The sequence below is a fragment of the Pollachius pollachius genome (assembly GCF_949987615.1).
Source record: "Pollachius pollachius genome assembly, chromosome: 11".
NCBI lineage: Eukaryota > Metazoa > Chordata > Actinopteri > Gadiformes > Gadidae > Pollachius > Pollachius pollachius.
In genome coordinates, this window is record NC_136944.1 from 11,864,089 (window position 1) to 11,936,177 (window position 72,089).

Here is a 72,089-nt window from a genome sequence, read left to right on the forward strand (position 1 = left end):
TGTGCCATGTATGCGTTGGTACGTAGGTGTGTTCATATGTGTGTGTGTTTGTGTGTTTAAAGCTGTTTGTGTAATTGAAAATGGTCTCTGTTCTTCCTACAGTGCCACTATTCTGGACTCTGTGGAAGCATGTGTTATACCCTGGATTGGTCTTGTTGACTGCTAATAAAGTATAGAAGTATTGTGTCATTCAGTACACGAGCACATACTATATTTTAAGCTTAGTTTATATGTCAACATGTACATATTCTGGTCCACTATATAAAACATGTAATTTTCCAGTTGAATCCTATGCATCAATCCTATGTATAAATCGGTTCATCTTCATAATTTCTTGCTGCCATGACAACCTCTCTGCTTTTTCAGATATTATTAACAGGATAATTTAGAGGCATGGCTAAGCTGGTTTTCTCCAAATGGCTTATTAATGTCAGATTTCCCAGTTTGCTTTTGAAATGGGCTGGCATCAGTAGTAGCAAGAATGGAAGTTACAATCAATCATGTTCTTCTGCACCTTAAACATCACCATCCTCATGATCATCATCATTGTCATCTTCCTCATCCTCGTCATGTTATTGTCATTTTTGCTATCTTCATCATCTTCTTCACCATTTTCCACATCATCATCTTCATCACATATCTGGTGTGATGAAACTGTTGGCCTTTGGCGTGTTTCTCACCAGACAAAACAGCAACTGCTGCTATAACAGTCCACCCCACATTCATTGAACTCCCTCATGCCAGCCCTTTCCAACTCCTGACCTCTGCCCATTGGCCCCCGCCCATCTCACGACCTCTGCTCGAGCTGAGTGACAGTCCTCTCAGCTACTGAGGACAGAGAGAGAAGAGGAGCATGAGTGAGTCCAGTCCAGTTTGTTGTTTAGCTGGCAGCCTGCGTTCAGCCCCAGGGAGCTCATTATGAGGCAGCCTGTCAGAAGTATTGAGTCATGAAACACACTGACACACACCGATACACACACAATACTAACCGTGATTTTTGAGCCCAAACAAAAATAAATCACGAGCAGGCTTGCATGAACACGAACAATAATTACATCCACACACACACACACACACACACAAACAGAGACACACACACAAACAGAGTCCCACTCACACAAACACATACACACACAGGCACACAAACACACAAAGTGAATAATCTACTGAAGAGCCTGTGGATTAAATGAAGGTTAAATCCACATCAAGTCATAGCCCTGCTGTGGAGCGCAAGCCAAACCTGAAGAATTAGCTCACTCCCTTAAAGTTATTTTGCATTACTGCTTTTCACCGGCCTGTCAAATGCAAATAGCGCACATGGATTTGCCCTATGACACATTCCCAATTCACCCCTTGGCCCTAGCCCTCGCTGTTGCACGTTCACGTGTAGGGGTAGGGCTGTCCCAGTAGTCGTTTTATTGAGGGGTAGGGCTAAGGGGAAGGGCTAACTAGCCCTTGAAAGTAAATTTTTTGTGAGGCACGCTCAAAAATTAGGGTAAGAGAAAACTTCCACAATACCTTGGGGGAAAATAGAAAATCAAAAAAATACTAGCCAAGATTTAAGTGTTTTATTTGTTAATAAACATAAAAAAAATGATGATGACAATCGCATTACCATTATGCCGTTTCAATGTAGTAAAAAATGTCAACATTTTATTTATAACAACCGTAACCACAAAATCACTAGTATGCAAGGCTCTAGCTAGGGAACTTGCTAGTTTGGTGGAAAATAATGTTGGCTTCTCAGCCAAATTGTAAGAATAGTGGTAAAGAGAAACCTAGTCAACAGGGGGGGGGGGGGGCGGGGGGCCTGTTCCGGGCCCTGTTCCTTTGTCACCTCAGAGGGCCCTGGGCTTAGCGGCCACCACTCAGACCGATATACATTATACCAGCTTTATGATATGACTGTGTATGCCACAGACAAATAAGGTGGTATTGATAACTATTACAATGCATGTTTCACTGTTTAAATTAATATTGTTTTTACAGGGCTCATCTCTTAAACACATATGGTAAGTCATGGTGGTTTAATATCAGGTTAATAAGCAAGGTGATGAAGGTATTTTAATCAAAGACCTCACTTCATATAACTAATGTGTAAGTCTGTAACTTCATGTAACTATAATGTTTAATATGTAACCCTTTTGTACGTAATCCTTGATCATTCAACCCTAGTCCTTCTCGACCTCTCGTATTTGTTAGAGTATTAGACTGTGGGTTTTATCCATGGCATAATTGGTGTCATGAATAGGATTGAAGAACACGGACCAAAGCCAGCTGCTGAGCCACGGATCAGTTCTGGTGACAACAGAGTGGTGAGCAACATTCTTACCCTTTAGGGTAACGCTTTACATTAAGGTCCTTGTAATAAGCCTTTGTTAATAGGTAATAAGACCTTATTATATGCTTATTAACATTAATGAGGGTTAATTTGGCCCGCCAATGAGACACGACCGTGCGAGCGCCACATGTGTGTGTGTGTGTGTGTGATTACCGTTCTGCTGTTGGTGTTATGGCGCATAACACATTGGACTCTCGTCTCTGGTATTTCCACAACGAGACTCGTAGTGGAAGTACATGAACCACGACATGGAGGAGAAAGGGATTGTTGGCTGCGAATGTCTCCCGCTTGAGCCCCGCTTCCCGCTGCCGAGGGACCACCGCCTCGGCGCTGCAGGAGGCGGTGGTGCCTAAGCGCTGACTGCTGCCGAGGCGGTGGTCCCTCGGCAGCGAGGCTCCGGCGGGAGACAACCGCAGTCAACAATCGCGGGCAACAATCCCTTTCTCCTCCATGTCGTGGTTCAGTCTACTTCAGATTGATGTGGACGTGGAAGAACCAGAGACGTTGGAGAACCCGACGCGGTCGTTTGAGATCCATAACATCGTCCGGAGGCTCACATAGCTTTTGGTCGTGATAATGTATATTATATGATATGGATATCTATGTATAATATGTTATTATTTAGATATAGAGCTCCAGGACCCCTGTGTTCTAGAATATTTACAGAACATGGCTAAAGGCTGTGTGCGCCTCGCCATTGCGATCCATCCACTGTAAACAGAGCGCATGGTAATGTGGCTGCAAGCTCCTCAGGGCCACACCCCCACCCTCCTCCTTGATCCCCCTCTCTTCTCCTCATTTGCATTAAAGCTACAGACACCGAAACAGCGCATTTGGGGAAAGCTTGATGTGCGACTGTCTTGTAGTGGCTGTAATTCTGCACCACGGCTGAATTTCGGGAACGTCTTCAAATGCGTTTGTTTGGGGCCTACTAATATCTACATTAAAGCATCCATAAAGTAGCATGCCATGGGACCTTTAATAAGTCCTTTAATATACACTTATAAACAGTAATGAGTACTATATGTTACTACAGGGCCTTTTCACCACATATATAAATGCTTACCTAACAAATAAAAATCCATTCAATTGTTCTCTAAATGTAAGATTTGAAGAATGTTTGTCTATGCTTTAGTTTATCTGAGACTGCCGTTTATTTTTGCACTTTTTTCCAAGCTTGGTTTGGCAATGTATTACTTCGTAAATTGACTGCTTTAACTCAGCTCAGCTAATTTGATGAGTGAATCGCTGATCTGCACCGACACGAGATGGCGTGTTAATACATGGCCGAACTACACTTGAAAAGAAGTGCAAAATAAAATGGCTGTCTGGTTCTAAACTAAAGCAGTGAAATTATAAATGTGTACATTTGAACAGATCATTTTTTGAAGGTAAGCATTTATATATGTGGTGAAAAGGCCCTTTCCTGCTGATTCCCTCTGCAGCATTGCAATGCTGACTTCTGATACAGCCACGTCTCCCCCAAACTCCTTAAAGTGACAGTGCTGATCTCAATCTACATAATGCAACAGATATGCAGAAGAACTTAAACCTTTAACTTCAGACTAATTTTCCATTCCAAAATTACCCTAAAAACTCCCCTTCCCCAAAGGCATCAGCTTCCCTGACCTCTTAAAAGGAAACGTCACCCATTTCCATTAAGCTTTGTATCGTTAGAAACCCACTCATATTTTTGAATGGTTGAGCATCATTCCTTTATTTTCCCCTGAGACCGGAAAGATCCGTATCGATCTCTAACACTTCCTGTTTTAAATGACGCAATATGACGATTTTTGCGTCATTTAAAACAGGAAGTGTAAGAGGGGAGGATTCTCATAAGACTACAAGCATTAGTCCCAACCCCTATAGGGGCTGGGACTTTAATATGTCCATCAGTGGGACCCACTGACACTACAGACCTATTAGATTTCGAAGATCTGATGCTCGAATTAGATGTTCGTGGCTACCTTTACGAGCTGCAATATAGCGACGAGCAGCTGAAGCTGTTAGAGGAACAGGAGGTGGCTGCTGTGGCTGCTACAGCCGAGGCAGAAGACCTGCCTGTCGCGGACAAGGAGCCCGGAATGGCTCGAGCTGGGGCGGATTGGTGGTGCCTGTGCTCTCTCACTGTGCGCCTATGGACACAGAGGTAGAGTCCGTCTGCTGCAAAGAATTTCAAAGAAGTTGATTTCTTCTGGACGAAATCTCTGAATCAGACGAGGACACGGACGTATGTGTTGTGGAGCATCCTAGTTTCGCACCGCATATGGACAGCGGCGTGCTGGAGACCTATTTCAGAATCCCAAAGGTGAACTGGAAGCGTCAGCCAAAGCCTGCAGGGACGAACGGACGTGTGAAGATTGTTTTCAATATCCATCGCTTGGACTTCTTGCAGTACACCTGTTTGAACCGTGGTTCTCCTGTAAATGACAAGGAATATGATTACACAGAAAATCTGAATGAAGATTTGTCTAGTAGACTTCTCTCCCCAGGAATAGATTAAACCTTTCAGCGACGTATGCCTATTGAGTTAGCTGTGAACTTTCTAATTTTGGTCATTATACTATTCAAAGAGCACATGGTAACACACCTGTCACTGTGGTGGCTTGTTTCCTTTACACAATGTTTTCATTGTGCTCTGGGATAGCGAGGTAGCACCTCTCCCTCATTCCATCATATGAGAAGGCCTGGCGTTTGGGGAGGTCTTTCAGGAGAGCACTATGAAAGATCTCCAGTGGCCCTTTGTGCAATTAAAAAGAGAGAATGAATAGGACTAATTAAAACATGTTCATTAGTGTCGTGGAAATATTAATCATAACTAAAATATACAAATTATATTAACCTTGTTTATATAATTACTTTTCACATTAAAAGGAATTGTATACATTCTCCCTTTATCTTAAGATACATTGCTTCCTCTCTCTAACTGAGAGAGGTTAAGTTAGTTCACATTTGCATTCCCACTGGAGCCATTAAGTCTGATACTGAGGCCAGGCCAATCAATTGACTTCTTTGTTGTGTAGATGCCTTGCAGCCTTGCAGACATGTCCACTTCCCCCATAGTGTATTGCTGTGTATGCGTTTAGCTCTGCTAGTTGCAGACATCCCAGGATGTTCGTCGTCATATGGAAAGGTAAATATCGTGTTCAAAATAGGACATTCTCTTCATTCCCAGGACATTGAATTCGAAGTCTTCCGGCTTGAAATAGAGACTGCAAACCTTCTTTTGTTTTACGGCTGTGTCTTTTCCAAACTTTGGATGATTGATAGCCCGTAGCCACTGTTTGCAACGCTCCAAATCTCTAGGTAGGAGATGAAAACGTACTGCTTGTCCTTTCCTTGTCCTGCTTGAACATCCCAGCACCATGCAAAAGTTCACCATTTTGAAAGAAATACAAACGAGGAGTAATTCACTTATGAGTTCGCCAACTAATACTCTTCACTAGAAATGTTGTGTGAATTGATTTTCAAGCAGTCTTCCGGTGTCAGCTTGGTAGAGGGAACCACGAGGTCTCTGATAGGCGGAGATGTAGATCAGCGTGAGTGGCCTGCAAAGCTGTGCATCGTGGTGCATGGTGGGAGTTGTTGTCTTCAATCCACAATCGCCAAAAAGGCACTTTCTGCCTTTGCTCGGTCAAGACGGCACCAAATTAGACATTTATTTGAACTACATATAGGACCCAATTTCAATACATATTCATGTTTCCACCAGTGAAATTCCCCTTTAACGTCGCCCAGCTGGTGGGGGGGGTGATGACGTCATCGTTTGCGTTTCAGGCGTCCACACGATTCCTAACAAGAAACCACATAGGTCCAGTTTTATTTGAAACCACCCTGGGACATGGTTTCAGAGAAGTGCGGTATCGGGCACCGGATCCGCCGGATCAGCCTGGACGGTCGGCCCAAACGCACAAGACTTATGCGGTTTCAACAAAAAATCGGCTCTGTGTGGACGGGGTCTCAGCAGAGAGTCCTGGTCAAGTCTCTCAGCAGGGACACACACACACACACACACACACACACACACACACACACACACACACACACACACACACACACACAACGAACATTAGGTCTCGTTTACTCTCAGAACCAGCAGCTCCCAGTAGGTGCGGTCTAGGACAAGTTGAGCAAGTTGTTCAATGTATTTTCATATGTTATTCTATGATATACTATACACATGTATAATTGTTCGTAACAATGAAACTGTTTCCAATGTTTCCTGATCAAATTCACCAGAGTCAGCTTATAGAGCAGGGGTCTTCAATGAGTTTAGCTAGGGGTCCTTTTAAAGATCAACAACATGCTGGGGGCCACAATAGTAATGATAATAAAGAATCTAAATTAATATAATTAGAAATGTTGTAATTATTAATGAGCAATGGCTCGTTTTATATTGATCTTATGTTGTGTTTAACTGCAAACTAGTCTAGGAAATGAGAGCTCCTAAAATGTAATAACTGTAGATATTACAAAAGCCTCTGTAGAACGTTTTGGACTTGAGTGTCGATGCACCACAAGAGTCCTGAAGAGCCACACTGCATCCAACGTCTGTGTGTCTGATTATCTCTCTGATCTTCTCTCTGTCTGCCTGTCTGTCCCTCTCTATCATAAGATATGTATTTTGTCCTTCTATTTTAATGTTGGTAGATAGCGACTAAAGAAAGTGGCAGAAAGAGAATATACACCTTATGCAAGAGTACTCACCAATTCATGCAGCAGTTGTCCAAGCAATCGAATGTCGCTCTGTAGATCAGGCTGGCCCCAAAGCTGTTCGGGCCGATTCAAGAATCCCAGATTAAAAGTAAATCTTAGTTTATGATACTGCGTAAAGTGCTCTCCGTAGCCACTCAGAACGATGGAGACCGCGGGGCTGTCATTGGTCAGCTATGGTCTCATTCCCGCAGCCCCTAGCGTTCCAGCGGTGAATTGCAATACCATACTGAAAACTGCAACGCAGAACTTCGAAAGGCTCAAGACTCTGTTGAAACGTCTGCGTAGTCACGGAGTTGGATACACAGAGTACTATAACGGAACCCTAAGAGTTACATATAAATACAAATTGACCAGATATTTAAGCATGTGTTGCAAGATGCAATATTAAGGCTAAGTGTGACAGTTTTTCGCCAGAAATTGAAAATAAAATGGGTGATACCTCAGTTATTACATTATTGGCTCAGTTATTACATTTTCAAAGGTTTTTTTTAATACAAGGCCAATAACGTAATAACCAGCCAATAACGTCATACGTTATAACATTATTGGGAAAAAGTTTTTACGTTATTGGCTCAACAACTTTATTACATTATTGGCAATTTATTATATTATTGGCTTTATTACATTTAATTATAACGTTATTGGCAGTTATTATACGTTATTGGTTGCTACACCCTTCCACTGTAAGACTGAAGTTACCCATGTCCATGCAACGGCCAGTGTTCTCTAGTCCCCTCTCCAGCCCCCCTAAAGCCCCCCCTCCCCCCAGGATCGTGGACGGAGGCGAGACGTTCACGGTCAGCTACTCAAGGTCCACGAGAGGAGCAGAGGGCTGCATTATCTGGTCAACTGGAAGGGTTACGGGCCGGAGGAGAGGAGTTGGGTGTGTAATGGGAAAACTATATTTTCACATTCTGTTTCTGTAATGCCATTTGTTGGTTATGCCTTTTCGCTGACACCCTTGGGGTGGTCAAGGTTCACAGTGTCCAACTGAGAAGTCACCACTATGAGACCCCACATTACAATTGTCGATGATCAATAGGATAATGTTTACCTAAGGACAGAGTTTCCTGTATTCTCGTCAAGGAAAATAATGCATAAGGGGATCTCTGCTTCATCGTGACCGGTATACCCCAGGCACAAAGGTTAACGTTGGATAATGTTAGGAACAGTTGGAGTGATTATGCAAGGAATTTGAGACAGAGCTAACATGATGAAGGGGAAACAACATGATCTATTTTTCCATCACACATCATGTGTGGAGCAGAGCTGACGTCAGCATTTCTGAGACCTGTGTCACGGTATAAGAAGACCTCGCATTAGACAATGTGTCAGACTTCAGCTTGCGCAGCTCTTGGAGCGGGGCAGGTTGATTTCCCATCCATTGGATCATTGTTTGTTATGTTTTATTGTTTGTTGTATGTTATTGTACCGTTATTACCCAAATATATGATCATAATTGTTATGAATTCGGATGACTCTTTATTCAACCCAGTTTGGTCAGTTTAGACAATTGTGATTGACGTGGTTCCGGAATTCCCACCACAGGTGCCATCCCGTTGCAATATGGACCCAACTCTGATCAGGAACTTCCAGCGACAGAATCTAGAGGTCATCGGAACACCTTGAGGTGTTCGTAGAGGGAGGGGTACTGTCACAGTCCGGGCCTGCTCTTATGGTCCTGAGCCGGATTTTCCCCCCTGCTACCTGCCTTCACTGTGCCCAAGCCACGCCCACTCCATGGCCTCACTCTGCCCATGGTTTATGGCATGCTGTGCCACAAGCGCACCTATGGCTGATTACCAATCCGTGGCTGATTACAATCTGCCACAGGACGGATTATTTAAGATGCAGGCGGCCACAGCGGGTTTATCCTTGTTCATGGATCCACGTCACGCCTGCTACAGCCACGCCAAGCTACAGCCACGCCAAGCTACAGCCACGCCAAGCTACAGCCACGCCAAGCTACAGCCACGCCAAGCTACAGCCACGCCAAGCTACAGCCACGCCAAGCTACAGCCACGCCAAGCTACAGCCGAGTCACGCTGCTCCACGCCAACCGTGCTCGGCCCAGGACCTCCCCTTGCTCTTGCCCTTGCCCCTGCCCCTTGCCCGAAAGTTGCTTTTTTCTCTCCCGTTTTTTTTTTACATCCATGTTGGGCATTTGCCCCGTCGTTGCGACTGCTAGTTTTCTGTTCCCCTTGGACTTTAGTGCACCTGTGCCAAGCCAAGCTCCTTAGTTTTCCCCCACTGTTGCTTTGCCCACGCTCATTGGAGCCTGGCGCCTACATCCCCTGATTAAAATAAGTATATCGTGTCAGCATTGCGGTCCATTTTCTGCACCTTGGCCAGCAGCCGTGACAATCTGTTGGGAGCGCCGTGAGTTTGTTGATTCTTTCTTTATATATTACCCAAGTATAGGCAACAATTAGCCTGGCTATTGCCAGACCAAACTCCATCGTAGATTTGGTCTGGGGAAGCTGCTGTCATTTTCTTCAGCGCAAGGCGTGATCAATGGGCCTAGTTCAAATGACTCTGTATGCAATTGGCTGCTTGCCGTCGCTTCCCTGTCATCATTGTGTTAAACCAGCCAATAGCACGCCAGGGGGAAAAGCCAGCTTGGTGATTGGCTCCCGCAAAAACGTGTTGAAACTAGAAAGAAATGTATTGCTCTTCTCAAGACCCTTCTGCAGGGCAAACTTAAATTGCCGGCAGAATGGGCGGGGCTACCCAGTCTAGGCAACAATAAAACGCTCGGTTACAACTGTTATCTAATAGATATATAGCCTATAACCAGATGCGAATGAGCCCAAGGGCCTCCACGAATAGTCAAATCTCCTAACCTATATGCCTCCTTTCCTTTACCTTTGTGGAAAACGTCATGAGTGATGAAAAGGTGCTTACTTTCGAACATAGGAAAAGACAGCACTGTTTAAAAAAAACGACGTCATTGTGCGACGCCGAGTATTGCTGACCTCTAGCGTGGAACTAGTTTTCCGAAGTTGGACTACACAACAAGCGCTCTTTCGATCCATGCGTTCTTGTCGTATTGATTTCAATCAGGTTGACGCCAACAGTGAGAATCACTTTGGTCGGACAGCGCCAACGGGAATATTTTGGATCACTTAAAAAAAAAAAGAGACTCAAATTATGTTGATTTTGAAATTAACTGCCCCCTTAAGGTACGGCCACACTGAACGCGCATTAGAGGCGTAGAAAATCTGTATTTTTGCATAGGGAACCATTGGTTTAGGCGCTTAGATGCATTACAAGCGCTAAAGCAGCGCGTTAGGCGCGTTAGACGCGTTTTACGCACCTAAATAAACGCCAAACGCACCTACGCGCCCAACGCACCAACACGCGGAGTTCAAAAAAATTAACTTTTTACGCTCCTACGCGTGACGCTTAGCCGCGATAGCCAATCAGCGTTGAGCTTGTCCCGATGTCGATGTCACTGGCAGAGAGACGGAGCCGAGGACGCACAGAAGCAGAAAGAACATGGAAAACCAAGTCACCGTTTCAGTGTGTGCTGAAACGATGAGGAGGTGGTGAAACTTACCCAGCTGTGAGCGCCTACGGAGGATGTCATGACATGCTCCCAAACACGGCGGCGTTTGGGTTTCCTACTCTCCTCGTACTCCCATAACAAATACAGCGCAGCGATGGTGGTGATCTCAGCCATGTTTGTGGAGCAAAAGAAAAGTAGCGGGGGAAAATAAGTTTTGGGTGGGTTCATCTAGCTGCGTAGGCGCGTTAAGCGCGTTGAACCATTTTTGTAACACATAATGATCAAGCGTCAGGTTAGGCGCGTTACGCGCTTAATCTTACGCTCGTAATCTTACGCGCGTAACGCGTTCAGTGTGGCCGTACCTTTAGTCTTTCTTAAATGTGCAGTCGGCATTACGGTGTATATTGTGTGCTTAACCAGCAATAAATTAATTCATTTCGATTCAAATAATGTTTCTGGAAATGGTAGCCCATTATTAATTTTATTTTCTTTTCTGCTTTAGTCTGTAAACTTCGTCGGTGGCATGTTGCTTTCAATATTGCCGCCGTAAAGGATTATGGGATACCAATATCTCCTTTCCTTTCGTAAAGGTTGCTCAGGAGTAACCTATACTAAAGTAGCGTTAAAGGATGCATCGAGGCTCCTTTCCTAAGCATTTTTTTTAATTCGAACCACCTTTCCTCCAAGTTCTTCCGGGTCATCTCGTTAGGAAAGGCAATTTCCTATGCAAAAAAATAGAATTCGTTGGACCCCAAAGTGAGGAAAATAAACAAATTGGCTACTTGTGTAATTATCTTTAGAAGAAGATGAGCCTGAGCAGTAATAGGACAATATGCAGACTAGACAATTCGAGCGCAGCTGAGGTGAGACTTAAACTGGTCACTGAGTCGGAAGAAAATTAAAGCTATCGTTCAATGCCTGCTTCCTTGTGGAAGGCATACACTATTACATTCAATATGCTTCTTTTTGCAATTTATTTTTCCAATAATCATTTTCCATTGACTATCAGACGATGGCTATTTAGTTCAATTTAGTCATTTTCCCCATAAAGAATTGTGTTTAAGCCCTCTAGACAAACAGCTATATGTAAACAAATATGTTCTTTATCCTTGGCTATAGTTTAGAGCATATCGTTTTCTTTTTTAAACCCTAAATAAACCCGTGAATCGTAGAGGCCTGATTGTCAACATAAACTTTATTTGTGAAAATAAAATAAAAAATAAAAAACATACAAAACGATGTCAAAAAGGTTGCTCTGGGTAAACTTCACGGGGACGACACAACCCCCAGTCTCCACAAGCTTCATTCAATGCAGAACACACCCAAGGTCGTGGCGTCACATCTCCGTTTTCTTCTGATTCACGTGTGGTTGTTCCTCAAACCACCAGCAGGGGACAGCCAGAGTGTAGGACGTGTCCCTTCTCCCTCCCCGCTGCTAATGTCACTACACCTCTCTCGCTCTCTTCTCCTTTTGGCCTGTAGTTGTCTTCTCTCCCTCCTCTACATTTCTTCTTAACCCCTCGTGGCCCTGAGCCCTCCTCTTCTCTGATTGGTTCCAGACATGCAACTGAGCTCTTCTTGCCGACTCAACATTCCACAGCTGGAGAGGGCGTGAGCGTGCGCACACACACACGCACGTACAAACACACACACACACACACACAAACACTCTCCCACACACACACACACACACACACACACAGATGTACTCCTACTCTCCCCCATCTTAGTCCAACTTACAAGATAAAAAAAGGTTCTGGTATTTCCACAGCAGTTTAGTGAGACCAAGACGAAGCTCAGACCCGAAGCATTCGGGTGTACAGTTGTACACAAAATTACACAAATGACACAGGCTGAAGACTGAAGCACAAAGGAATGTTTGGAGAGGGAGGGAAAATACATGAATTACCTTTTCATGATGACATCTGGTCCCTATATTGCTTAGAAGCAACAAAATATATTTTTTGTAAAAGGTAAACAGAATGCGAGTGGGAAAATTTCTAAATAAGACTAATTTACAATAGCAGATGCTTTTTTTGCAGGGTAATGCAAGGTTACGGCGCAGCCAGGCAAACAATATGACAAGGAAGGTTTATTGATCTATACAAGCCATTTTTTTTTTCATTATTGAATAAACGGATGTGTTGTTAAAGCAAGAAGAATAAATGGTTGGGACCACATATGACAAACCAAACCAAGAAAGTGGCAGCAAATTCCTTAATTCCAGTAATGTCGAGGTGAACTGCCAGAAAATGCCAAAAGATACAAACCAAGCCTTATGAGCAAAAGTCAGTCCTACAATTGGATGTTTGAAGGTCCATTTATGTACTACTATGCAAGAAGTCCACTTAAGAACAGCAACTGTAATCAAAGTCCTATTTATTTATGTGCATAAAATAATCCCAAAGACACACAAACACAGACACAGACACACACACACACACACCTTCGCTTGGCCACTGCATTCGGCCATCTTGGACGTCCCCAATGTAAACAGTCCGTTTTTTCCCTCTACACATTCACATTTGGACTGGTGTCTCTTCTGCTTCACACCAAGCTGTGGCTGACATGCAGACGTAAGAATCAGGATATGCGAGTGACATACTTTGGCAAAAGCAATGCATGCATCGTCATCATCGGTATATACAGTTGGTGCTGTAGATACTAAGAAATTCAACTTAAACTGAAAAAAAGAACAAAAAACGAAATCAGCATAAAAGCTCAAATAAAAATACTAGCACACCTGAACTTCAGGTAAATTCTGTCGTGGCAAAGATGGAAATGATTCGGCTGCAGGGGAGATTGTCTGGATAATGGCATAAGAGAATGTTTTTGTTTGAATCTTGGTCCCTTGTATCTTCTTTGGTCTTGTTCATAGATTACTTTACAAACGTTATTGCAGAAAATGTAAGAAATTACATGGTTTTCCTATTCGTACCTTACAGTACATCTGATTGTCAAACTTTGCCAAATGTTTGGCAGTAACCAGATTCACTTTTTTTTGTGTTTTTAAAACTGCTTTTGAAAAAAACAAACAGAAAAGCAAATATAACTCAATAATGACAGAAACCACGCTTCTACACGCAGGAAGAATAGCTTTCAGGGCTTATCTTTTTTAAATCATAATTGACATCTGCTGCGCTCTACGCAGCTTTCCAACATCGTAAAACCTCTCTCTCTCACTTTCTCTCTCCCCCTCGCCCTCTCCCTCTCTCTCTCTCACCCTCTCTCACCCTCTCTCCCCCCCCCTCTCTCTCTCTCCCCCCCCCCTCTCCCCCCCCCCCCTCTCTCTCTCTCTCTCTCTTATATATACTGTATAATAGAAAAAACAAGCAGCTTAATCCTAAGCAACAGAATCTCTATCGCGAATCAGTGTCACAGAGCAAGGGGTATTCTCCAAGCAGCACAGCAGAGCAGGGCGTTCCGGGTCCGGGATAGGGTTTTACTCTGGCTGCTCGTTCAGCTCCATGTCAGACACCAGAATGTTCTTCTCCGCCTGCTCGGCGGGGCTGGAGCTGGTGCGGCTGTACCGGGCACCGTCGTAGGAGCCCCCGGAGCCGATGCCGCGCCGCCGGTACAAGTAGATGATCCCCACGATCAACAGCACCAGGACCAGGCCCGCCACCATGATGACGATCAGGGTGGGCAAGTGGTCCACTTCCGCTGTCCGGGGTTGAGGAGGAAGGTAAGAGTGGTGAACTGGTAATGGATGGACTATTGCAGCATGTATGCTCACCTCAAATGAATGCTGTGACTCCTACTTTAATATAATAAGTTAAAGTTAAATATATATTTCTATATATGAGCGGTCTGCGCTAACCTAGCTGAGGACGGATATGCTGACCCGTGTCTGTTGTACTAGATGCTCAGTGACACTTTTCTTTTGTCTCCTGCAGATCTAAATAAATGTGAACAGCCAGCCTCCATTGTGGTCCAGCCCTTCTTCCGCACAGCGCAGACCAATTTATTTGTTACACTGTCATAATGGTGTCAGGACCACCAGTCTATCCTTCATGATATCTTAATGACAAATCAAAATGGAACCACTTTACTTGAGGTCAAAGAATGTATTTGTTACACTGTCATAACGGTGTCAGGACCAAAGTTTGGTGAAATATCCTGCCGCACATCTATCTGACCAAGTGCTAGAATTGGTCTGTAACCTTGCACATCTAATTATAATAATCATTATGTCAACATTTCATGAATACGAAAAGAGGTGCATGTTCTGTTTGTGTCAAGTTGTCATGACGGAGAATTCCTCTGCCAAGGCCATCGTGGTTAATGTCAAGTTGTCATTATAAACTCATCCCAAACAAATCTAATGTCAACTTGTCATGACCAAGACAATTTCTAGTAATGTCAATTTGATTAATGTCAACTTGTAATGATCAAGACAACCCAGACAATGTCAACTTGTCACAACAAAAAATGAATGACACTTAATGACAGAAGTCAGAAGCGTTTATGACATGTTTATACCATTAATGACAAGTTCTTGACAGTGTCATGTCATAGTTATGAAAATGACATGTATCTCTTATGTAGATACCTTCAAATAAAGTGTTACCGGTTACTTTAATAGATGAATGAATGCTATTGGTAACTTAACATTAGACTCAAGTCAACACATAGAGATTACGGAGCATAGTCATACTTACAAGTTGCCGCTGAAGGCTCAATACCTGAGGGGTGAACAAAAACACAGGATCCATCTTAAAAGAGTCCATGATATTATAACAACTGACCTAATTCAGTGATTGTGTGTGTGTGTGTGTGTGTGTGTGTGTGTGTGTGTGTGTGTGTGTGTGTGTGTGTGTGTGTGTGTGTGTGTGTGTGTGTTTGTGCTCACTGCGTGGCCGTTTGCAGATGACTCCATGTGTGCGGTTTCTGCAGGAGCCGGGCTTCCAAATGCCCGTGTTGCTCTCGATCCAGAAGCAGCTGTTTGCCGACAGCATGCTCAGCACGTCGTGGGCCTCCCAGTTGGTGTAGGACATGTCTGTGGTCTCATCCCACACCAGGGCACTGCCTGTAAAGGTGGGGACCCATGGAGAAACAACATTGAGAAACGTGTATCCAAAGACAACAAAATGTGCATTGAAAAAATCATACACAAACCACACACGAAACACATCAAGAATGTAACAAAAGCATGCAAGATCCGAGTCGGTAAAAGTGATGTGTTGTACCTTTTGTACATGTGAAAATGTACAATATGGAAATGTTTGAACATAAAGAACTCGCAAAAATGGAGCATTTTACTCATCACTCTCACTTCAGTAGTTTATCTTATCATTCTCTGTAGGGATTTAAGGATCCAAACATAGGCTTGGATGTGTTCCATAAAAACACCACCAGCGAAAGCACATTCTATGGAAATATCTCCTTCTTACAGATGAATAGCAGTTGGTATTGTCCATATGTATACATATGTACATGGCACTACCTTTGAGAGTGATGCCCAACCAAGCTCCATGAGCTTGGTCGGCATACTGCTGAATATGTTCCCACACGAACCCATTTTCCATCTCATCCAGCACTGAGAGCAAATCAGCTCCCACTGGAAGTTTGACAGAAAAAACAGAGGCAGAGATTTAATCAGACACATAACACACACATAGACGCATAGACGAATGCATGCAGAGAAACCTAGGGTGAAACAAATTGAAATAATTCAAACTTAAAACATTGATTGTTTTTTTTACATAGCAATCAGAGAGTGCAGTGCATTTCACAGCAAGCTCAATACATACAATCGATGCATGGTTCCACAACCAGGGTTTAGCAGGATCAAATGAGTCACACTGCGAGTCCAACAGTAATATTCATGCTTCCAATTGGCTGTAATGGTTCTTCTCACGCAGTCATTATAAACCCTAAACTCAACACAGGCAGCAGCGAGGAGATTACAAAGCAATGTAGCTGCTGGGTGGAAAATATCTGGTTGGAATAACTTGCCACAACCATGCATGCAGCTTTGCGTTTCCACCCAGCCCCGAAAGCTGCTGTTTCCTGCATGTTCTTAGACACAGTCATAGTTGTTCAGAAGCAAGAAGCTTGATAACCAGGTTTACCGAATATGTTAAATCTGAATCTTCAAATCTCATGTTGTGAATCTGGAGCAAACCTGGTGCATAGCACTTTAGATGCAAACCCTGGGCAAGACTGCAATTTCATCTTATCATTGATTAAGATAGAGGCAACAACCAACTTGAAATATATGTTGATATCCAGATCCAGATTGTACTCAAAGGCGTATGATCTTTCCTCCAAATGTAGTGGGCTTACCTTTCTTACAAGAGGACAGAGCGTCCTTCTGCAGCCGGAGCGTCTGCAGGTTGAAGGCGTAGCAGTGGTTCCTGAAGGGAACCCAAGCCCCATGAGACAGTGAGTTGGGGCACTGGCCCGGGTACGCCCACTGGTGCACCACCGGCTCCGCTGGTACGAGAAGGAACAAGCATAACAAGGTTTAGCATGTGATGTATTCACTCTGTCAGATTAGACTGCACTTTATTCTCATTGCATTGACAGTAAAATATCAATATCAACAGATATATATTCTGAAGACAGCAAAAAGGCACTGTGCATGTATGGAAATGGAAACTTTTATTTACAATGGAACAATGGACACACACACACACACACACACACACACACACACACACACACACACACACTATCCTTACCGCTAATCTCACAAATAGCTGCCTCGAGTTTATCATCACAAGGACCCATCACCCACTGGCCGGTGCTGGTCATGTGACCACATCCAGCCATCTGTTTGGGCTCCCCTACTTGCCAGTTGGAATACACCATGTCCTCCTCACCTAGCCAGGCGAAGACTCCCTGTCCCTGATTGAAAATAAACAAACCATTAAACATAAAACAAAAGCTTCTTCCAACTCTGAAAACAATAATGAGGGAACCAGCTAAAAGGTACTTTTTATATTTAAATATCTACCCCCTCCTCTTGTGGGTTTACGAAGTGTATTTTCTACAAAGGGATGATTTTAAACATTTATGACACTTTTTCCCAAAACTGTTGCTTCCGAACCGGATGTTTTAGCCTGTCTTCCCACCAAGAAAGTTTTGGCAGAGTTTGTGTTCACTGCCACCGGCAATAGGCAGCAATCTTGCCTCCCACAATACGAAATGAAAGAACCTAAAAAACACCCCATTCACCCAAATTTGAGCACGTCTGCAGTTGGACTTTAAATTATTAATCTTGAATCTGATTTGTATGTCAACTCAAAATGTTTTTTTGTTTTTTTTAAAGGTGTCACTCCCTGACAAACCGTTTAATCGTATTCCTTTTGAAATAGGATAGGTCACTCGGAGTTGCATATGCATGCTGAACGTGAAAATGTTCTTCTACCTCGATTAAACGAGGTATAAACGAGCGAATTAGAAAAGCCTCACCAACTTCAATACTAGCCGCAAAATCAATACTAATGTCTTCCCGTGGGCGACGGCCCACGGGAAGACATTAGTATTGATTTTGCGGCCAGGTGACACAGGGCCCATCTCGGCAGATAGGAGGTAACAGCAAGGTGCTTACATTGAGGACCAAGTTCGTGCCTGTGCTATTTGTGGCGACAACAAATCAACGTTGCATCTCTTGGCCAAGAAAGAAGAGTTGAGGAAGAAATGGTTGGACTGGACATTCATTCACTCATTCACGGGGCACGGCGGGAGTCGTGGCGGCCGGGAGTCACGGGAGTGCCCGACTATTTCTTCCTCAACTCTTCTTTCTTGGCCAAGAGATCTGTCTGTGTCTCTCTCCTTCTCCCTCTCTCTGTGTACCTCTCTCCTTCTCCATCTCTCCTTCTCTCTCTCTCTCTTAATTGGTTTCATTACTGTGACGGACAGTGCTGTTAGCCAATCAGAGGCGAGATATTTGCATGTCATGAATATTCATGCATAAGAGCCAAAATCCTGTCGTTCCTCCCTGCCCACCTCCTCCACCACACAAGAACAGCGTGAAACAGGAGCGGCAGAGCATTTTTTTTTACCAAAACAGGGCATCCATTGCTACTAGGGACCACCGCAAAATAACAAACCGGCCACTAGTCGCCCTGAGAGATGCCTCCCATACCCCGTTGTAGAGGGCGATCCAGGCGGACTGGCGCAGGCTGCTCATTAGCAGGGTGAGGTAGGCCTGCTGGTAGGGGTCCCGCACACTGGCTAGGGTCCCGTTCAGAGATTCGCACACGTGCAGAGCCCCCATCCAATCCAGGCGCTTCTGGACCACCCGGTAGGTAGACCGGCCCAGCTTCAAGGGCCCCGAGAAGGAGGGGGGGATGAGGGCGGGGGCTTGGGGGAGGTCGGGGTCTGAGGAAGACGGCGGCCATCCCAGTAGAGAGAGAGAGAGGAACAAAGATGTGTTTGTGTTGCATCGTCTAGCGTTTAGGGGATTTAGGGTGTGACTCCTAGGCAAAAGGTTATGGGCATTAAACCAGAAATGTCCACAGAGATGCATAGCCTTGATCGGCTCAGTAATAAGATGCATCTAAGAGTGAAGACTGAATGGTCAATCTATTATATACGGTATGGTTGTGGATGCGTTGAATGAGGCACCTTGTTTCCTCTGGCAGAGAAAGGCATGCTTCCTCAACTCACAGGGCCTGGAAGCCCACATGCCTGTGTTCTTGTCTGGGTTCCCGTGGATCATCACAACACAGTTCCCCTGCCAAACACACACATTTCACATGCATCATACATCCCGCATCATACATCCCACATCATACACATCCCAAATCACTCACCGTCACACATCACATTATATCACATCACTCTCCGTCACACATCACATTATATCACATCACTCTCCGTCCCACATCACATTACTCTCCGTCACACATCACATTATATCACATCACTCTCCGTCACACATCACATTATATCACATCACTCTCCATCACACATCACATTATATCACATCACTCTCCGTCACACATCACATTATATCACATCACTCTCCATCACACATCACATTATATCACATCACTCTCCGTCACGAATCACATTATATCACACCACTCTCCGTTACACATCACAATATATATCACATCACTCTCCGTCACACATCGCATTATATCACATCACTCTCCGTCACACATCACATTATATCACATCATTTTACATCACACTATACACTATATCCGGGCAAACATCACTCTACATTAAATTACATCAGACACACACATCTCACATCCCATATCACATTCTATCACACACCACAGCACATATCACATTACATACAAACACATCACATTACCTCACACACACACATCACATTAAAGTGTTGAGTTAGAGAGAGAGAGAGCGAGAGAAGACGAGAGAGTGACAGCGAGAGCGAGAGAAAGAGAGAGAGAAAGTGAGAGAGGCTTTAGCTTTAGTGTTACCCGTGTCTTGTTGTGGAGGGGCCCGCTGTTGTCCAGGGGTTCTCCGGGGGCCCAGTTGGTGTAGCTGAGCATGCCTGGCTGGTCCCACTTGAAGTGGCCTTTGGGACCCGATGTCAGTCCCACCCACAGATCCACGCTGATGTTGTACAGCAGAGTCGTGACAAACGCTGTGGAGGAAGACAGCCTTTAGAGCTCAGGTTCACACAAAAGATACGAGACCAGATGGGACGGTGCAAAACCAGATTTAGATGTTTTTCTTTTAAAGTATGATAACATTAAAACTTTGACGGTCGTATCATGACACATTCCTGTAGAAATATTTAGGGATTCTGTAGTGCAGGTTTTTACCAAGATGGACAGTCAATCAGCATTCTCGCCACTGGTTGGCACAAGTGAGAGAGATAGTCTAGTTTTATGTCCAGCGGAACTAAGGGAGACGTTCTAAAATTAGATCTTTCAAACGCAGGCAGAGAAGGTCCATTTCACTGAATCATAACAAAACAGTGTTTTTGTATAACATTTGTATATTCTGAGAAGAAATACCATAAGAAAACAAAACCATCAGAAAACTACTCGGACGGAGAAAGATATTGTTTTGCTCACAGCCATGAGTATCTAGTTACCTTGTTCCAAATGGTTTGGCAGTACAGCCAACATGGCAGAATTTGTGTCACAGATGATCTTTGCTGCAGACCAGGTAGCCTTGGTTGACTTCTCCTGGCCAAACACTTTGAAACACTGAGGAGACGACATAAGGTCATATATGAAAGACACTGTGAGTTATCGAAGGAGATATTCAACATGACTTTTGAGGAGGAGTGGTCACAGTTAGAAAATAAGACAGTGAAATGTTTTGAGAAAGACTGATATATTATGCTTATTTTGCGTTTGTTAAGGATGTATGAATACTTTTATCGGTAGATAATTATTCTGAATGACAAGTCAACTCTTTTGAAATCAGATTTTACTGTGATCTGCTACTAATGGATGCCTCAACTATAAGATGTACTATTAGTATAACTGCTTTAGATCCCACACAGGATTCAAAGCACTTGGAGTTTCCACCCAACATAACACTTTGCCGTCAGTATAAGAACTGAATCAGTATGACAGTATAACAGTATAAGAAATGAATCAGTAGAACAGTATATTAGTAAAATAACTGAATCACTATTACAGTATAAGAACTGAATCAGTATAACGGTATAAGAACTGTATTAGTATAACAGTTAAAGCCTGAGTCCAGCTTTCTAACATAGCTATTACCTCATTATGATCTTATTTGTACTGCATGTTCATCTCCGCTAAGCCAGGGGAAAACAATACCCCTGGGTAAACTTTGGAACAATTAATATATTGCTGTCTGTGTGATCTATAGTAAATAACAGTTGTATGGGATAAACCATTCCGATGTGTCCTGTTATTGGAAAATAATGTACGAAGGGGGTTTTGATTCAGCCGAGGCGTAGCCAAGGTTTCTTACAACTGAAATAAAATCGTATCTCTCTCTTGTGTTCTCTCATAAAGTGAACTTCTGTTGAGGCAGCGGTTGTGTTTGGGGCCCACCTTGTGTTGGTATGAGGACCACCCCTCTGGACATCCTGAAGGGGGGAGAGGTGACGCCGGGGTCGGCGGGATGGTTCCAGTAACGTTAACCCTCTTGCAGATGTAGGGCAGATCTGAGTGGCACTTCTGATCCAACCACCCGGCTGTAGGAAAAGATACAATCAATCAGTTATATAATAAGATGTCATGTCATTTGTGGTGTTGTTCATGACAGTTACAGTCTATTTATACAAATTATATAAAAGATCCAGCCTGACAGTTAAAATGGCCACCGAGATGGTGGTAAACAGTGGCTAGACGAAGTGCCAGACAAAATGGCCACCGTGTCAGAGTTCCAACAGGGATTCCACGCGCATTTGCTTCCTAAATCTGCAGAGGTTCTCCTCGATTGCCATTTTCATCCGGCATCACAAAACAAAGGAAGGAGAAGCAGCCTAAAGGACAGGGGTTCGGACCAAGCACTATGAAGAGCGTTGTTGATTTTTGGATGGACATAAATGACCCTGAATCAGCTCAGCTGTCTCATTTCCGTCATTTTCCTCCTACTTGACCACTGACTGCTACTGCTCGCCTCCATATAGGTTTAGTGAACAGTCAAAAGGACGGAGGGCACAGGAAGTAACGTGGCTCCGTACCTTTGTCGAGCGACATGTGCACACACTTGCGGTCTCGGCTGAGGGGCTGTGGCCGGCCTGGCGCCCAGGAGACGTAGTTGAGGACAGAGTGGTCTGACCAGTGCAGGCGGCCGTCGTTTTCATACGAGTGGAGTCCCAACCACCAGTTGTTGCTCTCTACCTTCGTCTGAGGGTTGAGACAAAAACATTTAGCATGCTATGCCTAGCCTCCAGTCGAGGTAGAACCAAGGAACACTTTTCAATTAATCTACTTTCAAAATGTATATATATATATATATATATATATTTGATTATGTTCTCTTTATTTTCTTCTGTTTCGGCTGGCTAACCACGGCAGTCTGAAATCTATGATGACAAAATGGCTAGCAGGGGTAAACTGTTGCTACACTGCAGAGTACATAGTTGTCAGCAAAACTTTTGGTCGTTCGTGGGGTGGGAGCAGCAGGGTTGTGGGGGGGGGGGGGGGGGGGGATTGGGACTGACCTACCCAGGGCCCAAATGCAGAAGTAACATCGACAAACCTTGAATGAAAAGTTTTGATTTCTATGACTTTCTTTATTTCTAAGTTATAAGGGTCATGAATGTTTTGATAAAAATTGGCTCATTAAATCGGTTCAGACTGACATTTTTTTGAATAATTTGTGCGGAGGCTCTCTGACGCCCCTCTCACTCCTCAGGAAAGGCTTAAAATGGTTTAGTCTGCCCTTGCACTAGGATTGGTCTCTAACCACAGCTCACCGGGCAGAGTGACTGCTGATGTGACAGTCAAGTCTTTCACAAAGAAAGAGAAAACGGGTACTTAAAAAGAAAAGGACGAGAGGAAGGAGAAAGAAAGCACCCGAGGGAATATAACTGCTATCTAATTTCTGTCAAAAGAAAGATGAGCACATGTGACACTTCCATGGACCAATTTGATTCCAAACTTTGGTGTTGGCGGAATGCTACCTTGCTTAAAACAGTTGACAGGAAGACGCCCTCGTTGTCCGAGTGCACAGAGGCCAACGAGGCCTGGAACCAGGAGCAGATCCTCTGGGCCTGGTGCCAGGTGGTGCGGTGGTCAAAGAACTTGTACTCTGCCTCCTGGAAGCCCATCCACTCTGGGGCACTGGCGCCTGGCATGGACCGTGAAACATGAACACAGTTACCGGGAAGGGGCATTAGGAGAGTGTTATGCCTAAGGTGTTCGACTCCCGGGTACAAGGTACAGAGTTTGATTTCTGATGACCGCAGCCTAACCTGTAGGTATCATTGGGTGAGATGCCTGTAAGTTGCTTTAGATAAAATTGCTTAATAATATGTTATTAGTCAACTTAACTTAACTTGTCAACTTAACGTGAGCTGACAAGGGTACAGACCTTCATCCTCTTCTGGATCCTTAGCAACAGTACCTGAAAACAACATTTGATGAAACAAATAAAATGAATAGGCATGTATTCATGAAATACACGATGTAGGAACTGGAAAAAACACAAAAAAAGCACATTGCTAATGTTGACATGGGTACCATACCATTAGAGTGAGTATAAGCATTGCATCAGAATCAATATCAGAATAAGCATGGTAGCTTGCTAGGTTACCTCTGGGGATCTTGCAGATCCAGTCCAGCTCATTGTCACAGTGCATATCCAGCCATGTCTTGCGGCCCAGGTCTGTCGCGGCACACTGCCGGATGTTGTAGTAGTAGCGGCCAAAGTTCTGGTATGTATACTGCGAGGAACAAAGACATTCAAGTTATGTTGGTTCCTTATGTCGGCTGGTGCATTTAATTACACTAGCGGCCATCTTTGCGCCGGCTTTTTGTACTAGGCAAAAAGTAACTTCATTACAGGTGTGTCAACAGTTCATCTAGTATTTGCACCTCATATTTAATATGTTACTAATTTGTGCATGAATGTAATATGTTTTATTTTATACCTGTTGAGAGTTGGGCCATTTAATACTATGTAAATCATCAATGTTCTTCTCTGAATATTTTCCTCCTCTGTACAATACACTTTGCATGTAAGTCACTCACATATCTTGCTAATATCAAGGATTTCTCTCTCTCTGTTGGGAGTTGTGTCGGGCATGTATCATCTGTTATTCTTATTTAAACCGTCTACACTTTTCTGTGTACGTGTCTATTTTGCTTCACTCTTATCTTTTAGCCCTGAAGGTAAATGTATAGGCTCTTCATGTCAGGGGTAGTTAGAATGAAATGCCATCGGAACTCACAGCCAGTCCGTCACTCCACTTCCAGCTGCCGTTGTCTATCGGGTTCCTGCGGTTCAGACCAATCCAGAACCAGTGCTGCTCGTGATCCTCAGAATCCCTGTTGAGCAAACCCATCCCCATTGATATGCCCCTTGTTATTAATGAATCAGTTGCGGATTCACATTGTCTCATCCTGCTGGCCTTTCTCGAAAGACATTGTTCTTCATATCCTTAAAGGCCATGTCCAACGTATGTCAGATGGCATTTTTGTGGTTTTCGTTGTGGTGGCTAGGGCAGAGCTTCGCTACAGCTGCGTTAAGTGAGTGCCATCAGAAACCAAAGCAAGCTGTCAATCAATGTGCTATGAATTAAAGGTGACAATAGAGCGATGTAATTGGACAAATTACTAAGTAAGTTCAACACTAGTGCAGGCACGTGTCATTGCTAAGTAATACAGCCTTATACGAGAAGTAAGAGCAAATACTTCATTGTGCGCCATTATTCCTTTGGTGAAAATACATTATTGATACATCCTACCACTTGTTTTTATACAAAAACTAAATCAATTGTGGCCTTCCCCAGTTTGAAAACCACTGGTTTAGATAAACATTTAATGTACTGCAGTATTATTAACAAAGTTAGTGATCACTATCATAATTTCTCTGCCTGACGCACCCATAGTCGTCATGGAGGAGCTTCAGGACGTAGAGCTCTTCTTCGTGGCTGCTGATGCTGAGCAGGTTGGCCCCGTGTCTCTGGCAGAACAAGTGGGCCTGTAGCCAGCTCAGCTTCTCCTGCTGCTGGGAATTGGTGAACACCTGGACACAGTGTTTATGGGTGTGCGGCGCGATGTGCAGTATACAATGTTACATCATTTTATCAGGATAGAAAAATATATTTCCCCCATTAGAAATGCTATGATTTGGTTAAATATTGTTCTACTTTCAAAATAGCACGACCATTTAACAGCTCCTAGATCGACAGTTTGAAGATCAAATACCAGTAGGCATACTGCACAGAACTAAGAATATACAGTCTCACTTTGGCCTCTGGTAAGCTCAGACCACTTCACACTGGTTTACTCTGCTTCAACATAAACAGCCAACAGCAATCAATACATTTTGTCGATACAAAGGCAACTTCAAACAAATGTTATTGTCTTTTTTTTTTTTTCAGATATAGTCATACATTTGGCATGGGTATAATATTGAATCTCCTTTTAGTAGCCATATTCAACAGCCAAGGCTACATGGTTTTGACGCAACTTTACATCTGTTTAAACATCAGAGATATGCATATATTTCACTTAAAAATGTATATCTCTGGGGGCGCCCCGGTGGTTCACCGGGTACAGCGAGAACCGTTAAGGCCCAGTCCTTACCGGAGCGACTGGGGTTAGATTCCTAGTACATCTGTGCAAAGTTTGCAACTTTTACCACCTTTGGCATTTAAGCAGTTTATGTGTGGGTGTTTGGTCAAGTTGTAGTCGTTGCATTAATTCTAAATGGTCTGACCATATGGGTTGCGATTGGAAAGTTGTTCATCATGACGAATGACGCATGTGTCCTAAGTTTCATGCATATTGAACTTTCCTAGTGATAATGACATCCTGTTTAAATGTTGAACTTCCAGGCCTTACTCATTTTTACTAAGGGTAGTTACTTAGTTAACCAGGAATGCAATTCCTGAAGGTATTGCGGTTTGAATGCTGATGCTGAGATGCTTTGTGGGAGTGGGAGGGAGCTGAACAGTGTTTTGGTTTATTTTTTCACCAATTCCTCACTCTGACAGTTGGTTTTCCACAGCATTCTGTCCCATCCACTCCCATAATAAATCCTGAAATAATGAATTTGACATGCCTCCAAAAAACACTGAATGTGATTTAAAAGTTGAACAGTACAATGAATCTAAGAAATCTGCTGAACATGTTGAAGGTAGAATGGGGTCTGTAGGATGAAGTATGAATGAGTGTAAGGGGTTTGAAGTCATGTCAAAACGTAGCCCAATGCTGAATTTTTCTGAATTTTCCTCTTGGAGTGAATGGGGAAATTTGGGGTGAACAACCTTGAATATCTCTGAAAGTATGAATGATATGAATACAGAAAATAAAAGCATAATGGTCCTAACGGAGCTGAACGTTTTCATATTTGAATGATGTTTCTACGTTGAAGAATGTTGAAGGAGTTGCGAACAGAATAAAGTGGTGGAATAATGTAAGTAAATATGTAGAATTTCATAGCTGTGAATGCTTTTAGCTTTCCCACCATTAATAACAAATACAATAGGGTTCCCCAGTTTTTCGTAGGAACCCTAATGATAATACTAACAAATACAGCAATAAATAACTTTTTTGTTTCTACATTTCAGCAGGGGTTTGCCCTACATCCCCACGCCCCGACCGCTCCTCCTGTGTCAGTGAGATAACAGCGAGGAGTGTCACCTTGTAGCAGTGGCGCAGGTTGCTGTTGCTCTTCCAGCCGGCGGGGCAGGCGCCGGTGAGGCTGGGCGTGGGGGAGGGGGGCGGGGCCAACACAGGAGGCTCGGGATCCAGGGAGGCGTCTTGGTTCTGGCGGCAGAGGAACTTTGCGCGAGACGACGCACAGTCGCTCACCTCCCATAGGCCTGTGGCGTGGCCCGTCGCCATGGAAACACAGCCGCCGCTCACTGCGGGGCGCACGTGTAAAGAATAAGGTAGGCATGAAGCACCGCCGTCGACTGACACATCATCAGGCCCCGACACAGCATCAAATCATGCATCATAACAACATCATAAAAGGGATTAGTCCATTTGATTTCCCTGAACACTTTGATTTAATTTGCATTTAAATGGGCTACTCTCTCCTGAAGATATTTTTAATGTTTTATTTTAATTTATAAAGCGATTCATTCCTAAAGCCAATGCGTTCATTTGAATAATGCAGAAAGCAATACTACAATATCATTGGAATGCCGAGTGAGCCTCATTGGCATTCAGATCCGTAATTGGTCCTAGTTGATTTGATGCCACTGCTCAAGACCTGTAATGATTTGAGTTACGGCAATGCTTCAATGCAGCTAAAAGTTTCTGAGGACACACAGCTTTCACAGTATGAGAGTAGCCTACAAATAGGCTTGACAATCATGCAAAGTTTTAATGAAATTGTATGACAGGATTCGCATGGATTCCAATGTGATTGTTCAGACTGAGGTTTCATTGCAATACATTTTTTTATATACAGAAAGCATGACAGAATATTAATAAAATCAAATCAAAAAAATGATCACAACCACATATCGGGCAACATGATCACACTTATATTTCTTTTCATAATCTTGCAGCCTTACCTGGCTGGTCTCTGTTCCAGTTGGTGTAGGACACTTGGTCTCCCCCGAGCCAGTGGAAGACCGCAGGATGGCCCTGGCTGTGGAGCCCGATCCAGAAAAGGTCTCCAGAGCGACCGAACACCAGACTGTTGGCGAATGCCTGTTCGAACCTAGTACCATTACAAAGGCATAACAAACCAAAACATTGGGACAGGTCCTTTCATGTCTATGTTATAGTATTACTCTTATTGTGCACTTTTGCCTTCTCAGTGCATTCGATCAATAAATCTCTGGAAAAGTTGCACTGAGTAAAGCTGTGTTCATTTGAAACAATATATATATATATATTTTTTACAGTTTAAGAGTGCTTGGCCACATCAGATGATTCCTCTCACGTTAGACATGAGGCTTAGATGTGTGTGTTGGTTCACTGCCCAGGGGAGGTTTGTGTCTATGACGGAGCCCACCTGTTGGTGATGGTGACTAACGCAGCCCCGCTGTCCTCACAGGCTTTCTTGGCTTCTTGGAAGGAGAGCTGATCCTCGCCCACCCAGTAGCAAGCTGGGCTGTGCCACTTCCACCCCTAGTGCAGAGAGAGAGAGAGAGAGAGAGAGAGAGAGAGAGAGAGAGAGAGAGAGAGAGCGAACATGGTGGGATATATGTATAAAAGAGAGAGATTTCATTATGTGTTTGGTATAAAACAAGAGCTGAACGCAATCTTGGGAACTCAATATAAAGTATGTTCAAAATACAAAAATATATATATATTTTAGAATGTGTAACACACTTATATGGGCAGCATATTTTCATGTTTGTTATATATCTTCATGTAAAGTCACCCTCTGTCGACGTGTACGGAGAAGGAGCACAAAGGGGTTACGAAGGGTAGGACTGTGCAGTGAAGCATGGAGTGAAAAAGACAACTAAGAGTGCGCTGTTTGTGTCTGTCTGTCTGTCTGTCTGTCTGTCTGTCTGTCTGTCTGTCTGTCTGTCTGTCTGTCAGCCCTTGAGAAGTGTTGGATAACCCCAAGCTCGGCAGCAAGTTAGAAACCTAAAAAATGTCCAGCTGCTGTGCTCAGTGCTCAGATCTGTCCTAAACGTTACTCCATCAAAACTATTCCTCCTTTAGGTCCCATTCAGAGCATTAGTTACCGGGCAACTGATTTATTTAAAGTCACGGTTGCATCATAATTACTAGAGTTTACCTAGAATTACCTATCTTTAAGTGTTCATGAATGACTCTGAAAAGCAATGCCAACATTTAAATATTTTTTTTACCATTCAGCAAACAAAAGGCAACAGGCTGTTTATCATTTAGTGGGCCACTCAATGACATGCAAACACGCGACTGGCAAGCAACATGGCAACCACTATTGGTTAGTTGAAAATAATAATAACAAACAGCTTCTTCTGAAACTGAAAATTGTGTTCATTTACAGAAGCACCTTAGTGAAATAAATATAAAATAAATAAAAGTGTAACAACAGTTAAGGCAGCAACCTACCTAACTATAGTAAAATAAAGCACGGGCTTGTGTGGAGGACAGGGAGAGAGAGGAGGGGGGGGCGAGGGCAAGATGGCAGCTTGTACATTGGCTACCTGAAGTGACATATTATGAAAACAACACTTTTCCTGGGATTTGGGGTGTTGTTTTAGGTCTCTGGTGCTCCTCCACGCATACAAACTTTGAAATAAGTATGTACATGATTTTTTTGAGTGAGATGTGCATTTCTGAAAGTACCCCGCCTACAGTTACCAAACCAGGGAGTCAGTTTCAGCGCCCCCTCCTACGTAGGAAGGGGGCACATTTGTCCACCCCACTCTAATCAGAACATAGATACGATTTTGTGGACCAGCGGACGAGCGCTGGGCGGATATGTTCGGGCATTTCAGAAGCAGGGAGATTCCATACAAGAAAGATTACTAATTTGTCGGTTTGCCATGTGACTGCCTGGCAGGGTGTCCGGCCAAGCTCTGGCGGGGGAGCTTTGGCGGCAGTCCGGCAGCTCAGCTCTGGAAGTACAATCACTTTCTCCTCCATGTCGCGGTACAATCTGAACTTCAGAGAGTCAAAGCCAAAGTTCCTTTCCCCCCATTCTTCTCAACCATGGCCGAGATAACCCCCACTACGATTCTTTACTTGTGGTGGAAGTACCAGAGACGTCAGATGCAGTCTTTATGATACATAATATCATCCGAGGTACACATAGCTTTTGGCCGTGATATTAGATATTATATCATATAGATACCTATATATTATATTATTATTATTATTATTATTATTATTATTATTATTATTATTATTATATTATATAGCTATGGAGCACCGGGAGTCCACAAACAGCAACAATCACTTCTCCTCCATGCTGTGGTTCACTCTGAGAACTCATTTGTAGGCAATTGGCAGCAGCTCATTTGCATTAAAGCTACAGACACCAGAAACAGCACATTCTGAAGGGACTGAAAAGAGAGGAATAGCGGTAGTCAAGTTTTTTTTCCCTTAAAGCTATTTCCAGAAAACAGCTTCAAAACATGTTCACGGGAACTGATATACTATGTTAACTTGTTAGGAAAACACCATCCTTTAAGATGTTATTTATACACACAAGCGTGTGCTTGTGTGTATGCGCTGTGTACGTGCTGTGTATTATTTAGGCTTTATTTGAATAGGGACAGATACAAAAACATAGATAAGTGTGAAACATCTGATGTATGCATCATAGTGTTTGTAGCCGAAGCTAATTCAGTAGGACTTTTGGTTCAAAATAATAATACAGCTTAACATACAACAAAAATAGGACAATGAAAATGAAAGTGAGAGAAATGGAAGAGAAAATAAGAAATACAGATAGAGCACAGGATGTAAAAACTAAATATGAGAGCAAGATTGTTGCTGAATTTGCCACAATTTTTGTGTTTCTTTTGAATGTGAAAAATGTAGGGATACATTTCAAGTGGTCTGGCAGTGAATTCCATAACTTTATTAACCCTTTATTGAAAAGGCAGTTTGAGCAAAAGATGTTATGCGGAAGGGGATACTACGATTGCCTTGTGACGTCGCTCGGTGGTGTGTGTGTGTGTGCGTTCTGTGTGTGTGTGTGAGCTGCGGGCTCCTTGGCACATACACACTTGACCAAGTGTGGAGGAGTTACTGGTCTGAAAGGCCTTTTCAATGGCATGAAGCTAAACCAAACACACACGCACGCACGTACGTACGCACGCAAAATCCCATTCCAGTTTACCTCTGTGGTGTGACGATGAGCATAAAGCCAGACCGAACACACACACACAAACACACACACACACACACACACACACACACACACATGCAAACACACAAACACACACACACACACAAAAACACAGGGCCCTATTTTAACGGTCTGAAACGCAAGTGAGAAGCGCTAAGCGCAAGTAGCTTTGTGGATGGCAATGTCGCTGACTCTTGCGCCCGGTGCAAATCTAAAAAGGTTTGGTCTGAAGTAGCCTGATTACCCGTAGGTGTGGTTTGGGCGTAACGTGCAATAAAACAATGAGAGTGTCATCTCCCATCCCCTTTAAGAGCCATGAGCGCATTTGAATCTGACGAGTTGATATTTGGACAGGGCAGTTTGCAGTCTCCGATGAGACAGATGCATGACTACATGAATTTAAAACTTCAAATGGCTCAGTTTATGGCCAAATAATATGGCCTGATTCACACATGGAATAGTGTTTTCTTCCACAGCTTCAGAAACACTGCGTCCTCAAATATATTTTGGCAATGAAAACTTAACACACATATGATATGCGGTAACTGTGGTTCTATTTAATGATATACGCTATACATTAACAAACATCGTTTCTTACCAGTATTGTATGCATTATCGTTATCGACTTGTGTTCCTAATATGCATGTGTCCCCCCGTTAATATACATTGCCATGGACTGTATTATGCGTTACGTGTTTAGTTTGCGTGTGTTTAAACAGATGGACGCACACACGCGCGCCCGCTTTCATTAATACTTTTACACATACACACACACGCGCCCGCATTCATTCATTCTTTTTAACACTCGCGGTAAAACAATGTTTTCTCACGATCAAATACTCATCAATCCTAAAAGTTATGGGCTTGTACACGATCTGTGTGCGGAAGGAGACACACTGTGTCTGTGTCAAGAAAATATGTGTTTGCTGTATGGTGTTTGCAGATGCATTGATTTAAAAGTACAACTTATTTCCGCTGTATCAGCTGTTCTTTCCCAAATAATTTACCAAGAATGTGTGACTAGGCAGATGAGAGAAGCAAAGTGTATGCGCGAGTTGCACAAGCAACATTATGCATGAGCCCTTAAAATAGCATCTGAACAACGTTTGGCGCAATTGTTTTCTGAAACTGCAAAATAGCACCAGGGAACGTTTGCGCCAGAACACTCCTCCTCCTTTTGCCGAACCGCCCGTTGGGGCGCAAGATCATTCAGGAATTTACCGACGCGTGGCGGTGGAGGGAAAACAACGCTCTGCGCCAGTTGTAAACTAGCAACACATGCCTCAGCGTAGAAAGTTAATTGCGCCGGATGCAAGATAGGGCCCACAGTGCCTTTCCAGTTTTTCTCTGTAGTGTGACGATCAGACTTTGAGGATAATATCCTCTAAACACATTCTCTATCCATATAAAGACCAGTGTAACATGAGAGAGCCTTGCAAGATTCCTTGCTTCGTCAAAAAAACCTCCAAGGAGAGCACCAAAGCCATAGCAGCACAAGACCGTTGTTGAGGTTCCCCATCCCATAATGTGTTTTTCTTATTCTTCTTTAGCCAGCGATGTTTAAGCCAATGAAGTATTTAGGTATTCTGTAGATACTTTTTTTCCAAGGACGTTGCAATGTTGTTTCAGAATAAAAGTGCAAAAGGTACAAGATGAGAAGAAAGAGATTCTGTAAAAGCAAGCCCCCGTTGCAGCATTAATCAAAGCACTGAGAGCTTGGACGACAGAAAGGATACTGATGGCTTAAAGGAACACTTTACCCATTTGCATTAAGCTTTGTATAGTTAAAACCCTGTCATATTTTTGAATGGCCGTGCATCATTCCCTCATTGTCCCGTGAGACGGGAGAGATCGGTGTCTACCTCTAACACTTCCTGCTTTAGATGACGCAAAATTAGGATTTTTGTGTTATTTAAAGCAGGAAGTGAAATGGTGTGTTCCAGATGCCTCCTACACCAGCCTTACGAAATCTCCCAGCTTTCTGTGCCATTTCACGGAGGCACGCCCCCTTTTCGTTTGCTCCACTCGGAATCCTGAGAGCATACTAAGTTCAGTGAGGCGCCTCGACAACAAAAATGGTTGCGCCCGTAAAGATAATTATTTCCTTTGTATTTGTATCACATTAGTCGTTTGAATGTTTATTTTAAATGCTCTTACACATTTGATTACATTGCTACTATATTCCGGTCACCAATTTATGCAATGCACGGTCTTGTTGTGCGTGCAATACAATCAAAAGTATAGTTGTTTGTTTTCGAGCTGTTTTGCTAAAGAGGCTAATGTAGCTAACAATAACAATGACTAGCCAATGACATGACACAATCACAAAGACGAACGGACGCGCTATTGGTACCTTCAGAACAGTCAGAGTTTCCGGGAATTTCGGAGGTTGGGACCTAAAGATCGGAGGAAATCGCCTTGAACACTCTGTTAGGTCGGAGATTTCCCTCGGAACTTCGTGCAGAAGTGGAAAAACCCGAGCCTCCGAGTTGACGTCACAACAATGGCTGCCCATTTCATTGATAGACTAAAGTGAACTTGCAGCAAGCACTAAGAGGCGAACTTAACACCCATTCTAACATTTGCATTACGATACATTATAGCTTACAATAAACATCACCTGATCAATTCTCGCTCATGTTCAACCATCGCAAGCAGTTCTAATAACTGATTCATCTGATTAGGCAAAGAAGCGCAAAGAGGTCCCTGCGGGCATCCATTATTGTAGTTGTTATGAAGTCTAGTCTCGCAAACAATCAGTTTTTCCGGTTTTATGTCATAGCCTACGCACTTCTGAGTGCGTTTCCTGAACGCTCTTATTTACGGAAGAAGGGAAGGTTTACGCAAAGACATGTATGAGCTTCCGAACCCCCGAGCTGTTTTGAAGGCGGCATAGAAGTGCTATGAGACGGGAAATGTGTGTAGTGCAACTCGTAAGGCGGTGGTGGGCTGATGGACCTATCAAAGAAAGGACAGCGGATTGAAAAATGGCACCCATTCATTCATATGAAAACTGCTCAATGGCGCAGGGCAACATCAAGGAGAGATTTAGTTCTGTATCATGGGAGCCCAGCCACGCCCTAGTGCATGACGTGCCGGATGTGCCTGGACTTCTCGTGTCCAAGGTTTTTCCTTTTACTTAACATGAATGACGTTGATGGTTTTTAGGCGGAGACACATTCCTGTTCCCCACTTGTACTGGAGTGAACGGAGATATCTACTTCTGGGCCCCTTGAATCGAGGGACCCGTCCACAGCCCGCTTAAACAGCTGCAATACCCGTCTTGGCCGCTGAGCACTGGTGGATTGTGGAAGTATGCACTCTTCCTCGGAGCTTGATGTTGCCCTGCGCCATTGAGCAGTTTTCATAGGAATGAATGGGCGCCATTTTTTAATCAGCTGTCCTTTCTTTAATAGGTCCATGGGGCTTGTCCATGACGCTACAAGCACTAGTTCCTCATTTTCAAACCCGCCCAAAGGGGATGGGACCCACTAACGCTACTGACCTATTACAGATCAGTGCCAGTGGGTGGGACTTCACTTGCAGAAACACATCCGCTATTAGGCTACTTGGAAGCTAAGCTAACAGACGCTGTGGAGAAAGCTGTGAAGTAACGACAATGGCGGAAGGTACTCGATCTGATATGAAGATGGGATTTCAAAGTTTCTGATGCTCGAATCAGATGTTCGCGGCTACCTTTACGAGCCGCAATATAGCACCAGCAGAGGCTGTCATCCGACTGAAATATCCAGCTCCAAAGCCAGTACTGCGGGCACCAACAAGCTCAGGAAGAACTATGAGTTTCATTGTTTACATATTTATTTTTGTTGCTGTTATATTTGTTAAATATAGGGTTCAAATTCACGTTGTTGTAGTAGTGTTATGGTGTTATCCATTTGTATGGTACGCCGGTAGGTACGACCTGCTCTAGCGAGAACGTGACGTAATTTCCTGTCTTGCAGCACTTATAGCGTTACCGTTTCTCATTGGCTAGTCATTGTTATTGCTAGCTACATTGTGGTGTGTTCCTGAATCCTCAGACGCCAGCCTTCCGAGGTTGCACCTTCGACGTAATTTCCGGTCTTGGAGCATTTACGGCGTTCCCGTTCGTCTTTGTGATTTTTGTCATGAAATTGGCTAGTTGTTGTTTATTGTTAGCTACATTAGCCTCTTAGGAAACCAGCCCAATAACAAACAACACAACTTTACATTGTATTGCACGCACAGCAAGACCGTGCAATGCATAAATTGGTGACCAGAATAAAGTAGCAATGTATCAAGTGTGTAAGAGCATTTAAAATTGACCTTAAAATGACCAACGTGGTACAAATACAAAGAAAATAAATCTCTTCACGGGCGCAGCCATTTTTGTTGAGAGCGTCATCACTGCTCTCGGTCTACTCTCAGAATTCCGAGAGATGAAGACAAAAAGGGGACGTGCCTCCGAGAAATGCCGCAAGAAAGCTGGGAGATTTCCAGATTTCCGACTCGGAAGTCCGAGGATTCAGGAGCACACCATTAGCCCATTTAGCAAACCAACTTGAAAACAAACACAGCACGGAAAAAAGTAGCAATGTAATCAAGTGTGTCAGAGCATTTAAAATCGATATTAAAATGACAATGTGGTACAAGTACAAAGAAAATAAATCTCTTTACGGGCGCAGCCATTTTTGTTTTCGAGTCGTACGGTCGGCCTCACTGAACTGGCTCTTCTTTCAGAATAGCGAGTGGGACTGACCAAAAGGGGGCGTGCCTCCGTGAAATGCCGCAAGAAAGCTGGGAGATTTACAATTTACGACTAGCAATTACCGGCGTACAATACAAATGGATTACGCCATAAGTAGTCCTTAGAGCGATGTCTCTGATAGGCGGAGTTCTGGGTCAGTGGGGGAGGCCTGCGGAACTGTGCATTATGGGAATTGAATTGGATTGAATACAACAAGTATTCAATCCAAAAGCGCCAAAAAGTCACTGTCTGCTTTTTTTCGGTCAAGAAGGCACAAAATTAGACATGTATGGTACTATTTAACTACACATATGACCCACTTTCAATACAGATTGATGCTTCCCCTGGTGAAATGCTCCTTTGGTGTATATACGTATTAATATAATATATAATCATATTAATGCAGCATATCACTGCAAACTCACAAATGACTTTGCGCTCATGCAAAACTAACATTTGTGAACCCAAATTGTACCACTTTTACTACACTTCAGTGCAGTATTTATCAACTCAAAAGAGCAATAATATAGCCTGCTAGGAGAAAATCAGTCATTGAGCATGCACTTAAAGTGAAGCAGCACACAAAGTGTCAGTTGTGTCACTGGGGGTGTTTTCCCCAGTGACAAGTGTGTTTTCCTGCTTGATCGAAAAAAAATATCTTCTCTGTGGGTGGTTTTCCTTTGGGCGGTGTGGGCGGAGCCAGCCATGGCCATTGTATTCCTAAATGTGATTGGTTGCTCTAACTCAGTGGTCCCCAATAGGTTCTTTAAAGTGACTTTACCCTCAGAATTCGGACTTTAAACTCAGAATTCTGAGGGTAAAGTAAATAGAATAACTAGCACTAATGTGGGGCTTTATACTCTTCCCTAGATATCCAATCTATCCAATTTACTACAAATAATAGTTTTATTATTATTATAATAGATTTTATGTGTAAATCACTTTTCGTTTGTACAATCTTAAAGGGGACATATTATACCACCAGGTGTGAGTGTGATCAGTCTTACAAGCCGTTTCGAAAATCTGCCCCATTTGACATCACTAGGGGACATGTCCCCCTAGATCTGTGCTCCATAGATGAGCAAGGTTTACTTCAGTCCACTGGGTAGGCTGGTAGACTGATCTATCCAGCACAGATCTAGGTGGACACGCCCACTAGTGATGTCATATGGGCATAGGCGTCGATTACGCCGGGGACGCGTCCCCACTGGATTTCGTCAAGATTAATTTTGTACCCACCACTTGTAAAAAAATTAAATAAAAAATCGAGTTGAATTATTATGGATTATTACAAGCGTCTTCTCAATGCTGTGGAACGCTCCGTTCACTTGCATGGGCTCTGCGCAACTTCCGGCGATGAATTATATTTGATAATTCACCGTTGTTAAGTATAATTGACCGCTGTCAAGGAAAACAAAGGACTTTTTGCCTATAATGACGTCTTTGGTATCACTCCTCAAGTAGTCCGGTAACTTTTCAACCCCAGCGTCTTCGGTTGCTAAGCGACGTCAACGTCTTTGGCGGACTATTTCTCTGCTGATCAACACTACGAATGCTGGAAAGAAATAAATTGTAAAAAGACACACCATGTGAGGTCATTTCTTCATTTTGGCACGTAGCCGTGTAATAAGCGGGATAATGTAAAGAACGTCGCCGGTCATTATCGAAATTAAGCCCCTTCAGGGCGAAGCAAGACACCTTCGCTGTGTGTCGGTGTCCTGTTCGCTCTGTCGGGGCTAATTCTCCCGATAATGACCGCCGTTCTATACATTATCCTTACTTATTACACGGCTCTTCTCAATGCTGTAGACTGCTCCATTCACTTGCATGGGCCTTCCTAACGTTCAGCTGTCAATTATTTTTGATTATTACACGGCTCTTCTCAATGCAGTGGAATGCTCACGTCCACCATATTTGACCGCTGTCAAACATTATTATATGTTATACCGCTTTGCCTCTGATTCACATAATCTGTATCACTCCGCAGTCTGGTAATTTATCAACCCCAGCGTATTTGGTTGCTAAGCGACGTCAACGACTTTGGCAAACTATTTCTCTGCTGATCAACGCTACGAATGATAACAAATACATTGGAAAATGACACGCTGTGTGAAGTTATTTTTTCGATTTGGCAAGTAGCCATTACTAATAATACCAATACTCTTTGGCTGGGATGATGAGGCATCAGACAATCAAGTCATTTTAGCCTGAATACATAGGTAAAAAGCACCAGAGCAGGTTGCTAGTACCATGGACAGTATCAGAACGATAACCTGTTGAACTAAATGGATGTGGTAGGCTACACCGTGGGATGCATCTGCAGACCACTGCCACATAAATAAAGGTAAGACGCGATAGTTATTGCTTGTGCTGTGGCGAGGTCTTATGTGTTTTTTGCACTCAAGTGGTCGGCTGTTTTAACTTGCAATTGATAGTCGGTGGAGTCAGCCTCTTGTTGACACAAAGTGACTTTTGGTCATTCTTGCTTTGCTTGAATTCTGGAATAATTGTGGGGGGGTGTGCATGAGTTTTGGTCTGAATGCCTGATGTAAACTAGTTTTGATGGAATGAATGTTGTGAATTGAGAACAGCCAGCTCATGATGTGATACAGTGTTCAGCTGTGCAACAAATATTTTGTTCTTTTTCAATCTTGACGACTTTTGTAGTGCTGTGTGTAGCCACACGTTTGGCATTTCTGAAGTTCAACACGCAGTTGATTTCCTTTCCTAGCTCCTCTTGTTTATGTTGGTAGCTTAGTCATGTCATGTCACGTTGTCAACATTGGATACATGGAGCAGAACATAGTCGTCATTTGTCCGATGCTTTTTGGAAACATTTTCCTCATAAAACGTGCCAGACAGATTTTGTATACATTATATTCCCTAGTAATTAGCTACATGGGTATGCAGTCTTTTAGAACCTTTCATTACCGGCACTAAAGAGAGAAAAAAGAGTGCATCCTCATTGTACCCAGCACTTCTGAAAAATGCATTTCCGAATGCGCCTCTGTCTACAGCACATTTCAAACCAAACTGACGCCCATGCATATGGGGCAGATTTTCTAAACGGCTTGTAAGGCTAATCACACTCACAACGGGTGGTATAATATGTCCCCTTTAACGCCAATACAACTGAGTGCATTGTCATTTTTTTAAACAACAATACACAAAACAACAAGAAGACTACAGGAAGGCCTGTCAAGGGGTGAGTTTTAAAGCTGATTGGTTTGGTTGCTTGATGGTGGAATGAGTCGGGGGGGCTGGAGGTTGAGGGGCCCAAGTGGATATTATAAGTGGCCTACTATTGCCTATTGGCTAGCTCTGCCCACTGCCAAAAAGAAAACCACCTGCACAAGCAGGACTAATATTTGAGCAGGTAAAAACTTTGCATACTTTTTTGCAGATTTTCTGCTGAGCCTTCCCTTCGCTCTTGGTCCCAGGTTTCTTGCAGATGGAGGGCAGGGTCAGGTTACAGGGGCTGTCGTTCCATCGGCCTTCCTGCGCACGTCCACATGAGCAAACACAGACGCAAAAGCACAGCTGCTTAATAGAAACAAATGCAACCACCACTCCCAGATTGTGATTATTATTTTTGACAGCTCAATAACGTAAGACCAGTGGCAAAGCCCCAGAAATATCTTATAGTCTTATGAATCATATTTAGTCTGATATTAGTATTTCGTTTTGCAGATTTTTCTGTAGCAATTGAAATCAAAATGTACCTTCATTATTGAGTTGAACAATGATTTTGATGTTTTGCATTTGCAACAAATGCGTTAAAGGAAAGCCTTTAAAAATTGACGTTGCACAACTGATTACAGGAACTAAAAAAACAGCAAAATCGAAGCCAAAAAAATGAATAATTAAGCAAATCCCTGTTCAATAAATTCCTGGCTGCGCCACTGCCCTACATGAAGTCAGATGATCAGGGTCCAGACTGGGGGGATTCAGGGGTGCGCTCACCGGCCCCCAGATGGTGACACAGTCTTCCTGGGTGTTGCGGAAGTTGTTGGGCTCAAACGGGTGCCAGTAGGTGAAAATGACGGGCGTGTGGTCCGTCCACTGGAAGTCCATCTGCATGTCAGTGTCGTGCAGTCCGATCCAGAGCTCCTCTATGTCTAAAAGGAGACAGACGTCGTGTGCAGAGGTTTGATTGTGGTTAGAGACACAAATGGAAATATTATGGTAATGTTGCCTTTTCCATCTATCCACCACAGGAGACACAGTGAAGTTATCGAATACACACCCTGTACCGTATGCCAACACATGGAAGTCTGTCACTCTGGATTTACGCTAATAAGCCCAATATACAAAGCTTTTGCTTTGTATATCAACTGAAGTAGCAACTCATCCGAAATCCTAACGACTAAAAGTATTTGAAGGCATTCTTGTTTAAGGATCATTATCTTTTGTTAAGTGGTAAATCAAGCTTTAATGGCAATTAATAATGCGGGTGTTAAACTACTTTTCCTTAAATATAGTTTGACTGAAGCTGTGATTTGAAAAGCATTTTAGTTTCATGATGGGCCTCTTTAATAAAGGGTTCCTTCCAGATGTAATGGTGAATATAACTCTGATGGTGAATGACCTTTCTTCATGTTGTTTGTGATGAACTCCAGCTCTGGCAGAGTGTGAACGCTGACCAGGTTAGCCTCTTTCTTCTGGCAGGTCCTCTGCGCCATGTCCCAGTTGGTCTTTTCCGCGACCAACTTGTAGCAGCCTGCCTGGAATGCCTGCCAGCCCACGTCACACTCATACTTCTCATCGTCGGCCCATGAATCTGTAAAGACGAGGCGGAGATTAAAAAACATACAAATGCCCTAGAATCTGGAAGTCAATTCAACAGTAAATAACTCTGTTGGACCATCACTGGCAGTATCTTTAACATTCAAAAAAACAATTGATTGGAGCTATAGGAATAAAAAAGAAGAGGTTCTTCAGTACCGTTAAAGAAATATGCTATGTAGCTTTCTTTTGTCAATGTATTGCACAGAAAACGATTGCATATACCTAATACAGAGATAGTAGACATAGTAGATAAGACAACGAGGTGAATGTTAGATGTTCGTTGCTCCATGGTTGCTCCTCACCGGTGGTGAAAGGATCCAGGGTGGCATTTGGTTTCTTCTTACAGACGTAGGGCAGGGCATTGGAACAGTCCCGGTTCTGCCAGCGTCCCGATGACTCAGTTCTGACCACAGCGCAGTTCACCTCCTCCTCATGGTTTGGTTGATCTGGGAGACCATTAAATAGTAGCTCTTACATTTATATTCAAATTTGATTCTCTTTTTGTATTAGTTAAGTTAATTGTTATGTTGTATCTGTATATACATACTTTTCCTTGTTTTTGTTTTATCGTATATTTTAGTGACACTGTTATTTATAATGTTGCAGAGGTGCGAATGCCTGGATTTCAAGCCTATAATGACTACAACCATTGTGGACAAATAAACTTTGAACTTGGTGTTTGCGGTACCCATCTATGTTTCAGCTGCACAGCTAAACAGGCGGTGTTGCCTGGCTCACCAGACTCCCAGTTGAGATACTTGAGGGGGGAAGAGTCAGCCCACTGCCAGCCTCCGTTGGTGTCGAGGTCGTTCAGGCCCATCCACAGAGCGGCGCTGTAGCCAGTCAGTAAACCTATCAACGGCAAAGTGAAACATCTTTGGAGATAAGTACATGTCAGGGACTTGTTATGTTATGTTATGATTTATTTTATGTTAACCGACATGTTTTCTCATCACGAGAAATTCCTGAAATATTATTCCTTTAGAAAAACCTTTGTTATGGTTGTACGGAAAAAAATAATTATTAATTCCAGGAAATAATTTGAGACATTCCAGAAAATGTCATTGCCTTGGCCTGTTTGTTTACCTGCAAAATGACCTCTTTATATACTTCATTAGGAGTATTCGGATAATGTTTTGCATTTGTGAAATGTAGCGTACAAGCCACACAATGTGACAGAAATACTAGCATCTAGGAAGGAAAGGCAGTTCAACCGTACAAGCCTGTCCTCCGTGTGCTTGATTCAGATCAACATGCCCTAATAAGTGTTGAATGGTTAAACACATGGTATTGCATGTTTAACCCCTTATTTTACCAGTGGGATCAGGTGCTTTTGCTGACCTTTAAACGTGCATATCATATAATATCCTATCATATATCACTGACATTTACCATTGATGTAGGTCTGCTCATGCAGCTTGGTGATGCTCAGCAGGTCTGCCCCCTGCTGTTGGCAGCTGACACGCGCCTCGTACCAAGACAGCGTAGACTGGAAGTTGAACTGGTAGCAGCTGTCGGTCAATGGGTCTGTGTCCCAGAAAGTCTCGCAGTTGGTGGCTGACATTGGCAAAAGAAAAATGAAAAATGTTGGTTAGATCATGAGCTACATTTTGAGGAAATATGAGTAAAGTATGTGTTTGGGTGGTTAGAAGGGAAACATACAAATAAAAAGGGTTGAAGGGCTCATGTATGTATATATAAATATACATGCAACACTTGCCATGCCATTCAAGCAATTAAACATGCAGACTGAGAGTATCAAGCTTATTTTGAAACCTGTCCAGTTTCCATTGCTATCGCATCACCTGAAAAGCATTTGTGAGTCAAGGTAAACAGTCACCATATGAAGCACATCCTCAGCGGGGTCTTGGAATTGCTTTGCTCGCTCTACGTGTAAGTGCCTCACGTCAGACGGACATAATCCTTTGTGTGCCTCTCCCGGCATTGTTACTGCTTTCATTCAAAACACAGCTGTACAGGCAGTGTTCTGGAAATATTATTTGGTCCTTGGCAAGCAAATTGCCTGTGCAGATTTTCCAAAATATGGATCCCTGGTCCAAATCACACATGACCCCATGCAGGAAATCTTCCGGAACTTTGCATGGTAAGACCGCGCGCGTGAAAAGGGCTTCAGTCTTGAGCACTGGGTAGGTAGGAACATTAAAAAAAAAAAGACGAAAAAAAGGGGACGTTTTTGGGATTGGAGCTAAGAGAGAGGTAGAAAACCAGGTGGTGGGAAACGTTGACTCACTCTTGACGGGACAAAAGCCCCAGCGTTCGTCCTTGCCGTAGTCGTAGGTGGTGGCGCACCAAAGATGTCCGTCCTCCCGACCAACAGCAGTACAACTGTGGAACCACTGTCCATTGTACAGGAAGGGAAGGTAGCAAGGACGGCCTTGGGTGTTCCCCTGGATTGTGAAAATCTCTAAAAAGTACAAAAAACAGGAAGGAATAAAACAGGAATAAAACAGCATAAAGACATCAAGTCACAGCATTTAGCAGCATAAAAGAAACATAATGTTCCTGAACTGTAAGACCACATGTGTGTATTCCCTGCCTTATATAGCCAAATATAAATTGAGCATAAGAAAAAAAGTTTATTTGTGCTATTCAAGATAAGAGCAATCGAACAAACCCCAAACAAATCCCAAACAAACACACACACTATACTGGAAGACAGATCACCAGAAAAGGACTGGAGTAAATGACCTAATTACCAGCCAGTTACTATTTTTAGGTAGAGACTTTTGATATAAGAGGAGTTTGGTTTGTGAGAAAAGGTTATTTTAGTTAATCTTTTCAAATAAATGTACACAGACACATGGTATGTGACAAACCAGCATAACAGAAACTGAACATTTCTGAACTGTACGACCACATGTGTTTATTCCCTGCCTTGTGTAATCAAAAAAACATTTTGCATAAAAACAATCCAACCACATCAATTGCAGACTCTTCTGATCAGCAGAAGGTATTTTAATAAATGGCATGAGAAGCAATGAGCGACAAAGTAAAATAGATTTCCCTCAAACAACCCTTAAAGGAAAGTAAATTATTTTCCTGTAAAACAGTAAGGAAAACAAATTTACAGACTGAGATAAAGTTGCTATTGCGGTCATTTCATGAGGCCACATGCACACACACAGATGAGGTGAACTAACTCCCAATGGCTCAGTGAGCAGAGCTAAATGCCCAGAGGTTGCCAATTTTCTCTCTGCATTCCACTTGGGTGTGAAGAAAAGGGTAGTAAAGAGAGAGCGAGAGAGAGAGAGAGAGAGAGAGAGAGAGAGAGAGAGAGAGATGGGAGCAGAAAGAGAAACAGAGAGAAGGGGGGAGAGAGACAGTGAGGGGGAGGAGAAGATAGAAACAGCATCAAAGGGTGAAAGAGACAGAGAGAGACAGACAGAGGCAGAAGGAGAGACGGGTGTGTAGATAGATATAGACAGAGCAAGAGAGAGACAGAGAGGGAGAGACAGAGATGAGAGAGTGAGAGAGAGAGAGAGAGAGAGAGAGAGAGAGAGAGAGTTTTCTAGAGCGATACACAACATTATCAAAATATACAGAGGTGGACCCTCCTCCCGAGGGCAGTACGGAAAGTAGGGCAGCAGACGTGTAAAACAAGAGGCTGAAGTCCTCATAAAAAGCCCCTCCCCATCTTTCAATCCTCCCTGTACTCCCCCACCACTGGCTGGGCAAACACCAGCTACTTTGAAAGGCCAATGGCTGGCTAAATTCTGACACATTCCTCCAATTCGCAGAGAAAGCATTGAGGATTTGTTGAGAATGTTGGAAATCTTTGTGTTTCCAAAAGTTGCAGTTTACATGTTTTTAATTGCAGTCAGGCGGTATCGGGAACAAGTGAACGATCCTTGCAGTTTATATTTCTTCAGCAAGCTCCCTGAAATGGTGTCCGTATAAATTATATTGACTATGAAAACAAAGCTTTTTTGTAAACTGCTATTGGCGAGAAGAACTTATCTGGGATGGAAATGCTAAACAAATATGTTGGCTAAGAATACTTTCAATGTTTAGGTTAATTTAGCAACTCTGAAATATAATGTTTGGCATCTGCAGCTGGAAGCCAGCTGGCTGTCCTCGAAGATGCCCCCAGAGGCAATGGTTTAATACATCAAATCCTGCTGTGGCATCAGCTCATGACAGAAGCTTCTAGCCTCTTCTAGCCCACCCAACCTAACAACACTGAAGCAGATGATCCCAGATGATCTGCGTTGTTCAACTAGCTCGTAGCTAAAAGTAACCTGGACCTATTGTTGTCACACCTCTCACCGCAGCAACACCTCTACCCAAGTCCCGCCCCTGGAACCGTGGAGCCGTCTAATAGTATTTACATCAGATTGAAACCACCAATGTGTTTAGGGTTTATGTGTTTATTGGGGTGCTAGCTAAAGCCGGCAATTTACCTCGGGCAGTGTAAACGCGCGGACCATGCCGGGAAAAAGGCGTGCATAAGACGGGCATATTTGGCAGTGTAAAAACATGTTTTGTTGACAGGAATCTTAGTATCGAAACTCTGAAAAACCAAACCCACACATACAGCAGATGCACTAGTTTGCGTCATACCGTTGCACAGCTAATTTGACTGGACAGAACTAGATTTTGAATTCTGAGAGGCTCCAGCCTACTATTGGGAGAGGCTCAATCATACACATTGCAACTCAAAATGTGACCCTGCGTGGTACCAAACAAGGCTACAGAACCCAAATAACCTAACAAGGGGAAAAGATGCACGTTAGCTTACTTACCGTGGTACGATTTAGTGCAAAGGTCCTGTTCCTCCCCATGGAGCTGCCATTTCATCCCCACCTCCGGGACATCGGTGGTTGTGTGAGCAGAATCTTTACTCGCAGCCAATAAAACCTTCATCGACAGGTAATTGTTGAGGTGGTCAAGCACATGACTGCAATGCCAGGTCCAGCGCACCATGTGGGGCTCGGGGCTGCAGGTGTACACGCCCAGTGTGGGGTTCACCCCATCCTCCACGCTGGTATTGCCGTTGGTCAGGCCCAGGCACAGCGAGGAGCCAAGGTTGAAGAGGCGACGGCGGGTCACCCACTTCCAGCGATGGGTGTCATCGTCGCAGGATGGCGACATGAAGAGGGAGTGGTCCCGCACCCCCAAGCAGGCCTTGGCCCCCGTGTGGTAGAAGGCAAACACATCAGAGTCCACACTCTCTGCCCAGTGGAAAGGGGAGGAAACAGCAAAACATAGGACACAGTTGTAGATGGCTAATGTGGAGGGAGGTCAGGGGTCAAAATTAATATTCATATGAATAGATCCTCGACTGAGCGGAGAGCCGGGCTGATCAGTTTTGATAATCTCTCTCACTCTGAAATAATATGACTGTACTTTAATTTGAAGTAAACCGTGAAACAAGTTTGATTGTGTTTGATTGTGTGCGATGTTGAGGATGGCAATCACCACAGAATAATTCCCCTGTGCACAGAGTCCAGACTCTAGACTTATTAATTTGCCTATTCTATTCTAGTGTGACCTTGAATGTCTTCCCCCAATGTACCCTGCAGTGTGTGGGCTACAGTTGAGCAGGGTTAAATGTGGAGACGGCAGTGGTTAACGGTTTAGGAGGAAACAGAAGCATGCAAAAGGTGTCACTCTTCACAGGTGGCGAGAAGTAGTGCTGCATCGGAAAGGCAGGGTTAGTTATCAACTGTGAGCTGAAGACCTGGAACCAGACCAGACCAGAAACTTCATGTGCCACTTTTCTTATTCCCTTTTCTTTCTGTCTTTATTTCTTATCTTATATATATACTGTAACATTTTGTTTTTAACATGAGCTGCTGCTTACAAAAATAAAACATTTAATGAAAGGAAAATATTGACAGAATAATAACAGAGAGAACTCTGACTCTCACCAAAGTCAGTGGAATTTGGGGAAAAGTAAACCATCACCCTTCCGTTCAAATATGTGGTTTTCTCTCCCTCGTGTTGTTCTTGTTCTAATACTTAAAACAGGACTATAGATCAGGCCAGGCGATCTGGAAAAAAATTACACAGGCCTGTACTGGTGTGTGTGTGTGTGTGTGTGTGTGAGAAAATATTTAACAGACAAGAGACAGCAACAAAAACAGTCCATCTAAGATGAGCTACTTCCCACAGAATAATAAAAAAGATCCTCCAAAACAAAAAATATATCTCTATCTGGGGGTCAGATATCGGAGAATGGAATAGTGATGGATCGTTTGCGACGAATGAGTTTGAATGAACGAATCTTTAACAAGAACGAACCGAACTGATTCTTCTCTCTCGGTCGTCTCGTTCGTTCTCTGACTCCACTACTCCCAGACCCACTAGTCGCTGACTCACTGTTCGTTCACTTACTGTGAGTGGTGAAGAGGGAAGAAGCTTAGTGAGTGAGCGTACAATAATACGATTCAATATCAGTGAAATGGTAAATGCATGCTCTTTGCACTTTGTGTCATGCCAGATTAATCAAATATTTGCATGTCTCGTCAATCTGTCTTGCTCTTTCATGGTTTGTTCTCCACCCGGGACCCCCATCATCATTGCTAAAACAAGTCCGGAGCTGTGTCTGACTGACTCAGTTGAGAACGATTCTGAACGATTCTTCTTGGCAAACTGACCGACGCGAACTGAATCAAGGAAAATAATCATTGAATCCATCAACTAGATTGGAAAGGTAACACTTTGCATGCATGACTCCCCGGGCGACTGCAAAAGCCCTGGAGCTGAGGTAGGTGAAAAAACAGCATAGCACTTTAAAAATGAATAGGAACACTTTAATCCCACACACAGGCGTGGGAACTACAAACTACAGGCCCCCCACCACAAACTGAAGTCCACGCTCCTTTGATCGACTATAACATTTCAAACTGGTGACATTTGGCATTTCCTTCAGTCTTAAACAATGAGCGCAAAAGAACTTCTGCTGCGTGATTACATGTCCAGTAATCCCACTCTAGTCTCTTCACTGCCACACATGCCACAGCTGTGGTGAGTATGTGTGTGTGCGTCCTTAACAACCCATGTCGGCCTTCTCGGGTCTAAAATTGAAGCAGAGGACAATGGCTGGAAGGCATCACACAGAGCCTTCCATGGTGTAATCAGACATAATTACGGAGTCCCATAGTCTCCTGCACCCTGTGTTTTTTTTTATAAAGCTTTTACTGTCACTTTGTTGTTTTTAAAGTCAAACAAGAGAGAAAGGGTTATTCACCTAGCGGCCATCTAAGTTCAATCTTGCCAAACGCTAGCAGGGTATGGGAACTGAATGCTAAATTCTAATTTCAGTTCCACCCCCAAACTTGTGTATATAACCAAGATGGCCGCCAGGTGAATAAAAAAAAGGCAAGTAGAGTGTGGCTTGAAACTCCTGAGAGGAAAGGAACAGCTTGGCCTTGATCTGGCTGGAAAAGCCTCTCGGGAGCATCAAGGTACGAATTCCAGAATCCTTGGTGTCTACCGTATGAAACTGAACCTCCCCCCTTGCTGTGAGCTCAACTGCTTCTGCCCCCTCCTGCTTCTTCTTGTCCGGTCACACTTTTTGTTATTCTTTCTTTCCTGTCATTTCTTTTCTTTTTTGTGCACGAAAGTCTGTTTTTCAGGCTAACGCCGGCAGCCAAGAACCGCCAGCGTGGGTAGCCAAAAGGGGGCTGAGCTTCCCCGAAGCCCTCATCCCCTCTGCAGAATTGGACCAATCATATTCCGTTAAAAGTCTTATTTACTTATCAATCCATCCTTCCATTTATCTTTATACCCACCTATCAACTTTATATTTCTCTTACTCTCTTTATCTTCATATTGACTGAAATACTTAGAAGGTATGTCCCAAGAGTAATTTAACGAGTTGGTTTTAAAAAAAATAGCAACTAGCAAACAGCTATGACCTTGCAGTCGGCTTACTTTGTTACTCTTCTGAGTAAGACCAGTCAAGCCTCTCTGAGTTAACCTAAAGTGTGTGGTTTGTAGCTGATTTGTTACGATTATAAAGCTAGTCAGAATTGACATAGCATTGGATAGATTACCTTGGGGAAACTTTTGTTGGATATTTGGCATGCTATACTTAGATTGAATTGAAACGCGGACAGTGTGACCTAGATCTGCACATCATTATCGACTGGTGGTCCATATCGGAATAAACAATGGAAAGGACAATCCTATCCTAGCTGTTGTACATCGGGTAGGAAGGCCAGTGGAAGGCAGAATGGGTTTGGCTTAATATCAGAAAGCCAAAGATTTACTTTGATGTCATCACAATGCAAAGATTTTTTTAATCGCAAACGTTATAGGACTTGCAATGTTTCATTGAATGACATTTTCAAGAATACAAACACCAGCGTCAAAAAAACCACCTTGCCTCACTATCTTAAATCACATCTCACCAATGATTTATTTCATTAGGAGATAATGCCAAAGCACAGATGGGCCAGATAATCCCTCCACTGAGTGGCAGAAGATTATTGTGCACATCAACAACAGCAGGCAGTACTGCACAAGGTCTAAGGGGAAATTAAGCCAACCACTATTTTAATATGACTTAATTGTATTCTTGCCAAACAAAACGTATTTAGGTAAGGATACCGAATAAAACTGAGCCTGATGATGAGAAAAACCGATATGGTCTATCTATTAACATTGATCAAATTATGCCAACACACAATTGTTTAGTTTAAGAATATCTTTGCACAAAGTAACAACCAGGCTATTGACAACAACTTGCAGGTGGGGATATAATTGGGCAAACATTTATTGTGAGCTTTAGCTTACAGGGACAGTCTGGAATACTGAAGCTAATTGCAGTCTATAACAGGATGCAAAGGTCACATCTGCCCGCGGGGGGCCAAATACGGCGTCGGTCTACGGCACTTCAAAATGTGGAGTAGGTTATAAACATCCGGCAAAACGACTCAAATAAACAAAAATGTAAACTTTAATATGACTCCGCAGACTTGATATAAAAGTAGATAAACACTAAATAAATGAATAAAAATATTAGTGCGCTGACCCTCCCCCTCCTTTATTCACATCTGGTTCTACTTAGAATTTGCACTTTCGTTCGTGGCATAAGTTACCGAGCATCCAAAACGGGGAAACAGCGTCGGATAGTTTGCCGTGATTTAAAAAAAAGAAAACATGCCTTTCAAATACACAGAAAACGGCTAGCATTAAGTTCCATTAATTACAATTTGAAGGTAAATAAAGCAAGAAGTGTAGCTTTATTTTTCTTACCTGACACGCTCCTCTCGAGCTCCAAACAGAATATCAATAAATATAAAGTGCATTTGTAGAAAAGTTGGTATTTGTTCCATGTCGTGCGTGAAACCTTATTCCGGGGACGGTCGTGATGTTGCATGCTCAAAACTCGGTTTTAACTTGTTTTATGTTCTGGACGGATTATTGCGGCGAGAATGCAGAGCAGTGAGTAGACCACTAGTGGCCTGAGACTACGGATAGGGCTCAGTGATCCTGATGAGTAGAATCCCAGCTAACCTCGTTCACAAGCGTTTTCTTCTCTCGACGGAACGCCTGGAACGGGATACTCCAAATTACTGTTATTGGCGAAAGAGGGAGGGACTTTCAGTTGCATGGGTTAACTGGCGAGAGGCGAGATCGAGAGGGAGGGACATCTTCGTTATATTTTTGCGGATATTACTCTTTTCAAATTCTTAGGCAAGAAATTAACTTTGCCGTTGTCCTTATTCTTATTCTTCTGGGAAATGTTAACTGCCGTACATCACGTACAATGCTAACATAAATTAAATTAAAATACCGGAAATTGCCTTGCAGTAGACCAGGATAACGCTACAATTCAGGATCCTCTCTCAGCCTAGCTCCCATGCCGAATGGATCGAGCGGCCGCTGCATCATCAAAATCCACGAACGTGCTTTTTTCTTTTTACTTCGACCTTCTGCCGCCAAGAAAGTTCTATCCGCATTCCAAAGTTGACCCAGGTATACAGCTCAACCGTTACTATTAAAATAATGCCTTATGTAATTCTTAGTTATTCTTTTTCCTATAATCGCCACTACAGCCGATAAGACACACCAGGCAATAAGAAACCTGAATTGTTTCTCCAGAAGGTGGGTTTGAAAATATAATAAACTAACGAAAATGTAAAACGTCCAATCAAATACATGAAATATATTCAATGAATATTATATACATTATGTAAATAAATAAACGTAACAGTTAAACGCCGAAGGAAAAGTTCCCGGTTCGAGCTGCAATGTGTCCGTGTGCTCTGAAGTTATCATTACCATTTGGAGATTGAATAATACTTATGCAACACGTCCTTTTTCATTTTTGGCTAGCTCAGAATTTGTTGCCATAATCTGCATTAAAAGCAAAGAAATAAAAGCAAAGACCACAAAATACAAATTTTAACCAATAGTATTTAATGGTTGATGCAATTCTTTGCTAAGGCCCAATCTCTCCCCCGCCAAACAGTACTATTATAAGGTAAACCAGTCCCTTGCATTTTAATGGCGAAAAATTAAAACATAACTAAATAAATAAGTGTGTTTATGGAACAGAGACCAATTAAAACAACAGCTCTCATTGAAGGCAACTTGAAAAAAAAATGGGGTTCATGAAACTGGTCAAATCGAAGATTTAAAATAATAAAAAAGAAAAGAAAAAAAAGGATGATTCAACATCTTCCACTTCATATCAAGCAACATGAACTCTTAAACCATTCAAGATCCGGTGGAACACTGCCACCAACTGGAAGTTGCAAGCTTTGGTCACAGGAGTTTCGAGAGGACACTTGAGAGCGGGGTGTGTGGGCGAAGGGGTGGATGGGTGGAGAAGTGTAGCTTCTTTGCCGGCCCACTTAACAAGCAGTCTGGTTCTGGAATTAAAACAAGGACCAGGCTTTAGGTTCTGTACACTTACAGGCATATAGACTGGCACTCCCGGTTGGGTTCAGGGGGGTAGGAAGCAAATCATTTTTTGGGGAACTGAAAAAAATAAATAAATGGGGGGGGGGGCTCAAATGGACCTTGGTCCAGAGCAGTTCATGCATACGCGTGTGTATTAGGTTGCCTGTTTGTCTCTTTACATGTAGATTGGAGGGCTTTGTCAACTTCTTTCAAGCTGAAGCATTTCTAAAAAGTATTTTCTTTCGCTCTCTTGCTCCTCCTGAAATAATTAGCATAACAATATAAAATCTCAAAAGCAGAACCCCCAACTTCTCACCAAACGTGCTATCACGCCCGGTCCCCCCGCTCTGCCGGGTAGTCTAGGGCTTTGACCCCCAGACCAACACCCTGATCTGCACCCTGATCTGTTGGGCGGGAGAGAGGGTGTAGGGGAGGTGGGTTGGTCGGACACATGGGATAGAGGCTTTGCGGGTTGGAGAGGCCAACCCCTAGCACAATCCCCCTCTCCATGACCCCCTCATCACCAACCCTCCCCTTTGCCAGTAACAGGGCCGCTTCTATTCATCGCAACGTGGCAAAGTGGGATACCGCTGAGGAGGGGATGACGAGGCTGATGCTTCCACCTCCCTCTCTCTCGGCCCCAGCGTCGCCACGGCTCAGGTCAGTAAGTCATGGAGATGGGGGCTCAGTTTGAAGCACTGCTGTTGGAGGAGCTGGAGGTGGACGCCATGGCCGTGCCCGAGCCTCCCGAGGAGGCCACCGACTTGCGGATGTGGGGCATGAGGAAGGGGTCACTGGCCAGCTGGTGCACGTCGATGCGGTCCTCTTTGCGATAGACCAGGCAGCGCTTTATAAAGGCCTGGGCAGGGAGGATACAAATGCAGAGTATCAATGCTGGTCGGATGTACATGTGAATAAGAGAATACTTTTTATATATTTAAGGGAGCAGTTGAGAAATTAACCGCAGGCAGCACAGCTTAAAAACATAAGATGGACAAGACTTCTGTGCACTGATTGACGGACACTCTGTATCGGGTGATATCCCTTCTACACATTGGTAACAGACATGAGCTGGTTTGTGGTGAGTTCTGTGGCCCGTCTGAGGTAGGAATGGTATAAGCAGATATTTCTCTACCTTTGCTTCAGGTGTGACTACTGGCTTTGGGGGGAACTGCACCTCGGTTGCCTTCAGTATGGTGTTTTCCTGCAGGATGTCCTGCTGGGACTGGTTGTGACCGAAAGGCTGCAGAAGGAAACACACTCGCATCAAATATGGCTCCCAGACGAGGGATAAAGAGGGCAGGGTAAACTCACACGGGGATCTCGGGATGTTAATGCTTTGTCTCACCTTGCGACCATACAAGCACTGGTAGAATATGACTCCCACTGACCACACATCCACCTTGCTGGATATTTTAGGAGGCTCCTTGCCAACCACAAAGCACTCTGGGGGCAGGTACCTGAAAGAGCAAAATATTAATAACGTCTAGGGGTGTGCGTCTCTCCTTTATAGGACGATCTGATGCGTATGTAGATACATGCGCTACGATACGATTCAGGGACGACACATTTTCATACGGAACGATTCGATGTGATTCGATGTTCTAACGATCCTGTGCGATTTGATGAGATATGATTCAATCTGATACAGTTAATATTCATTTTCTATTAATTGAAATCTTCTATAAAAGAGTCATTTCCTACTTTCAAATAGATATATGGTATAGGGACCATGGAATCTTAGGTTTATATATTTGTTTCTTTTTGGCATGGGGAAAAAATGGAAGACAAATGTATCAATTTAAAACTACATGTCTATCTTATTTATAGACTTGATTGCTGTCTTACACAATTTAAAAATAGTGAGGCTTTTTATCAATATTCCCCTTTTGTCAATCGTTTCACCATTTTCAGACATGTTGTATTGTTTAATGTTTTTTTTCAGCAAGACGCGGAGACGCGCCCGCAAACATACCACAAACGGATCTGTCCACTTCCTCACATTCATTTCCTTCATGGAAACGGAATGAAATGAGATGAAAATGCCGTCTGATATCAGGCTAAAGCTTTACTCAACCGATTTGCAACGTTTAAATCTGTGCATCGACTGATTATTGGTCATTTTTTATTGATTCAGGGGCCCACTTATCAATGTAGTCGCATAGTATTGATCCAACCGGATACCGATTCGTATCGGTAAATCGTTACACCCCTATTAACGTCATTATCAAAGTTGATATCGCGCTGAAAGGAAGAAGAAAAAAAACTGTAAAGCAATAGAAATTGGTTCCAATTAGTTGAAGCCTTAACTTATCCAGAGCAAAATTATTGCTTAGAATTTCATATTATGATAAAGAAGAAAATAAAGGGGGATCTGTTAAAATATGCCGTCATGGTAGGGAGGTGTGGGCGGCCTCGAGAAACTAGATTTTGCCAACCACCTGTAGAGTCGGGAGGGCAACGTTTTTTTCCCACTGGTTTGATATCATCAGGTCTGACTTGATGATTTTTTCCCACTGGTTTGATATCATTAGGTCTGACTTGATGATTTTTTCCCACTGGTTTGATATCATCAGGTCTGACTTACGTATTGTTGCAGGGACTATGAAGGAAAACTGCTATTACGGTGGCAGTAGCAATTGGGAAGAAACAAACTCCCCATTCCTTGTAACGGATTGCTTGAATATCTTAGATTAAAATGCTGACAATCAGTTGACAAGTTTTGTTTCTTACTTTATAAATGGCTTAAACGGCTGCGTAGCTATTTACCAGAGCAACCGGTCCTTTTGTCTAATCTGCTGAAAAACAGGCGTGTAACGGTGTTTGAAACATTTGTTTCAGTAAAAATAACCGTTCAAAAAACACAACACTGAGAACTTTGAAATTTTGCCTTAAAAAAACACAAAATGGTCAAAAAGAAAAATGTTTAAGTCTAAAATAATGTACAGATGTATCCAGCCGTTCCAAAAAAAAATCATAATCGAAAACTCGATATTAGTTTTGTGATCGTTTGACGCTAAAATCGAAATCGCGATCAAAATTCGATTAATCGCCCAGCTCTTACAGAGGGGTCTCTGTTATACAAATCTCACTCGTGGAACTCATTCCCATTGTATGGCACAGACTAGGCCATTTTTCTGAATACATGAAGGACCACACATACCTAACAAAAAATGAAGATCCATTTAACTTTTGATAGTTTAGTGTTTGAAGGAAACGAGTTTGAAAAGACCACACAGAACATTAACCGAAATTCCCAAACAACCGAGTGTTGATTCTCAAAACCCAAACTCTTGCAAATCAAAATTGCTATCTCGCAAAAAATGTCATCAGTGGAAACAAACATGGCGAATATCTTATGGACCTCTGGACGAAGCCAGGAAGACGGCATGAAAATGGGCTGTACATGTCTCTGGGTTTTCCCCCACAATGTTTATATTCACGATTTAGAAATCGGTGCTGCCAGATAAGGTTTAGGGAAGTCAAACACAACTAATGTGAATGGATGTGTTCCCGCGAGATTTAGCGAGTTTCAGAGAACCAGAAAACAATTGAACAGTGGAGTCTTCATGTGTGTGCCTCTGCATGTTCTGAGTCTCCTAGTGTGAACCACCAACCTGACAGCAAGCAAAGACTGCTCGTCCAGACCCATCCTTTAATGTGTACTTGCTGAAATCGGCCTCAACTTTAAAAGTCCCCTAGTGGGAAGGAGCCCTAAGGTATAAAGTCTCATTAATAATGAATGCACAGAGAAGGATTCTCAAATGTATTTTGTGATTTATATATAAATGACTCTTCTCACAAATACATTTCAATGCACACACAAATGGACATCGGTATGTATAAATGTAAAATAAATCCATAAACTAAAAATAAGTTTCACAAACACATTTCTGATCCACACACAAATGTGTATTGTTTTAAATAAATCTAATATAAATCCATAAATATATGAATGAAAAAAATATTTACAATTTTCTCACAAAATGTATTTTGGATACGGTTACATTTATTTACAAACTGTTGGACTTAAATTTACAAGACGCTTTTCATTTGTGAACTTGTTTGCAATTGTGTGTGAACTGGTCTGTATTTATATGTGGATTTTTGAGCCTCTCCTGACGTGGCTGGATTCACAAATGCATTTTTTTCAACAAGGAACTCTGTAGCCAATCAGATGCGTCCCTCGTTTTCAGCCTATCACATGATTGCAGTGACTGAGTGAATGTTGTTGCTGTTAAAGTAGCATTAATAATCGTATACTACCTTAACAGCACAGACAATCCAAAAACCCAGCCGAAACTAGATGGAAAAAGTGTTTAGTTCAAACGTGACGCAGCTTTTACTTCTTCGCCACCTTAAGAGTTTGTTATGTACGATCATTCAAAAACCCCATGCTATTTCCCATAGACATTTGGCTGAGGGAACCGGCAGGCTCGGAGGCGGGACTTATTCTTCAGAGGCCGGGGCTCCAGTCATGTGATTGGCTGAAAACGAGGGAGGCATCTGATTGGCTAAGAGTTCCTTGTTGAACAAAAATGCATTTGTGAATCCAGCCACGTCAGGAGAGTCTCAAAAATCCACATGTAAATACAGACCAGTTCTCACACAAATGACAACAAGCTCACAAATGAAAAGCGTCTTATAAATTCAAGTTGAACAGTTTGTATAAATGTAACCACAGCCAAATACATTTTTTATGAAAATTGCAAATATTTTTTAATTCATATATTTATGAATTTATAATACATTTAATTAAAACAAGGCAGATTTGCATGTGGATCAGAAATGTGTTTGTTACATTTATTTTTGTTTATGGATTTATTTTACATTTATACATACCGATATCCATTTGTGTGTGCATCGAAATGTATTTGTGAGAAGAGGGTCATTTATATAATCACAAAATACATTTGTGAATCCTCCTCTGTTCATTCATTATTAATGAGACTGTTCTGACCCCATACTAAGGTGCTTTGGCTGAAAGTGTCTGCTAGATGACTAAACGTGAATCTTCCAAAGAATATGCAAGTAATAAACCATGACGGGTTGTCTTGTAATTGGAAAATCATGTACAACAGGGGGTGGTGGTGGTTATGAGACTGCTTACAACTTCAAATTTGTGTGCTTATACCACAAAAAAATGGAGATAGTTACTTTAATCTATAATGTTATTGTTGTTTTATCAACTTAAACAGCGGAAATTGTAAGCTTATGATACTTCGGGGCTATTGTTTTTGTCAATGTTGGAATGGTAGCAAATTAACAAAAAGTGTGCATCAGCGATGTGAAATAATGTCATCAATTAACTTGATAAACATATTTGGATCTTTACCAGTATGTGCCTGCTCCTTGGGACGTCAGCTCCATGCCGTCAACAGAGTTGTAACTGTCGTCATCCATGATCTTGGACAGGCCGAAGTCTGTGATTTTGATCTCTCCACAGGCCGTTCCATTCACCAGAAGGATGTTACCTGGACCACAATCACAACAATAAACGGCTATTGTGTTCCTTTCTTACTATGTCCAACAGTTGAGCACCGGGCTAATGGATCTACCTCATACAAAAATACAATTCCATACCTATTCTACTTGACCAACATCTGATTTGGTTTAACAGTCATTAAGTCTCAGTTGTAATCCTGGTTAATACAACAATAACAGCAGTAGAATTTGATTGGGTATGGCTGATGGGGATGGGGTGGGGGCGGACCTGGTTTGAGGTCATAGTGGATGATGGGTGGTCGGATCTCGTTAAGATACTTGAGGGCATTGACAATCTGCATTATGATGGAGCGGCCCTCCTTCTCCGACATCAGCTTGTGCTGCTTCAGATAGAAGTCAAGGTCGTTCCCCTCACAATACTCCAGAACCGTGCAGAACCTGGGACAGGAAACGGAACAAAAACAATGCAGGGTTAGATGAGGCATGGGTGGTTTGGAACAGCCTCAGAAATATTCATTAGATCCAAGTTCCAATTGGTTGAGGAATGTGTGAAAGAGCTGGCCGAAGATGTTTTGCAAGCGCGAGAGACGAGAAGGACTTACGAGTCGGTGTCGAGTGAAAAGTAGTCGTAGAGGCGGACTATCCGCGGGTGATCAAGCTCTTTGTGAATTCTATACTCCCGGCACGCATGTCTGGAACAGAGAGGAAAATACAGGATATATTTTTGCCCAGATTACCTTAAAACACGGAGTGAATAGCACATCTTTCTGTGTTGATGTAACTTTGACAGTGTGTTAATGTAACTTTTGACAGAGAATGGCCCCTCATTAAAAGAAAAAAAGAAAAACAAATCACACACTTGTGATAGTTCTCCTTCTTCTCGTCCCTCCAGTTCTTGTTCAGCTGGTGAATTTTGACCGCGACATACCGCTGTTCTGTCAGGTCAAATGCCTGCAACACAAATGCTTGATTATTAGATGGTTTCTTAGCTTGTTGGGAATTTTTTAATAACCCAGAGGCACTGGACCATAGATACTACTTTACAAAAAATGAAAAAATGTAATATATAGTTACTAAGCTTTGAATATATTTATATGGCCAGCTACTAAATCAGTGATGGCATGTTACACTAGCTGCAAAAACTGCCATTACGTCTTCTGCAGTGAGACAAAATTTGAAACGTATCAACTATCAGAATGGGTCACATTGGACAAGTTGAAATCTTCACATGATTGCACAATAGTCAGAGGAATCTCAGGCAGAATGTTAACCATGCTGGGAAGTTCATTGTTGATCTAGCAAACAAAACATCCAATGTTGCTTATCTCTAGTGCTAAGGGAAAGTTATGAATAACAATACAACTCCTGACATATCAGTAGGCGTTTATATTATATTAAAAAAGGCTATTTTCCAGAAGTACAGCTTTCCCCCCCCCTCAAAAGCCCAATTAAACAAACATATCAGTGGGGACGTCTACCCAGACGTCATGTTATCCTGAATGGAAGATATCTTTCAGAGGGCAACTGCACCTTGTAAACTTCACTGAAGCCACCTCGCCCTAGAAGGTGGAGCAGCAGGTAGCGGTCGTTGAGGGTCGGATGATCTTTGAATCTTGAAGGGAAAAGTAAGAAAAAATAACCACCTACTTTAGCATTCTAATCACTGCAGCCATCTAGTGTAGTACCAGTCATACCAGTGTTTTTCAAGTTAAGTATAATATCTGTCTATTATGGACTTGATTGATATTATATTTATATTAGAAAAAACAAGCAGTGATCTAGTACTGTTTAAGTGTGATATACACCTGATCTTATAGACATCAGTAAGCGACAAGACTGCTAATTAACATAGATTAAGTCTAAACAAGGTGGTGAACTGCAGACAATGAAAGCAACACACTGAGAGTTGTCTTCGTTGTGGATTCTCTTAAGCTCCCTAATGTGCAGGTTCCGGACACGTTCCAGCCTCTCCAGCTCTGCCTGGATCTCAGCCTCCTCCTGCAAGGGAACAGCAAGGTGTCACACAAAGGTCCCCATATCCAGAAGGACATTCATACATTATAATGACTTTTGAACAATTGACAGACAAAAAACACCTACCTTTTTAAGATGCCCTAATCTCAGTTTAAAGATCTCCTCCTGTTCGTGGTACTCTGCCTGTGATAACCTGTGAGGATATAAAACACAGTGTGTTTTGGCATTGATGACACACACACACACACACACACACACACACACACACACACAGTAGAAGTGAAAAGGGCGCCGTACGCCTCGCTCTCTGCCCCGTTGGCCTTGCTCTTGCGTTTGTTGGGCTCCAGGCTCAGGGGTGGGGTCTGGGCCATGGAGGGCGGCTTGCGCTTGGCCAGGAGCTTCCGCTGCCTCTCGATGTCCTCTCGCTGAGAGTTGATCCTTTCTTGCTGCCTGTGAACGCACAAGGACAGGCAAGGGGAAGAGAGAAACAAGTCAGAAATAGCCGCAATTAAATTCCTAGAACAAGTGCAGCGAATACACATGGCCGATATGTCGGTGAGGATAAGACTGAGGAAGAGAGGGGGACAGAGAGACAAAGCAGACGGGAGATAAATAGGTGAGAGTTGAAGGAGAGAAGGAGACCGAAGAGAGGCTAATGAGGTTTTCACTTGATGAGGTTCTGGAAGGCGTATCCGTCCGTCCACTGTTCTGTGAAGGAGGCCCCGTGTCGGACGGTGGTGAAGTGGCCCAGCCGAAGCCGGTCCTGCATGCTCTTGTCTCGGCAGGCCATTTTCTCTTGCTTTGACTGAAACAATGTAAAAATAAGGAAAAAAAGAAATCAATACACATCATATAGTCATGTTATCCAACATCCCACAACATTCCCATATTCAACACTCTGTGCCCAGCTGTCCAAATGCAACTGCACAAATGTCCCGTTATCTGAAAATGCTAATTAAATAAGAAAAACAAAAAACGATGCAACCTCTTTTCTTCTTCCCATCATGACGCCTAGCCTTGGAACCATACAGATCTGCGAACTCATGTTTAATTGCTCTCGCATAGAAGTCAGGCCCCCCTCCTGTTCAGACAGATTTCCAGCAGGTCTGGCCGGGGTCAGGCCAATCAAAACTCTTTATCCAATACGGGGAGGGTTTAATACGATGACTGAACAGAGGAGCATCATTAACAACCAAGACGGCTAACGTTGATTTGTCACGTGTTCCAAATCATTAGTCTGAGAGGCTCCTGACTAATAGACATTTGCGAATTGGTCAGGCTGTTTGTTGCCATTAACGGCACGACTGGCAAGTTTGTCACTTTGGCAATATCGGTTTAATTTTTCTTATAAACATCCCCAACAACCCAACATCAAGTCTGGGTTCTCAATTGAACACAATTGATAAATAAATCCCCACAATGGGGAATTGCATGAATGGTGGTGGTGGTGGTGGTACATACCTTCTCAATCAGCAGCTTCTTGGACATAGCCACACACTTGTTGAGACGCTCCTTGTATCGCTCCAGCATGCGCTGCTGCTCGTCTATCTGCCGTCGTAGGTCACAGTTCGCCTGCCGCAACACACGCAGAATTACAGGAAGGTCAGGATCAAACGTACGCTGTTAATGTACAGAGTAAACAAATGTACACTCACTGGTTACTGGTGAGTGTACAATTTGTATACTTTTACGTCAAGCTCTGTGATGAAGGAAACAAGATATTTGAAGGCCTTGTGAAGCTGAACGGGGCATCAACATCGGCAGTGTTAGAGGGTTTAATTCCAAATATGATTTTCCAGCCATTATTGGAATTGGTGACATTCAATGGGGATTCCAATGGGGGATTCCAATCGTCATTGAATGTTGATATAGTTAAAGAACGACATTTGTATTCATCTCCATACGACAACATCATGCGATGTCAACCCCATCGGTGACAACCGGAGGCAATTGAAGAAGATGATTTAGACTGTCAAGGAGGAAACTACAGGATACACGCTTAGCAGCTCCACTTAACGTGCATTCAGCCCAAAAGCAAAGCATATTTTTGGCGTGGGTCAATAAGATAAAGTTGGCGTGAATGACGCGGCACAAACCACTGACACGACAATTTCTTGGAGCTTATATTCACGCGAAGAACAAAAAAATCCCCTAATTTGCGTGTCGCCTCCAGAAAAAAATGAAATTTGGTGTGAAATTGTACTGAAGCTGTGTCATGAAGGCCCGTCTGCGTCGAGACTCTCGGCGTCGGGTTATCTGACGTCTCTTATTTCCAACAACAAGTACAGTCACACTGGTGGCTATCTCGGCCAGAACTGGCGGAAAGAAACGTTGGCGTTTACGCGAGGTAAGCCCCTTGTTCTTGACGTGAGTAAATGCTTGTGGTTCACACGTTCTTTCGAGAAACTCAAGTTGAAAAATCGCTTCGCTTTTGGTGTGAACACAGCTTAAGTCTCACCCATAAGGCAAAGCACATCTAAGAGACTGTAGGATAAGACTTGTACCCGCAACAGATCATCAATTCTTCCCTCTTTCTTTTCAAGGTCAGAGTTCTTGTTGTTCTCCATTGCAGTTAGTTTCTCTATCGTAAGGTCGGACTACAAGACAGAGAAAAACAGAACAGACAGAAGTTATGAAACAAACCAAAAATACTTTTGCAAGGTAACATATAATGCTGCTGAATTTATACCCCCCAAGAAACACAATATTGATAAAATAGTTGCTTATTTTCATTTAAGATGTAGTTTGGCAACTTCACAGTAACTATTGATGTAAACTTGTTTGTAAGCTACAGAAAAGCACTGAAGGCGACAAATTGAAATCTACTGGTCGTGATATTGTTATTGTTGAATCATAGTTCAAATGGGTCTGGGCAATTGTCCTTGATAGAGTGATACATAATTCAATGTTGTTATTTTTTAGTCCTGCAAGAGAAGGGTTGGCAATTTTCATACATTTGGGGATTTGTGTTCTCAATGCTATGTTATTAAAAAATAGTTGTAACATCTACACTGTTAATTAGCTTCCAAGTCATCTGCTAACACATAAAATTGACACATGCAATACGTATTACTAGGTTGGCCTATGAATTCATGTGAAATCATTATTCTCATTTGAATATGAATCTATCATATGTGTATCATATCGCATGTTATTCGTGGGCGAGATTCAAGGTACCTGTGTGGCTTTGTGAAACAAGTGCAGAGTGACAGATTTCAGAGAACACGTTAATTGCTCAGTGTTAGCTGAACCTATAGATGAGGGACTTCCTTGCTGCACCTAAGAGATACACAAACACATAAAAATTGTATGGTAAAGGTGGTATTGGTTGAATAGTAAGTCAGTTAACTAAAAAAAATTGTAGTAGATTTTTGCCAGAAAAGTCAGTCAGTGACGTAACCAACAACACATCCAAAAATGACAAGATAACATTCACTTTAGTTCAAATGACTACAATTGATTACTCTAAATCAGTTATACCATTCTTATTATTCGGAAATGTTTAATATTGTTCAATAAATTAACACTTCCAAATCCGATTGATACACGCTTTACGTATGAAGTACTAAAATAAAATGTACTTTCTGTGGCCAAGCTGTATACACTGAATCATCTCTTGGAGAATTGGTGTGTGGAGACGTTGTACCGGCTATCACCCAGACCGGTACTTTCCTTCAAGACTGCATGAATGCAGGGTGTCATTAGAAGCTGCAGCAAGGTTAAGAAGGCCGGAAGAAGAGATGTAAAAGCAAGCAGGCTCACCGTGACAGGGGGGTTGGAGTGGGAATGCTGGGGAGAAGATCGAGCCACTGGGGGAACCCCCCTGGCAGGACTGGTACCAGGGCCACTGCCTCCCGCAAACTTTCAGGAAGAGAGGACGTGCAGTGAGCAAGGCCGAAGAGATCAGAAGCCAAAACGAAATTTGCGTTGAAACATGAGGCAGAAAGTTATGCGGCGTCCTGGGCTTTGGAAGCGAGTACAAAGGAAACATAGAAAAATGGGGACAATTTGCAGCAAACTCACCTCAAAGTAGTCACTAATCTTGTGTCCCCTTGCGCCTGCTTTGCCTGGAACAGAGACAACAATCAGTTAAGGGTTGGGGGTGTGTACGCTGTATGTAGGTGAGAACACGATGGGGCAGAGAGAACCACGCACAGAGAACAGACGATCTCACCTTGTGTGCCGTCGAACGGGTCTGCTTTCCGTTTTCTTGACCTCTGATCGTTCACTTTCTTTTCTGGAGTCTGATGAAATAGCCGTTACAAAGTAAGACAAATTAATGCATACAATTACATAATACAGAAATATCCTTTCCATTATTCCATCATCATTTTCCATTACATTCCGCAACATTCATATTTTATCCATTATAATCACAATGAATAAATCAAAAAGAAATTGGGACTGTCAACTCAATACGATCTTATTACACTCTTAGCAATCAGGGTTCCCTTGTATGTGTTCTTTCTCAAAAAAAATATTTTCCTTTACCCAAATGGTTTAGACAGATATTCCTTGCCCCTGATTAGAGCTAAGGTTATGCGTTGAGAGGTAATGCTATCAAACATCTTGAAACCGTAATCCAACAAAAAGTGGGCTAAACAATTCCACAAGTTTCCACGATTGATTAATCAATATACCACCCATGTGACGCATGTGGCTGTGGGACACTCACCTCCAGCTCTCTATCACTGAGAGAGCCCACACTGCACAGACTCTGATTCGATGACTCATTTTGTCCAGAACCCTGTTTAGAAAAACATGGAGGTTAAGGGGTTGTGCAAGAATATTGTGTCACTTTGTAGAGAATATTTTGTAGGGAATATCTGAGATGAAGAGGAAAAATAAAACAAGAGGAAGAAGCAGCGCAGAGCACTATTATTTTGCCACTGCATGTAGGCCTATCAGTCCTTATGCCGGTTCCCAAGGTGATGCCTGTCAGTCATCCCATCAGAATTCAGCAGGCGCTGCCCAATCAGAGAGAGATACTTAGTCATTCAGAGCATAGCACACCAGTGCTCCCTCGCTGAACCTTCCTAAAATGGTTGCACAGCCGTGTGCTCTTTCATACGCATGTCACCTTACGATACTTCCTCCAGCCGTGTGCTCTTCTCACCTCCCCGTTACAGTTCGCTTCTTCACCCTCCCGATAAGGAAGACAGATGCCACGCTATATGCAGCAAACACAATTCTGAACCTTTTCATTGCTTTGGTTAACGGGAAATGGGACTTTGGAACAAATTTTAAAAAATTGTTACATTGTATTGTATGCTACAACCGTGCTGGCTCTTAAGCCTCACAGGATATCAAACTTCTACCCCTACACACTTTCTACTGCTATGCTTACTTACTGACAATGGAAAGTCACCATGTGATAGTGTTATTCAAGGTCAAGGAAAAATAAACCTTCTCCCTCTTTCCAACAGTATCAGGGGTTTTGAGACAACCAACATCTATCTCTCTCTCCCGCCCTCCCTTTGTATAAGCCCTATGCTAACGCATTACTCTCTGCATCCCTCAACACCGACAGCACAGGCCCATCAAAGTGGAAGCCTGTGCAACTGATGTCTTAGAGGGGAGCCGCCATTTTCTCTGCAGCAGCAGCCATGCCATGTTCCCGGATCGGTTCTGCCTATGGCTGGCATGGTGCCCACCCCTGGCACCGATGCCCCACTTCCTCTCCCTGTTCCAAGATCACTTTCATACAGGAGGCAGCCTCATCTGCCTTAAAACGCTGGCTCCACTCACACCTGGTCAACCAATCTCTGTTCCACCCATCTCCCCCCCCCCCCCCCCCCCCTGCTGTCTCTACTGATCCACCTCCTCCCACTGCTCCTGTCCCGTCTGTGGCCTTTTTTGGCAGTTACAGTCAGTCACATATACAGCCGTATTGCGATCAACAGAGGGACTCCATAGTACACCAGCCAAAGAAACCAGACATGGCTGAACCTTCTCCAGAGAGACAGAAAGAGAGGGGGGGGGGGGGGATCCAGGGCCAAACTTGTCTGATGCCAAACAGTGAATTCACAGAGACAAAGAGGGAGAGAAAAGTAGACACAAAGAACAAGTGACAAAAAGGAGTCGGCTACCTTACTCTATCCCACACATTGTGCACAAACCTTAGCTACACCAACGCCAGTGAATCGCGCCTCCAGCAGCTCCTGCCGCCGGGGGTCCAGGCTATGCAGTTCTTCCATCATGGCTGCAATGACAAAGTATTGAGGTTATAGGTTATGGAAAAGGGACAGGGCTGTCATATTTACCTTGCCGTGACCGATTACTACTTTTAAAGTACTGGCTGTGTTAAGTCATGGCTGGTTCCATCTATATGAATAGGGTACACTCAGCTCTGACTCAACTATGACACTGATACCACACCGAATATATTTCCCCCAGTGTCATTTGCATTTATTTATGATACCCTATTATTGTTTATTTAAAAACCTTGCCAAACAGAATAGTACGCCAGAACAGAACATACAAGACACAATATCAGTAATATCACAATATCGGTATAGTGCTGTCTGTAAGATTGTAGTTTATAAACAAGATGTGAACATACCTTGCAACAACAGTATAATGTGATAACACAACACAATTCATATTATTAAATTTGAGTTACAGTAAGGGGACGCTTACGGTGGAACTATTACAAAAAGTCAAGCTTAATAAACACCTTATATTAATGACATGTTGAGTTGAATTACAGACAAAATCTCGAGCAGGTATACAATAATATGCATGTTGTTACTTTGTATTCTGAGATTAGTTTTGATTTATCTCTAACACAGGTAGCCTCTGCGTATTGTAAGATGGCCCAGTTACAATGACCAGCAATAAGGGATGTAGAATATCTACCATTGGAAAAATATCGTACATTGATTAGACATAGCTACTGAGATTAGCTAACGAGCAACGTTTGCTAAAAGCTAGCATGCAATTTATGAAGCTAACAGATTGGAAGCTAACAGATTGATAATGACATGTTATCAACCAAGAAAAACAGTCTTAGTGGTTGTTAATATCAATACATATAGTCCAGAAGTGTAGCACAATACATCTAATTTTAATCGCCGTGTACATTTTCGCAAAATTGCACAGCTACCTAGCATGAATTGGCTAAAATGCTAACGTTGGACTGTCAAAAAGAGACACATTCTAGATGCAGTGTTGTCATTCAATACGTGTTGTGCCACGATGTTTAAACTCGGGACAAAGACAGTTTACAACATTTGCTTTGGAACCAATAGCACAGTAAGACACTTACTCTTATAAATATTGCCTGTAGTCCTCCGAAGAGCCAATTACTGCCCACAAATATCCCCGTTGTCTCCCCCCAGTGCTAGGCAGACACTCCCAAGCCAGGCCTCATACACCACCACGTCCCTCGCGTACTGACTCTACAAAATCAAGACGCGGGTAGGCAGCAAGGCTTCACGGCAGACAGCGGAGGTTTCCCTTTGAGGCCTCGAAAACCTGGGGGTATCCCAAACCCGCCTTTCAGCACTCCGTACGCGGGGATCCCCACACAATCACATTCCTTTCTTCGAGAACCACAACATCCATATAGCGGGTATCTTGTACAAAAGAATGGCCACCCTCTGGCCCCGGCGTGGTTTTTTTTTTATCTGGTGTAAATTAATTCTTCAAGCGAGGCACTTTCTCTTGTGCGAGATGATTTCAGTCCCGAATTTAATGTCGATCAAAATAAAGTTCGATACCTGGCGCGTTCCTCATCCTATGCAAAAAAATGTTATGGAGGTTCCGATTGTATCATTTAATTTGAATTCGGATCCATTCGGTTTGGTTCCCATGTTTTTGCAATGTAAACAATAATCACTATCTCATAATTTCTCGTGAGATTATTCAAGTATTTTCCTCCTCACCTCATTCTGTCCACGCCTGTCCCCCAAATCTCTTGTTTAGGGTAATGCCCATTCCTCAAAACCAAACAGCGCCCACCTTTCCTCAAATGTATCACTTGAAAAGAGCCGACATGAGCATGACCATACAATTCACTTTTTTCTATACATTCGAGGAAAAAAGTATGTATCTATATGTACACCAAACAACGCACATAATTGTTCTATTCTGTTATTTTTGGATCAATCAGAAGATAAAGTAGTAATGAAGCTAAAATGTATTTGTTTATTGTTGAGGTTATAAGTTAAAAGTTTAGCCACAATTCAAGGCTCATAAAGACTCAAGTTGGAAAAGGGAAATATTTTATTTCAAATACTAATCGTTACAAATAACCTTTAGATTGATGAAAATTTTGGAATACAATTTTCAGATCAACTATTCACCGGCTCCAGGGTCCCAATGAAGCACCATCACTTTTAAGTACAAGATGCAACTTTAAAGAGGCACAGCCATGACGCTGGTGACAGACTCATTACCCCAGCTACCTTAGAGGTTTTCTTTCTTTTCATGTTTAACCAAATGCTTCTTACAAAAATCCTAACTCCTTTTTGCCAAGTGTATATCTGCTTGTTTGTCGACATTTCTTTGGTTCTCGGTTTTTCTTCGGGGAACACGGCCGCCTTCTTGTTTCTGGCTCAACCTTGCGTGTCCTGGAGCTGGCTGTGAGCCTTGCGGTACTTGCACTGGATCCACACCCTGTACATGGTCAACTGTTTTCCGCGGTTCACCTGCAGCCTCCTGTCCACCTGGTTCTGCACCTTCTCAAGCCCTGCTAATGTGAACATCTCATTGAGCTCATCTGGGGGGAGAAATATCATGTTTAGGAATAATTAAAGACGCTTAACGATAATATAAACCCAGCCGTACCATGTTGACATAAACACAATCAAACAGGTCTGCTTCACATCACCTTGTGTAAAGAAATAGACTCGCGTCCCATCACCCCTTACATAGAAGTTTTCAGACAGACATCTTCCTACAACAAACCAAGAACAGAGATTCGTCACTATGTCATCTGTCAACAATCTTCAGCAAAGAATAACAAACAGATGTTTGCGAAACTCGCCATGCAAACCTTTTTTGAAGCGCAGCTGTGCCATGTCGTAGCGGCCGTAGTCCCGGAGCAGCATTACCCCTCCGGGTTTGAGCAGGCGAGCCAATCTGCTGATGGAGGCCTGCATCCTAACATGGAACAAGGGTGCATGGTGGGGGGCCACAGGATTTAATATCAGACAGCGAAAAGGAAATGGAGAGGGGAAAAAAAGGGATTCCTTACTTGTTTGGGTGCAAAGCCGACAGCACAAATATAAGCACTAACACATTAAGGCTTTCGTCAGGTACAGGGAAATCTGCTTCCACGTTGCTCAAATCGTGAACAAATGCAAAGCAGCGGTCAGGGTCGTAATCTGGATTAGCCTTGGGAACAAGATTGTCAGAATTGTTTCAGTTATTTAGACCAGAGATGTATGAAGGGTTTCTATCACCATAATATGTCTCTTACCTTGACTAGCTCTACCGCAGTACTCGAAAAATCACAACAGTAAACAAAGAGTTCTTGGTCACTGCAAAACAATAAATCACGTACATAACATATAGCACATGTTTTAAGTCGATATAAACACTTGGGAGAAAAGTAGTAAGTTATGCATTATAAATGCAAATATATTTTCTTGTTTGTACTCACTTATTGGTTTTCAAGATAGGAAACACTGTGTTGCCCACACCACAGCCCACCTGTTGAATAAACATCACATTCACATTACGATTTGGCATCTCAATTTAACATTCATATCAACTCACACACACACACACACACACACACACACACACACACACACACACACATGAATGATAACAGCACATGAATGGAATAATCCAAGTATTTTGAGCATGGCAGATGGATCAAGTAATAATTCTAAAGTGCTTAAGAATTAAGTACTTTTCAAAGATATGATCACTACCTCTAATATTCGGTACGAGGCAGAGGAGCCGGGGAATTCAGCATCCATGTTAGGGAAAGCGCTCCCTTCATTGTTGTGTTCCTGCTTGAGAACCCCTGGCTGGATATCTTCGGCGTCTGCTGACTCAGACAGGGATTCATGGCCGTGGTAACTCTTGGGGGCCAGCTCAGGGAACTCAGTGAAAAGCCAATGGCGGTCTTTAAAAAAGCGATTCTCGTGGATTGTGTAAAAGTCATTCCAGTACTCGTTTGCCCGGCAATCAAATTCATCTGCAAAAAGATAACGATTGAGTGACTAAAAAAAAAGTGATTAAAAAATAAGACCATAGCTTTTCCTCAAGCCAACCAAATACAATAACACTAGTAAAAACATTTATTGATATGGGGGGGTAAAAACGGGAGAGGGATAAATATGGAATCTCTGAAATATTTGTGATACATTGAGATCAAAATCAACTGTCAGATTACTTGTGTAACAAAACCCTACTTTTCAACCTCCTTATATAGTGAGCAGGTCAAACATCACTATATTATGTTGACAAGCCAGGCAGACCGAGCTTGCCAGAGTAATAACATGCGTGAACAGATATTTTTATGATGTCCTACGATTTATCAATTCCAATTTATTTGTATAGCCCTTACAGTTAGAGTCTCAAAGGTTGTTTTTTTCCCAGAACAGTATATCTTTCCAAGTTACGATATATTACCAAATTTAAATAAGTAGGTGATATTTTTGGAGTCTCCTGTATTACTCTAATGTACATAAAACATGGGACATGCAAAAGACAACCTTGCTTTTCTGTGGGGAGCGGCTCGCTGTTCTCTTGGACCTTCTTCTTGGCAGCAGCCTCTTGTTCCACTGTCCACTCCACATTGTCCCTTTAAAGATATAACATGCACTCAGATGCAGTATCTACACACCCATCACTTGGGCAAGTATGATTGGTTATATTGTTATGAGTTAGCAACCGTTAATGGCTCAAACGTTGATGACCATTTAAATTGCCATTGCCTCAGGGAATGTTTTACATACCACGCGTTGTGCTGGAAGACTTGCCGAGGATCTGTCAAGAAACGTCTGCCAAACTGAGGTCGTTTTGCATCCCCATTCGAAGAATCAGTGAGAATTTCCCCGGCTTCCATGCCTTCTCTGTCCATAACATCAACAGCATGGGGCGCTGCCATGTTGGATTGGCGCGCCGGAAAGACGCGCAGCGTAGACTCTCACGGTAGCCTAGAAGTTCACATCCAATTTTTGGATTTATACACAATGAATTGAGTGCATTGCTATGGAAAAAAAATCGGTCTAAATAATTATACAAAATCATATAATTTCCCGTATGGATCATTGAAGGTATAAATATATTGATAATTTTAGGTTTAAAATCAAATCTGAAGTGGGCGTAATTCACTCGTCATACAAAAGAGGGCGGCATATTACAATTATTATGTTCATCTGCTTACAAGCGTAACAGTTTTGTTTTGCTAAATATAATTTCTTTCCACATTATTTGTATTTTAATAATGTTACAGAATCTCTTTGTTGTGAGGTTTGTTTCTATATCCAATAACTGATTATAACGCATGTAAACTGAGGAAAACAATTAAATCGATCAATCAATTCTAATTACATTTACATTTCACTATTATATTATCTTTACGAACAAAAGAGGACTGCAGTCAAGATGCTTTGCATATCATGATGCAGGTTTATTCAGTTTTATCGGATTGTATTGCAGTAGCCTATGGTGACCGCTGATGTAATATTAATAGCACTATTTTAGATTCATATACATTTTCATCCGGGCTTCAGTGTACAGCAAAAATACAAAACAAAAATATCAAACTTGATTTGTAGCATTTTAACATTTTCACACAACTAGAGACAAATAGAAAACAGTTTGCATATCAAGCATAATATTATCGATTTGCTTACATTCGTCACAAAATCTGAAATAAATTAAAAAATTGCAAAGGATTGTGAGAGTGTTAATTTGTTGTTTTACACATTTTTCTTATAGAAGCAGCTAAAAGTGGTTTGCAGGAGACAGGCCAATGTTTATTATTATATTTAGCTGGAATTATGCTTAAGCAAATAACATTTATTATTATTATCATCATCTTCATTGTTATTATGATAACAATTATTTATTTTAAAAGGTAGTCAGGAAAATCTAGAATTTTAAGCTCAACAGACGTTTTTCATGTTTTTCATTTACTGAGGTGCATAATTTGAGAAACTATTTAACAAAGATAGAGACACATTTACAGCACAGGACAGTTTAGTGCATGTATTAAAAGGTAACATTCTGAGCAGTTGGAGCTAGGCCTACAAGACAATACAACTCAAATGATTGCATGATTGTGCATCTGGTTTTGTTTTATTGGCCATATTTAATGTTTGATCCCATGCTCAGCTTTAGAAGTAAGCCATCCTATACAGGACCAACATTATTTGCTCACTATAGCTAGTGGGTGAATAACACAACCGCATTTGGAACAGTTAAATAAATGTCATTCTCCTTTGCACAATGACAACATATTGAAAACGGTCCCTTATTAAATTCGACAGTAGGTGGCCACGTAACAGTGTAACAAAGGTGCTCCCTCCCTGTACATTCTCTTGGTAGTACAACACATGTTGGGCAGACTAGAGAAATACCCCTGAGATTTTTATTCTCTTTTCAACATTGTCACTGTGCTCAGTTCCCTTTGTATGTCACGTTTGTGAACGTGGAGGTGGCTCCTTTGTACAAGGGATTGTTAGCCTGGAGGAAGGGACACAGAAATGAAAAACGTTATTTGTAATATTTCCGCAAATTAGGATTTTCATAATTCATTATTTTATCATTAACATCAGATCGCAGAATATTGTGTTTTTAAAAGGGGTGAGTGATACTATACTAACACCCAGACAATATATTTTTAGAGGAATAAATAATATCCCATAAATGATCCCATACGGGACATCCCATGGTGTCATATAGTAGGCAACCTTTGAACTCACAGTATCCCACTTGGCCTTTGCCCTTTCGTCGTTGAACTTGGCAAACTCTCTCCGGTCGAGGATGGTGACCCACAGCTTCCAGATGAGGAGGGTGGCCAGGCCTAAAAACAAAACTGCCACGGCCACTGCCAACAGGACGACCCAGGTGGCAGTACCCTGCGGACAGTCTGAAAGCAAGGAGAGGAGACAGACGGTGGAGTAGGGGTTAAAAAAAAAAAAGGAAGGATGGGTGAAGAGGATGATGACAACATCTGTGATAGGAGGCATTAATTAAAGACAAATTGATGCTCAACGTTCAATATGTATACGGGTACGGGCAGAGCCTTTTTCTGTACTCTGTGTTCATATCTTCTGTATTTGCGGACATATTCTGAAAGCCTACGGATACGGACGAAACAGAGCACTACCGCGGCAGTAACATCTAAAATAGTTAGGCCGTGTAGCCATAGTTCAAACAAGACACGACCAAAG

The 72,089-nt window shown here is 42.7% G+C and overlaps 3 protein-coding genes across 4 annotated transcripts in view; all 3 read right to left on the reverse strand.

Moving 5' to 3' along the window:
- Positions 1–13,861: 13,861 nt before the first annotated feature.
- Positions 13,862–49,930, reverse strand: mrc2 (mannose receptor, C-type 2). Its single transcript, XM_079746950.1, has 29 exons — positions 49,657–49,930; positions 45,195–45,623; positions 42,683–42,856; positions 41,824–41,988; positions 41,170–41,283; positions 40,734–40,877; positions 40,232–40,423; positions 39,607–39,761; positions 39,037–39,141; positions 28,134–28,249; positions 27,688–27,836; positions 26,804–27,027; positions 25,039–25,181; positions 24,385–24,481; positions 23,748–23,877; positions 23,526–23,558; positions 23,116–23,282; positions 22,171–22,336; positions 21,536–21,678; positions 20,593–20,707; positions 19,970–20,136; positions 19,143–19,251; positions 18,661–18,896; positions 17,252–17,417; positions 16,854–17,003; positions 16,012–16,125; positions 15,418–15,594; positions 15,227–15,250; positions 13,862–14,228 (listed from the first exon to the last, which is right to left on the reverse strand). The coding sequence occupies exons 1-29, from the start codon at positions 49,778–49,780 to the stop codon at positions 14,008–14,010; spliced, it is 4,449 nt and encodes a 1,482-aa protein (XP_079603076.1). The 5' UTR covers positions 49,781–49,930; the 3' UTR covers positions 13,862–14,007.
- A 909-nt stretch (positions 49,931–50,839) lies between these two features.
- On the reverse strand, positions 50,840–69,795 carry tlk2 (tousled-like kinase 2). 2 transcript variants are annotated; one of them, XM_079746472.1, is made up of 28 exons: positions 69,645–69,795; positions 69,402–69,490; positions 68,613–68,881; positions 68,336–68,385; positions 68,153–68,213; positions 67,928–68,067; positions 67,727–67,833; positions 67,562–67,627; positions 64,848–64,930; positions 63,404–63,475; positions 62,903–62,972; positions 62,752–62,795; positions 62,491–62,589; positions 61,906–62,007; positions 61,233–61,325; positions 60,190–60,300; positions 59,397–59,533; positions 59,026–59,178; positions 58,855–58,921; positions 58,655–58,752; positions 58,285–58,366; positions 57,614–57,705; positions 57,357–57,446; positions 57,023–57,192; positions 56,645–56,783; positions 52,658–52,769; positions 52,445–52,552; positions 50,840–52,168 (listed from the first exon to the last, which is right to left on the reverse strand). In XM_079746472.1, the coding sequence occupies exons 1-28, from the start codon at positions 69,767–69,769 to the stop codon at positions 51,995–51,997; spliced, it is 3,003 nt and encodes a 1,000-aa protein (XP_079602598.1). In that variant the 5' UTR covers positions 69,770–69,795; the 3' UTR covers positions 50,840–51,994. The 2 variants fall into 2 exon arrangements, with proteins under 2 accessions (XP_079602598.1, XP_079602597.1); XM_079746471.1 differs by lacking the exons at positions 67,562–67,627; positions 67,727–67,833; positions 67,928–68,067; ... (3 more) ...; positions 69,402–69,490; positions 69,645–69,795 and adding an exon at positions 65,996–66,601.
- Positions 69,796–70,297: 502 nt separating this feature from the next.
- The window catches only part of LOC307082186 (integrin beta-3-like), a 14,726-nt gene continuing 12,934 nt past the window's right edge, over positions 70,298–72,089 (reverse strand). Inside the window, exons 14-15 of the mRNA XM_079745671.1 lie at positions 71,619–71,785; positions 70,298–71,379 (exon numbers count right to left, since the gene is read on the reverse strand). Of these exons, the coding sequence (XP_079601797.1) occupies positions 71,314–71,379; positions 71,619–71,785 (233 nt within the window). The 3' untranslated portion in view covers positions 70,298–71,313. The remainder of the gene's footprint in view (positions 71,380–71,618; positions 71,786–72,089) is intronic.

Coding starts and splice junctions, on each gene's coding strand:
- mrc2 (XM_079746950.1), bottom strand. CDS start 49,780: ATGCAACATCACGACCGTCCCCGGAATAAGGTTTCACGCACGACATGG. Junction 20,137..20,592: donor GCCAAACCATTTGGAACAAG/GTAACTAGATAC, acceptor CTTCCTCCACAG/CGTTTGTCACGACTCTGCTG. Junction 14,229..15,226: donor TGAGCCTTCAGCGGCAACTT/GTAAGTATGACT, acceptor AACCCCGGACAG/CGGAAGTGGACCACTTGCCC.
- tlk2 (XM_079746472.1), bottom strand. CDS start 69,769: ATGGACAGAGAAGGCATGGAAGCCGGGGAAATTCTCACTGATTCTTCG. Junction 67,628..67,726: donor ACAGCTGCGCTTCAAAAAAG/GTTTGCATGGCG, acceptor GGTTTGTTGTAG/GAAGATGTCTGTCTGAAAAC. Junction 63,476..64,847: donor CTGGCGTTGGTGTAGCTAAG/GTTTGTGCACAA, acceptor TTTTCTAAACAG/GGTTCTGGACAAAATGAGTC.